At 40.3% G+C, this 72089-nt stretch overlaps 2 protein-coding genes and 1 pseudogene across 3 annotated transcripts; 2 read left to right on the forward strand and 1 right to left on the reverse strand.

Moving 5' to 3' along the window:
* The first annotated feature begins 6177 nt into the window (after nucleotides 1–6177).
* On the forward strand, nucleotides 6178–36395 carry LOC122655278 (protein TIME FOR COFFEE-like). The gene is made up of 15 exons (XM_043849484.1): nucleotides 6178–6283; nucleotides 6370–6623; nucleotides 6697–6745; nucleotides 6829–6953; nucleotides 7158–7196; nucleotides 7320–7578; nucleotides 18498–19014; nucleotides 19126–19189; nucleotides 19275–19349; nucleotides 21106–21397; nucleotides 22622–22706; nucleotides 22977–23064; nucleotides 23285–23638; nucleotides 24529–26002; nucleotides 36250–36395. Exons 1-15 carry the CDS (start codon nucleotides 6178–6180, stop codon nucleotides 36252–36254), a joined length of 3786 nt encoding a protein of 1261 aa, XP_043705419.1. The 3' UTR covers nucleotides 36255–36395.
* Nucleotides 36396–45817: 9422 nt separating this feature from the next.
* Nucleotides 45818–69157, forward strand: LOC122654595 (26S proteasome regulatory subunit 4 homolog A). 2 transcript variants are annotated; one of them, XM_043848755.1, is made up of 8 exons: nucleotides 45818–45828; nucleotides 59233–59240; nucleotides 61666–62166; nucleotides 64107–64352; nucleotides 66210–66379; nucleotides 66476–66692; nucleotides 66869–67009; nucleotides 68812–69157. In XM_043848755.1, exons 3-8 carry the CDS (start codon nucleotides 61687–61689, stop codon nucleotides 68893–68895), a joined length of 1338 nt encoding a protein of 445 aa, XP_043704690.1. In that variant the 5' UTR covers nucleotides 45818–45828; nucleotides 59233–59240; nucleotides 61666–61686; the 3' UTR covers nucleotides 68896–69157. The 2 variants fall into 2 exon arrangements, with proteins under 2 accessions (XP_043704690.1, XP_043704689.1); XM_043848754.1 differs by lacking the exons at nucleotides 45818–45828; nucleotides 59233–59240 and having other exon boundaries at nucleotides 61663–62166.
* On the reverse strand, nucleotides 59236–60119 carry LOC122655279 (annotated as a pseudogene).
* Nucleotides 69158–72089: the final 2932 nt, after the last annotated feature.

Below are 72089 nucleotides of genomic sequence, written 5' to 3' on the forward strand. Positions count from 1 at the left end.
ACCATCTTCCCATAGAAAAGGGGTTAAAGTATGTTAGAGTCCTCATAGGTGTTGTCCATACCATTCCCATTAGGTTCTACTTGAGAAAACAAGCAAAAATAGTTTTCAGAGACATAACAGACTCGCCGGTAGCCATTCAGGCGCCTAACGGATCGCCGATATCGGTAACGGACTCGCCGGTATGTGATCTGTTAGTCTTGGTAAATTAGTGTTCTGCAAGTTTTAAAGTTCCAGAGGCTAACAGTGACCATCAGTATTCCTATCAGCTCACTGGTATCGCCCAGAAATTAAATCGAGTTGTTTTTTAGCTCAAGCTCTGATAGGGTTTTGAAGGGTTTTTCTTCTCCGGCCTAAATGCATGGTTTCCACCATTTAAAGACCACTCTAAGGGCATTCTAACAACCACTAATACACACCCTAACTCCTAATTGAACATCTAATAACTAAACAACAAAAAAGCACCAAGATCAAAGAAGGAGAAATACCTTAAAACTCAGATCTTATGCTTTGCTCACATGATAACCGAACTCAACAACTTAGGTCTTCAGAAACCATTCAAAAAGTGTCTTAATCATGCATGCAACACCCTTCAAGTGTGTAGGCACGAAATGTACATACTTTAAACTCAAAGCTTCACTACATGTCGTGAACTCCTTCTACCTAGATCCCTTCTTCCATTATCAATTAAGCAACTACAACATTCCAACTTCAATTCGAGCTAGATCTATGTGAGGTGAGTTCAGCTCCACCATCTCCAACTCATTTCTTTAAGTTCTTAGTGTAAGCAAGCTTCTACAGCAACATCCATACCTAGATTCACTCACTCTCCCCTTCTTCCCTCACTTTTCTCTTCTTCTTCTTCTTCTATTAGGTAGAATAGAATCTTTCTCCAGATTAACTGTCAACCATCTTCTATATAGATAAGATAATAAACTCCAATTAGTTTCTTGATAATCCTATTAAACCTATTAACTAACCCAACCCATCAACTAATTAAATAATCTACTAACCCATCAACAATGGCACTAATTGTAATATCCCAAATCCTTACTAACTTCTCAGGTTTACCCATGGTGAACAATACTCGCAACAGTGCCTCCACTCAAATTCTCTCCAATAGACTCTCATGCAAACTCTTTCACTCCAAGTCCTACCCTTAGTCAAAAGCCCCATTTACATTTCAATAAATGCCATTTAAATTGAACCCAAGTGAATCTAGCTAGTTCATTCTAACTTAGATTGACCCAAAATCCTCATATCCTATATGAGGGTTTATACTATATACACATTATCTTTGTGTCTACCATATGAATTCACTCAAATCATAGGAGTGTATTACTATAGTATACAATTCATCAATAGACTTCATAATATACTAAACTGTAATATATAAAAAAAATTACTATAACTTTATTATAAAATACTAAAACTCAATAGTTTCTTGGAGTTGAGACCCCAGATTTCACACAAATGATTTGATGTCGATGGAGAATAGGCATTGAAGAAGTTTAGTTCAACTTTCAAGGGGGATGGGTCGATGTCGACTCGGGGCCTTTCAATGTCTACTCCAGGGATGGGTGTCTACAGGGCTTTTTGGGTTGGTTCTATGCTGGGCCAAGCTAGTTCAAGAATGTTTGGGTTGAGGCTAGCATTTCCAGGGGTGGTTTGGAGTGTCCAGGGGCTCTAGTTTTGGCTCTAATAATGTTTGTAGGGTTTTTTCCTTTGAGGGGTATTGAGGGTAAAAAACATGTGGATGAAGTCAGGAAGTGTACACTTGTGCTACATCTACGGATACATCGACTCTACGCCTTGGAGGACGCTCATCATCTTCACAGGAAGCTTTCAGGAGAAATGACAAAATGAGGTGTCTACACTATTGTTATTGAAAGGAAAATACTAGTGGAATACTTTCAAGTGTTGAGAGGAGTGGACGTAAACTCTTGGAGTTGAACCATTATAAATCCCTGTGTCAATATTATTTGAGCATTTACTTATATTTTTGAATTATAAATTGATTAGATAAAATTTACATTTCACAACAGGATTCACATATTCATCTAACTTATCGAAAAAGAGGCAAAATCCACTAGTAAGTACCAATTCACCCCCTCTAGGTTATCACAGCAAGTAACTCTGTTACATTTTCTGGAGGCTTTTTAGCCAAGGACCGTCAGAGGTCACGATCGGTTACACAGCTATGAAGCGCCACAAAAGCCACTGTCGGATCTAAGTCTTCCACTTCCAATGATTCACGGTTGAAACTAACAAAATCTTGCAATGTCTCCCCGGGATGTTGCTTAATGGTCATCAGAGCAGCCAAATTCTTCTTGTATTTTCTACTACTTTGGAAATTGGTGAGGAAACTTTTGCTAAGTTGAGAGAAGGTATTTACCGACTTAGAGGGAAGGTGATCGAACCACATCCTTGCCAGTCCTTTTACAGTTGCTAGGAATGCTCTGCAGACTATGGGGTCTATGGCCTCCGTTAAACTATGGAACCATCATACATCTCGAAGGTTGGGGGTTTGAACCCAAGGGGCAACAGAGTGTGCATGATCTCATATTAAAGCGTGTTCTCGTTGGCAAAGTGGAGCTCATTTACTTGCTCCTGGTTCTGCATGACTTTCTGTACTTTCTCATTTAATTCTTTGAGTTACTGAGCAAGGTTTGTTGCTTCTTCAAGCCAACGCGCATCTGCTACCTTGTTTGTGAGCTCGGCATGCCATGGGCTATAACCTCATCTCTCTTCAGTCCTTCATCCTCGACCACTCGAGTTAGGGCTCTTCGATGGTAGCCTTCACTTGGTTGGAGAGCTGCTACCTTATTTCTATGGTCAATTCATCTTACTCGGGAAGCAATAGAGCTTGAGTGGCTAAGATTGCCCTCCACATTATGTGGGGTGTGTTGTTAATGATTTAAATTCTTCAGGGCTCGATTGATTTGCCTAACAGTGTTTCGGGCCAAGTTAGACATATTCAGGATTTGTATTTGTAGATCATCAAACCAAGGGTCTATATTTGGATCCGATGGTACTTGAGAGTTGGCCGTATTCAGAGGAAGGACTGCGGGAAGCACAGGAAGGTTTCCCTATGGTACCAAAGGCAACAAGGGAAGGCTTTCTCTTGGTCGTTGTTCACCAAAATCATGAGGGAGAGTCTTGCAAGATCTAGTTCTCACCATAATGCAGAGAACGATATGACTAACATTGTGCGATTAGATGTAATGTTGTATCTACCGTTATTCCCATAGACGATGCCAAATCTATTGTTGCAAAAACTGTGACGGTCCTCACGTGGCCCAAGAATTGCCTGCAAACATGGAACAAGAGACACAAGAGAGGGTTGGAGGTGACTCCGGGTGGGGGGGGGAACTCTCTGATGCCTAAGTCAACTTCTTCAGTAACATCAATAGGAATTGGTAGAGCAAGAGTGCAAGGAGTAGATAATAGTGAATTCGAGTCGTACCTATGGAGTTTGCCACATATTTATACCTTGAGTAGGGAGGTCGTGAGAGTCCCATTTAGGAAGGCATCCTTGAATAGAAGTTAGTTCTATCCTAGTGAGAATAGAAGGCAGATCTCCGATGGGAGTCTTTTTAGTGAGAGTTTCTTGGAATAGTCATCAAGTTAGCTTCCTATTTGGAAAGTACTTTGTATGGAAGGGCCTTGATGTGGGTTTGGATTTGCTGCGGATCTTTCACGAAGCTTGGGTCTTTAGGAATCCTTTGTGTGGTGTGGATCTTTCATGCCACATGTCTAGTGCGTATTGGCAAGTAATATTTGAACATATCAGGAGGTAATAGAAAATTTCAGAATTTTTAAGGTGAAATTTAGGTGAATTTTGAAAACTGAACCGAGTATCTTCTCTCCACCTCTTACCCTTCCGAACATCAAGAAAACAAAAAGATCTACCAAGAAAATTGTATAATTTTTTTTTCTTCTTTCTTTTATCCAACCAAACACAAGCTTAGACTTTTGGGAAAGTGTTCTCTATGGAAGGGGGCGTTGGCCACGCCCAAACACAATGGGGGTGAAATGACCATCCTGCCCCCATGAAAGGCAAAAATCTCACCCCCAAAATGCTACTGTGCGCGCTCTCATTGGTTATCGTACCGTGTGGCCCCTGTGGTCCCCCATAGAGAACACTCTCCCTAGAATTTTTGTCGTTTTCAATATCAATTTCTTTTTATCTTCCAAGCAACCATAGCTCAATCTCTCAGTCAAAGACGGAAAAGAAAAATATATTAATAATTTTTTTTTTTGTAAAAATAATTGACTTGCTCTGATCACGTTTTGACTTGTCGAGTCACTAGGTTTTGAAATGAAGCATATGTATGACCTTCGGATAGGGGTGTCAATTCTAGGCCTGGCCCGGTAGGCTCGACCAAGCCTGCCTGGTTAAAGCCCATTCCGGCTTGATTATTAAACATGTCGGGCTTTAATATTGGACGTTCCCAGTGTAGGGTTCTAGCTTGTGAGACACCCGACTAGACCGACCTATTCCAGATCTAACCTAGCCCTCCCGGTTATAGCCCGACCTAGTCCGACCCTTTAATATTAAAAAACTGGTAAATAAGTAATTGCATTAGAACATTTTCCCACTCCCAGAGGTCGTATTTACTATGAAACTTATGGATGCCACATGAATGTTAATGATATGGAGATTGTCCTATCTGTCATGAAGAAAGCTAAAGTTGAAATTAAATTATATTAAGGATAATCTGGGGTTTTAGAAATTTTGTATATGCCACGTCATCGCTTAATGGCATTTTTTAATGGTTAGGGTACGGTTGATGGAATATTTAAAAAGTAAGGGAGGATATTATCATTTTTCAAAACTTGGGTATTGGGTTGATATTAAGGAAACTTAGAGGGGAAGGGGATGATATTTCCCCCATTAATAATTATTATGTTATTAATTTATTCAATTGATGCATGGACTAATATTCGAGTAAAAGGTACCTGTTTCTATTTGATTCTTATTCGGTTTAGAACTATAGTTTTACGGTGCAAATCAAAATCGGACTAGGAAGAGAACCTATAAAATCAAAACTGGATCATTTTTTTGCGGTGTAATTTGGTTTGATCGTAAATGGTCGATTTCGATTCCATTTTGACACCCTTAGGGATAAGGGATGGGGATAGCCCCAAGGTGGTTTGAACTCATGACTTCTTATTTGAGGAATTGATCTTTGACAACTAAGCTGACCCCTTGAGGTACACATATACCTTCTGACATGGCAAAGAGATTCCACGTGTTATTGTGAATTTGTGGGTCCACACTCCACAAAGTAATGGCCGGAGTATCGCAACTCGAGCGTCGTATTCTCTAGGCTTCGAGCATTAAAAGTCGTTATACATGTCCAACAAGAAGAAAAAGTGAATTGAGTGACGCGTGACGGCGTGAGCATCAGAGTCCAACAATAGTCTATGGAAGTTACAAGAATTATCTGATTCTCCCCGTACCCTTTGCACACCTATTGCCCAATAGCGGCCATACTTTGGCGACTATCTTGTCCCCCAACCTCCACCTCCACCGGTACTAGGGCCCCACACAAATGCGCCAAAGTCCATCTGTTGCCACGTGGTGGAAAACTCTACTGTTCCTATCACCCGCCACGTCAGTGTCATCCTTTCCTTACCGTCGATCTCATTGCCCTGTTCCGACGGTCCCGATTTTGACGACTAAGAGCGAAACGAATCCGATTGGGTTCTCTGCTTTTAAACTTTGCTGGGTTCTCTCTCGAAGGCGGAGGGAGAGAGAGAAAAAGGAGTAGGAAACGAACATAAGAGAAAGATAAAAAAGATACGAAAAGAGCGATTAAGGGAAACTTAGAAAAATATCTGAGCGATTTATTAGGCGAATTTAGAGAGATTTAATAGACCATATTCGCGAAGTTCATCAGATTTCACTCTGGACTTTGGAGATTTTTGAAAGAATCTGAACTGAAATTTCAGATAGGAAAGTCCCTTTAGTGAAGGAAATATTTTTGCTATTGTTAGTTTGTTTGGAATCAAAATCTTGGAAATCGATATTTGGAATTTCTGAGAACTTGCGATTAGAATTAGAAGACGAAGACTATTTTGGAGATTTTGTTTCTGCTATTCGCTCTGAAATTCGGAGGTTTTCGATGAAATACCAGAGATTCTGGAGAAGATTTTGTGAAGATTCGAATAGGAATGGAGAGGAATAGGGAGACTAGGAGGGGGGCGTCATCTGTTAATGCTGGAAGCTTTTCTTCATCTCGGCGAAGATCACGCAGCATTGGGATCCAAGACTCCTCTGGTGCGTAGATCTAAAAATTCTTCTGTTTTGTTTTTTTTTCCTTCTTCTTTTGTTGTCTATCGAATGATTGAATTTGGATGTTGAAGGAGTTTGTGATGCTGAGGATGGTGGAGGGAATGATTTTGTGAAAGTTCGATCAAATGGGAAGAAGGAGCGGCCGAGCAGGAGACGGAAGCTGAGCTCGAACGGGAGGTCTCATATTGATAAAGAAGAGAAGGAAAGCTCTGATGAAAGCTTGGACGAAGATGAAGATTTTAACGATGAAGATGAACGTCTTAGAGGCAGTGGCACTGGCTGTAGCTCTTCAAGACGAATCGACAGAGCGAATCCTCAATTGAAGGTAATGGAGATTTTTAGTTTTCGGTTTTTAATCGATTCTTCTGTTCAAGTGGGGTTCTGGTTGTGTTCTTCAGGGGCCGGATGAGGTGATTGGGGTTTCAGTTCCTCGAAGAGCTCGCTCTGGTTGGTCTTTTTGATTTCTTTGGTTCTTTCTCTATTTGTATTTCATTGACGAGGTAATCAATACTGTTCGTTTTTTACTTCAGCTTCGGTGAAGAGGTTTCAGGACTGGAGTGCTCGACAATTCTCTTCTTCACCTCTTCGAACGATTGTGGCTTTGCCTTCTCCTCCTTCATCAAATCCATCGACCAAAGCAACGAGAAAAGTGGTGGTGTGTGCAACTTTTTTTTTTCTTTTTTGGGAAAATCCGAAAAAACTTCCATTTTGAACAGGATTCTGATGTGTAATTTTGAGAAAGCAAAGTGGTTATGAACACTGTTTCTAAATTTTTCTTATTTTTTTTCTCTTTTTTGGGTGGGTATTACCAGTTCGGTTGTTGCATTGATGAGTTTCTTCTCTTGTGAAATAATTGCAGAAGCCCACGACAAAAGCAAAACCTTCAAAGACATCAAAGGTCAATATTCAGTTTTCCCATCAATTTTTATTGCTCTTCCTATTAGTATCCATTATGCATTATTTTATTGAGTTAACCTTTGTTCTTTGGTTACTTAAGTAATGGTTCTTGCTTATCTTGCAGGTTTTGATTTCTGAAAGCGAAGTTGAAGTTGCACAATTCCTGTATGGATTGACCATGCTACAATCTCATCAATCTCCTGCGAAGCCAGATGGCTTTCAGAGTCCTTTACAAGTTGATCACAAACACAACTCGGAAAATGAAGGCTCTGCTTTAGTTCCATCTAAAACTTCATCTCCAGGGTCAACTGTAGTTTCTCCTCCATCTTCACATCCAGCAATGTTGCTGCAAAATTCAAGCTCTGTATCTACTACTGCGATAGGTAAGCAGATTACTTCTTGCATGGTTTCGACTGTTCTTTCTGTATTGAGAGATGGATGTTGGAGTTGCTCCACTGATTAGTTTGATGATACTATGAGGCTAATTGATACAAGTGATATGATTTTGCAGATGTGCTTCTGATTTTTCTATGACAGCATCTGCATCATATGACCATATATAACCTAATCCATTTTCTTTTATTTAATATTTGGGGTTTGATTTGTTTTTGGTCTACCTATCTAACTGCCCAATGAGACTTATACTACAAGTCTACAACTGTGTGTGTGTGTGTGTGAGAGAGAGAGAGAGAGTCGAACCTGTGACCTCCTGGGAGCCTGCATCTACTGATGATAGTCTCTTATCTTTGTCCGTGTGCTTCTCTCTCTCTCTCTCTATGTGTGTGTGTGTGTGTGTATGTTGTGTGTTGTGTGTTTGCATATTGGGGTTGGGGGTTATTCAGTGATGGGAGCTTTTATCTTTCCCTATTCCTTCTCTTAAAGAAAAGTCTTATTGGAGGATCCTCTTATCTACAGTTCAATTACCTTGGATGGATACTGATGCAGGACAATCTTGGACCGGGCCGACCCAACTGGTGTACTACCTTGGGCCTACCCAAACCCAGTTGCGTATCCAGACAGAGATGAACCGGGTTCAGTTTGAGGGTTTGGATCTAGTAAGATTTTAGGAAGTTTATTTTATTTGGGAAATTATTGTGTAATCTTTTATTTTGGGGTAGTTATTAGACAAGTAGGGAAATTTCCAATTTGAGTTTTATTGGATCTTTATTCTAGATAGCCTAAATTTTAGTAAGTAATTAGGAGTCTTTATTTTTTTGGGTTTTATAAATAGATGTGTAACCAACGATTGAAGGAGAAAATGAAGATGAATTGGAGTTTGAGTTTGTGGTTGTGTGCACTCCCCCCCTTTCTTCTTCTTCTTCTCCACGGTTTCTTCTTTTTCCCCCCTGCAACTCTGATTTCTTCCAAGCTTCTCTTTTCTCCTTTCCATTCCCCCATTATCTGGTATCAGAGTCCAAACCTGGGTGAATTTTTCCCTCTCTCTCTCTCTCTTTCTTGGATTTTTCACCCTCTCAGTCTCTCTTTTCCCCATTCTGTTCTTCTTCCTCCTTTTTCTTTCCTAATTTCTTTTCTCTGTGGTTGTGACCGAACAACACCAGCAGTAACCCCCACCTTCCCTTTGATTCCCGTAAAACCCCAAACCATCCGTGTATCACCCACCCATCATTGTCATCATCATCACATTTTGTCCGTGACCTTTAATCCCATCCTTCGTTCCTACATTAAAAAAGAAATTCAGTCTTGCCGTTACCACAGTACCCTTTCCCTCCCCATCCATTCCCATTGCAACAACACTCCACCCCTTCTGTTTTTCCCTGCTGTGACAGAGAAAAAAAAAAATAACCGAAAGAGAACTCCATCTCTTTCTTCCGTAACCCACTACCCACTGCCCACTGCCCATTCCCATTCCTCCCGATCCCCAAAGCCAAATCCCCACCGCCATCCCTTTTTCAGTAGCCTCAATCTACCCCCTTCAAAGGTTCTGACCTAAAAAAAAAAGACTCACTCCTTCCGTAGATTCCAGCTACCTACCCCACCCCTGCAATTCCCACCGACAAACCCCAATCCTATCTCTTTCGATTCCCCTACCAAAACCCCAACCTAAGATCCGTTTTTGGTTTCGCCAGAACCAAAAAAGGAAGAGAGAGAGAGAGAGAGAGCCAGAAGCAAAAGAACAAAAAAAAAAAAAAGAAACAACGAGAGGCGAGAACAAAAGAGAAGGTGGGAGACAGAGATCAACAAAAGAAAAAAGAATTTGAAGCTCCTGCCGCCTCCTCCTTTAAAGTCGCAGCTCCACCACCACAAGCTCTCCATTGACAAAGCCCTTAGACCCCTTTGAAGTTGCCGCAGGCTCCTCTATCAGACTATCACAAGGCGCGACCCGTAGCACCTTTGAAATCACAAGTTCCCCTCCATCCTTGCAGTCCACATCTCCGCCATTGTTGCACTCTTCCTCTTCCTCTGGTTCTCCATGCCCAAGTTGAACACGGTAACCCCACTCACGAGTTCCCTTTTGTGTCTTTCTCTTATTATTTTTCTAAACTACCCCTCCAGTTTACCCACATTCTGTTATTCTCTTTTTTTCTTTTCATTTAAGACCACTTTCCCCATATTACCCCCACTTCAGTATTTTTAGTTTATTTAGGTCCTTTCTTATTTCTTCCAAAATTTTCCCTCCCTAGTCCCAACCCATCGTTACACCACCTTTCTTTTCTTCTCTTTAAATCCACTACCCCAATGAGTCCTGAACAGTGGGCCAGTATCCTTCAACAAAATGAAGAAACCATAAGAGCCCTTCAAGTAAACCATGAATTGTTGAAGGCTGAGTTAAAACTCCATGATCAGAATTCGATCCAGGCAATGCTGTTGGCCGATGAACATCAAGAAATCGTGATTATTGGTCGCTTAGTTGATCCATTTGATTATGTGCTTTCCCATGGTTACTTCAACAAAAATTTCGGCTTGTGGATTTTATACAAGTTGAACGTGGACTGATAGTTGGCTTCGATCGCACGATTTTGATTCTATCGTTCTACAAAGCTTGTGGATGAGTTTTTCTGAACTCCAGGAGAATTGATGCAGGAGAATCTTGGACCGGGCTGACCCAACTAGTGCACTACCTTGGACCAACCCAAACCCAGTTGCGTATCCAGACAGAGATGAACCGGGTCCAATTTGAGTGTTTGGATCTTGTAGGATTTTAGGAAGTTTGACACGTAGGGAAATTTCCAATTTGAGTTTTATTGGGTTTCTATTTTAGTTAACCTAAGTTTTAGTATGTAATTAGGAGTCTTTATTTTTTTGGGTTTTATAAATAGATGTGTAACCAACGATTGAAGGAGAAAATGAAGAATGAATTGAAGTTTGAGTTTGTGTACGTGTGCATTCCTCCTCTCCCCCCCCCCCTCTTCTTTTCCACGGTTTCTTAATTTCCCCCCTGCAACTCTGATTTCTTCCAAGCTTCTCTTTTCTCCTTTCCGGCCCCCCATTAGATACCCTACTTATGCTCCATGATTGGCAGTTTCATTGAAATGTTCAAAGAATTCCAAATGTTGATATGGTGCTTGCAAACTTCTTACTTTACTTTAGAAAGAGCTAACGTAGAAAATGTATTTCTATTATGTATTGCAATCTTCTTATGTAGAGTAACACCTTTGTTTTGCTAGGGATGCTTAGAGCTACATATTTTTCATCTACTATTACTTCCTTAATAAAGTTCTTTCCTAAGGCAAAGTGTCATTTGTCTAATTGAAAATACTTTGCTAGACCTCATCCATACTTTTATCAATTTGGTTGCTCATTGGGTAGGTTGGGTTCATTTGTTTCAACTATTCAAATCCTAAGAAATGCACATTCATCTATAACGCAACTCAACCCAAGGATCAAACTCAGGTCCTTGACCCAGGCAGCCAAACTTGGGTGGTTTCATGTTGTATATGGTTGGTTTTAGTTCGATTGGGATAGTTTTGGTCTGATGATAAGAAAAATAACTGGAAAGACATGCAGTTCTAGAAACCAAGTCATTTTGCATTCAAGGTGATGTTCTATCCCTTAAACTTGCAAGTTGCACCTTTAGTTTCTGCAACTTTGCTGCTTGGCAAACATAGTATAGTGGGGGATTTACTATTTGTTGTATTTGGTGTGCTAACGTCATTACTTGTTGAAGCAATCACGTGTATGGAAACGCTGCAGATGATCTCCTCTCTCTCTCTCTCTTGGTAAGCAATGACAAAATTTTATTAATAGATACATATGAAGAGAAATATGAGATAGGTCACATAGAGTGACATAAAGATTACAGGTTACAAAACAGATACAACCTATCCTCCCCCAATACTGAATAAATCTGATGATTTTTTTGCCATCTAGGCTTTAAGCTTAAATGTGCATTGACTCATCAGTAAAATCTCAAAAGCATGATAGAAGCCTTAATCCATACCCCACCATACTTTGACTGGGATAATTAAAGTCCAAACTGAATGTGATGATTGAAAATTCCAGCCAACCCCAGCTAAGGTCAGACTTGATAAGACGTGCTCAGGTTTAGCCCGACTCAAGTCATTCTCCTGGCGATCAATCAAAACTAAAGATACTGCATGATGATTAGTTTTCTTTCAAAATTTATGGAACGTTTCATTATTTTAGATACCATTACTACATGATACCACTTGACCAACACCTTTTTTATTTGGTGATAGGTAATATTGAAATTTCATTAGTGATAAGAAAATTTACTCTCTTTGATATATGCTATGATTGACATCATTTTGAATGAGAAATTTCAAATCAGACAAGAAATCACTAGGAGAAATAACCAATTCCTCCTCTCCAAAAGAGAGAGAAGTAATTTAGTCTGCAGGCTGGTTCACCTCTCTCCAAACATGCTGAAATGTCACAGAAATAAACACAGAACACAAATGTGAAATAGCACTCCTCAGGTACAAGATCCTCAAGGGCAATGGTACTTACCCTTACGGATGTCCACCGCCACCTTAGAATCTGAACGGACTGAGACTCTCTGAAAGTACTTTGGCCCTTTTCCATGCAAAGTAGCAAGCCTTTGTAAATCGCTAGAATCTCCATGGACTGAATAGATCTATCCTCCCCCTTCCCAACATAGACGAAAATGGTAGAGAAAAACAACATTAATTATGCCCGAACTGATATTGTCCAGCATAACCCTATCCTTTATCTTGCAGCCTTATTCTTTTCAAACTCTTCCACCACTTCATAAATGGTACCAGACCCTTGTAACTATTCTTAAAATTTTCTTGATTCTCCATTTATTATGTACTTTTGTGAGTTTGAATTAGTTGTTTTAAGCTTACACTTTTACTAGTGGGAGCTTAGATTGTCAGTTGGGTGGACTTAGTCTTATTTGACATGGGAGACCTCCAGAGAAACAATGTCAGATGCATCAACGCTGTAAAAAATGCCTCCGGTTCTGAATCTACAAGTCCGTAATTTTATGGATTAAGTTTCCCTTTACCCATGGTTAAGAGAGATGGTGAAGTAATGCAATGATTGGACTATGGGTTCATCATGAACTCCCACTCCCCTATTTTATGAGGTCGAAAATACCCTTCCCCAGTCCAATCTGTCAGATTCCATGGTTGAAGAGAAACTGAGTCTTAATTTGTTGGGTCAGCGTGGAGATTCAAAATGTATTTAACTATGTGTGACTGCAGTCTTGATTAATATGTAGAGGTGTGTAGTTTCCACTAATCATGAAAGATAAGCGTAAAATGAGTGAGCTGGATTATGAGCTTTTGATATTTAAAGTGTTTCATTGTTAACAGATCAGAATTAGAGTATAATGCGTGGATGATTAATGACTGATCCCTAGCTTTGTATTTATAATAAATAATCAAGGTTACATGGACAGAATTGCCCCTAACATAGCCAACTCTAATATAGAGTCGGCTATACATAATGTAAAACATAATAAAAAGCTGAAAAGTCCAGAATACCCCCACGGTATTCTGTCCCATACAATCCAACACTCTCCCTCAAGTTGGAGCATATATGTCACACATGCCCAACTTGACTAGAATAGGATGAAATACTTTGCCACTCAACTCTTTAGTGAACACATCGGCTAACTGATCATTAGACTTCACAAAGGAAACACAGATGAGGCCGGCTTCAAGCTTCTTCTCGATGAAATGTCTGTCAACCTCCACATGCTTAGTACGATTATGCTGGACAGGGTTATGAACAATGCTAATGGCAGCCTTATTATAACAATATAGCATCATTGGAAGATGGGCAACATCACCAATATCTTGCAACAATCCTCTAAGCCTTAATAGTTCACAAATTCTTTGTGCCATGGCACGGAACTTTGCTTCAGCATTGGATCTTGCCACAACATTCTGCTTCTTGCTATGCCATGTTAAAAGATTCCCACCCACAAAAGAGCAATATCCAGAGATGGATTTCCTATCGGTAGAGCCAACCCAATCAGCATCAGTGTAAGTTTCAACCTTTAGATGACCAGTGGGGGATAAAAGTATTCCTTTTCCTGGAGCAAACTTCAAATATCGTAGGATGCGAAGAACTGCCTCCATATGAGAGGAATAAGGATCATGCATAAACTGGCTTACTAAACTCACGGCAATAGCTATGTCTGGCCGTGTATGAGAGAGGTAGATTAGTTTGCCAACCAATCGCTGATAGCAACCTTTGTCAACTGGTTCACCTTCTTTTTCCTTGAGCCTTGTAGTAGCTTCCATGGGAGTGTCTGCAGGATGACACCCTAACAACCGAGTCTAAGACAATAGATCTAGGATATATTTTCTTTGAGAAAGGAAGATGCCCTTTGAAGATCGAGCAACTTCTATCCCCAGAAAATATTTTAGAGTTCCCAGATCCTTTATTTCGAATTCACGGCTAATAAAGTGCTTCAGTTTGTTGATCTCATCACCATCATTTCCGGTTACTACTATATCGTCCACTTAGATTGTGAGAATGGTTACCAGATCACCAACTCGTTTGATGAACAAGATGTGAACAGCATTGCTTTGTTTGTATCCCACAGAAATCATCGCCTCGTGAAACCTGCTGAACCAAGCTCTAGGTGACTGCTTCAACCCATCAAGAGCACGCTTCAATTTACAGACTTTACCCCTGGTCTTATCATCAGAAAAGCCCGGTGGAATGTCCATATATACCTTTTCCTCTAGCTCTCCATGGAGGAAGGCATTCTTCACATCCAGATGTTGAAGATCCCATCCAAGATTCACAACACAGGATAATAACACTCTCACAGTATTGAGTTTCGCCATTGGTGCGAAGGTCTCTTGATAGTCAACTCCAAATGTCTGAGTAAAGCCCTTTGTAACCAGACGTGCCTTATATCTATCCACTGTCCCATCAACCTTCTGCTTGACCATAAACACCCATTTACATTCCACTGATTTTTTTCCTAGAGGAAGAGATACAAGATCCCAACTATTATTTTTTTTCAATGCTCTCATTTCTTTCAACATTGCTGCCCTCCACTTTCCATCTGTAAAAGCTTCTTGCCAATTTTTAGGAATGGAAACAAAAGAAAGAGAGGACACAAATGCACGAAAGGATGGAGAAAGAGAACTATAAGAAGTAGGGGCAACAGCCAAAGGAGTAGGGGCAGCAGCTAAAGGAGTAGGGGCAGCAAACAAAGGAGCTACTAAAGGAGGAGGAATCTCAAGAGAAGGAAACACATCTTCATTAGAACTCTCCCCCTGAAGAGGTGGTGAAGAATAATAGGACAGACTTTTATAAAAAATGACATCCATATTGATCAGAGTACGACGGAAGGGGGATGGTAACACTTATAACCTTTTTGGGTTGGAGAATAACCCAAAAATATACACTGTAATCCACGGGGTTCAAGTTTGCCAGGGGACTTTGTATCCCTAGCATAACACACACAGCCAAACACTTTGGGTGAAATTACAAAGGAGGAATTCCCAAGTAAAACCTCAGCAGGACTACGGGAGTCACTAACCCGAGTAGGCAACCAATTAATGAGATAGGCTGCAGTGAGAACAACATCCCCCCAGTATTGGGAATGAATATGTCGAGCAAACATCAATGCTCTGGCCACTTCTAATAAGTGGTGGTTCTTCCTTTCAGCTACACCATTTTGGGTTGGGGTATCGACACAACTTGTCTGGTCAATAATACAATGGCCAGCAAGATATTTTTTAGAAGTGACCTTCCTTATACTCTATTCCATTGTCACTTCTCAAAATTTTGAGAGTGGCCTGGAATTGAGTTTGAACCATCTTATGGATATGCTGAAAACATGAAAAAACCTGATTTTTTGTGTGCATAAGATATACTCATGTGTTTCTAGAGTAATAGTCAATAAATTAAACAAACCAACAATGCCCGAAAATAGAATTTTTACGACTAGGACCCCAAACATCAGAATGAACCATATGAAAAACAGAAGAACTTCTTTTTTTTGAAATAGAATAAGTTGAACGAGTCTGTTTGGCTAGAACACAAGCCTCACAAAAAAAATCATCACATTCTTTGACTAAAACAGGAAACAAATGAGATAAAGTTCCTAATGGAGGGTGACCTAATCTAGAGTGCCATTGGTAAAGTTCCGAAGAGACCAAAGAGTTCTGGTGTAGTGGAGAAGGTAATGTTGGTGAAGAAGGACGGCCATCATCAAGCAAGTACAATCCACCGTGCACCTTACCACATCCAATCGTCTTCCTTGTCACCAGATCCTGAAAAACACAGTGGGAAGGAAAAAAAAGTTAGTTTGCAATTAAGATCACGAGTAAGACTACTAATAGAAAGAAGATTAGTAGTAAAATTAGAAATGTGTAAAACAAAAGATAATGTAAGGGAGGAAGTGCAGTTGATGAATCATCCAGAGATGGAAGAAAGGGAACCATCAGCCACCCTGACTTTATCCTTCCCTGAAGTGGGAGAATAACGATGAAAAAAGCTAGAGGAACCAGTCATGTGGTCTGTGGCTTCAGAGTTTATGATCCAAGGATGGGAGGCTACTGAAGCACAGTGACCACCAAATGAGATACCTGACCGGGCAAAATTTGAACCTGAAGGAGCAGAGGAATTGGCAGTAGCTGATGTAGTAGAAGCGGCAGCAGCAGAAGACTTTAGCATACGTAGGAATGCCTGTAGATCCTCCTGGGATAGACCATTGTCAATAGCAGGGGCCGTGGGAACAATCTTAGTGTGATGAGCCTTGGGATTTTATTTTTTCTTGGCAGTCCGTTTTGCTTCAAAGTCAGCCGGTTTCCCATGAAGCTTCCAACATTTCTCTTTGGTGTGGTAGGGCTTGTTACAGTGCTCACAGGTAGTAGTGCCCTTAGGAGAATCACCAAAAGAAATATTCCCAATAGTAACAGGAGCAGCCGTGGAAGCAGTCTAGAGGGCAGATCTGTCTGTAGGAGTAGGGTGCAGCATAGCAGCCCTACGGTTTTCTTTAGAGGAGACCAAGGCACATGATTGTTCAAGTGTGGGAGAAGGAGAGTGGCCCAACACTTGGACACGAATCTTGTCAAACTCCACATTTAGTTTGGCCAGGAAGTCATAAACCCGTATCTTGTCAACATGCTTCTTATAGGTAGCAATATCAACAGTTGAAGTGGGGTGGAAATCAGAAAAATGATCTAATTGCTGCCAAAGACTGCACAAGGTAGTATAATATTTGGAGACAGATAATTCCCCTTGAGTAGTGTGAAGGACCTTTTTCCGGAGTTCATAAACTTGGGCATCATTACCAAGCTGTCCACATGTTTCCTTGCAGGCAGACCATAACTGAGAAGCTGTATCAAGGAGAAGAAACCCATTGGCAAGGTCTGGTTGCATTGAACCAATCAAATAGGACATGAGTACACCGTTATTGGAGAGCCACCTGTCTTGAAGAGGGCTAGGGGTAGTCGGCATAATAGTGGTGCCATTAATATGGCCAGTAAGGCCACGGCCAGCAATGGCAAAGGATGTAGATCGTGACCATATCAGGTAATTGGACCATCCAATTTAATAGGATTAGGTAGAAAAGTATGGTACTCAGTCTTACCATGTCCATCAATACCCGAAGTGCCAGTAGAAATATCAGAGTCACCCATAAGTGTGGCAAAGACAAACCCAAATTGTAGAGAGGCTGATGTGATGAGAAACCCAATAAACACTCCAAGAGAATGTCCAGAAAGAGGGGGGAAGACTCTTGCAAAGATGATAATATATGTCCCCAAAAAACAGCAGCCACAAACGAGCCAATCCCCTAGATCGATTTTTGCAGGGTTTTGAGCAAACCCTGATTTTGGTGAGATCGATGTAGGGGGGAACGCTGTCAAAAAATCAATGAATGAAGCTGAAAATTGGATCGAGTGTGCTTGTGTGAGTGCTGGATCACCCTTCCAAAAATCAGCAGCAACAGAGATCAATAACTCCAAGATCGATATTTTCAGGGTTTTGGGAAAACCTGAGATTGAGAGAAAAAAAATTGATCTCAGAGGAGGTCTTCAGTATGGCTGGGGATAGATGCTTGTCCAATAAATCTGCTGCGGTTCTTGATCTTCAATAATGTGGAGAGATTCCTTGTAATGTAGATTGAATCAGTCCAAAAAAACTTGAAGTCTTCAAATTTCGCAGGCAGAGTGCAAGCTCCTATCGATCAGAATTTTTGCAACATGGAAGGAGGTGATAGAGGGCAGCAACTGGATCTATGGATCACCTCATCAGTGGTGCCCTATGTAAGAATGAAGAACAAAAGGAAAACAAGGAGAGGAAAGGGAGATTGAGAAAGAGAGAAGAAGAAGAAGAGATCGAGAATGGAGGAGTGGGAACCCTAATTCGAAACCTGCTTTGATACCATGTTAAGAGATCAGAATTAGAATATAATGCTCGGATGATCAATGACTGATCCCAAGCTTTGAATTTATAATAAATAATCAAGGTTACATGGACAGAATTGCTCCTAACATATAGAGTCGGCTGTACATAATGTAAAACATAATAAAAAGCTGAAAATTCCAGAATACCTCCTTGGTTGACCCGTACAATCCAACATTCATATTATAACTGAAATTTCCTTTTCATGTAGTGCTCAGCATGCTTCCATATTAAAACTTTTCTGAATTTCATTTCATTCTTTAAATGAAGTAACTGATGTTGTTATAGACATGTATTGTTCAAAGGACCAAAAATTTTTTAAACAGAAGGTGCACTGATCTTTTTGTTTTTCCCCTGAGTTTGCTAACTCTGCAAACTCTAGAAGTCGGTCATCAATCATTTAGCAACTTCCAACCTTGGCTTGTTTCATGACTTAAAATTAAAAAAAAAACCATGATTATTCTTTCGGCTTTTGCAGTTCCAAAGAGGAAGAAGCCAAGAACTGTACAATTGGAAGATGGTGACAACTCCACAATGACGGTGTGCTCTTCAAAGCCCTCTGTATGCAGCAGCATTGGACATAATTCAAGCAGTTCAGTTCCTGCTTCTTCACCCAAAACTGAAACATACAAGGATTCCCCAGCTGCAAAAGCAGAGGTTTTATCCCCAAAGTCAGATAAGAATACCATATCAAATGAAGGGACTGCTTCAAAACCAGAAAATTCTTTGCCAATTTCGTCACCTTCACTAATTTCTCCTCCGAAAGACCTTTCCTTGGCGGAGGAGAAACCAATTACTAAATGTTCTTTAGAGACAAAGACTTCAATGTCACTGGAAAAAAACCTTCAAACCACTCATACTCCAAAAGTGGAGGCTGGAACTTTAGAAGTCGAGTTGCAATCATCTGCTGATGTTGTGGAGAAAGAATCAAGCCCAACTGGTCAAGATACAGCAGCTTCATTGATATCAGATGTTACACCAGAGACTCCTAATATGTAGGATATCAAGAAGAAATTATTTGATGTTTACAGCTTATGGTTTCTTATTTGGTGTGTCAGTTGTTTAATGACATATGTTATCTGTTTTGTTTCTCTTTCTTTTTCCAGTATGTCACCAGATTCTGCAGCTGCCGAGGGTACTAAGGTAGTGAAATTTGAAATTGATCTGATGGTGAGCACCTGTGTCATTTCACTATATGATACTTAATTTTGGATTTCTTCATACTTGATCCTTCATATAGCTAATTTCCTTGCAGGCTCCCCCCCAAAATGATGATGATGATGATGATGATGAAGTAGGTACAAATGCGCAGGCATCAAACAAGAATACAGTGAGTAAACTTTTCCTTGCATTATGATGCTCTTGAACATTTCATGTTTGAGTTGAATTTGTTGAAGCTTACTTCGCTGTGTAGACTTGGATAATTCATGCATTCTGTGTTCTGCAACTTTTAATGTAAGGCTAGAACCAGAATGGGTCTAATCCTAGGCAGGATCAAATAAAAAAAAACTCTAGTCTGAAACATGACATTAGCAGAATTGTCGAGCTCCATACTGTTCCACAACCAATTAAGTGTGATTGCATTTTCCTTCATCCACTCACCATAATCTTTGTCTTCAGAGGCAGGGGATCGGATGTAATATATTTGAGCTTATCCTTTGCCATAATATAGACCTTCATAGCTTGAGCCCATAGTAAATAGTTAGAACTGCCTTTGAGTTTGATAGAGGTAATGGTAACATTCACATTATTCGTAGTTGTCTTAATCTCAGCCATAATGAAGAGCGGCAAAGGAAAGCAGCAGGAAGAATAAACAAAAAAAAAAAAACCACAAGCAAATAGAACTAATAGCAAAGTACTAGGCACAGAAGCAGCAGCAACAGACAGAACCAGCACCCAAAAAAAATTGATCACCTTGTCAAGGTTTTGAAACCCGCCCCCCCCCCCCCCCCAAAAAAAAAATAATTATGGAGCCAATCTGGGAAGAAGAGATGCAATAATGGAAGCAAGTAGAACCCAATTATGGAGCCAACACAGGGCTTGAGAGAAGATACAGCAACAGAGTATACTTCCCAGGAGAAGGAAATCAGCAGAGCACCATTAAAAAAAATCGAGCAGCAGTAGATAGGAATACCTTGTGAAGAAGCACAAATAGGTAAGGGCTAATAACCAATGGCAGCAACCAGGCAGAAGAAATCCAAAGCATCAAAATAACCAGCCATTCCAAATAAAAAATCGCAAGAGAGTGGTCCCTAAAAAAAATAGATCTGAGGGAAAACCTGAAAAAAATCGATCTTAGCAGTAGTGAGGGAATTTGACTGAATCTTCCATAATCAGCAACTTGAAAAGAACTTGTAGACATTAGTAGAGTCCTCCATTGATGAGAGGAGGCGGCTTAATTCATAGTAGAGGCAGCAATAGGTGGCTGCACACCACAAGATATTAAAAAAAAAGGAAAAAACAGCAGAAGGGAGGAAGATAAAACCCTGATTTGATTACAACAGCTCTGATACCATGTTACAAGACCAGAAAGCTGCAACCAAACCTAGGCAAGAAGAAGAGAGAGAGAAGAGAGAAAGAAGAAGACAACCAATATCGTGGAAGGCTGCCTGCGGGAAAGAGAGAGTTCTTAATTACTGCAGGCACACCCTTTTATATGTATTTAAGTGAAAAAAATACAGGGGGACAGTAATACCCTTGTACTTACCGCAGACTTACAAATTAATGAATAAAGACTAGAAAGACTAGAAAGACTAAAGTACCCCTAGATTCTCAACAAAAGGTATGGAAGAATATGTCTTCCTAGATAAAATAAAACTCTCAAGGAAAAGAACAAACTTTGCGTTTTATGAACAACTCCGGTGTATACATATGTACGTACATATTTATGTATGCATGTACGTATACACATACATTCATTCATGTGGGTCTTTTATGCTCTATATAATACTTGTGAGGTACCAAGACTCGGATTTTGTTTCCATATTTCAATGATATTTGCATGCATGTCAACACAATCTGCTTTAATCAATCCCAATGATGACATTTTTTTCTTCTTTGTCCTCTGATATTTTGTCATACGTCAGCAGAACCCAGTCATTGGTGAAGCCACTAGTAAGACTGAAGTGATCACCAATACTGAAGGACAAGTGGAGGCAGATGAAGCAAGACGAAGGCACAATAACAGCATTCAGGATTTGGGGCAGAATATGCAGATGAAGGAGACTGTGAAGGTGGAAACCTTGAACAAGCATTTGCATAATGTGAAGAAAAGCCAATCATCTAATGTTGATGATAAAAAGAACTTGGATAAGAGTGATAACAAGCAGGTCTCTCAGAAACTATCAAGAATTTCAGCAAGACCAACTGATAGAACTGGTGGGTATTATCAGTAATATACACTGACTAGGCATTGTGAGCTACTCCTTGGCCCTTGCACACTACATCTGTAATAAAGTAATGGCATAAGCCTTATACTTACAGGTTACCAGACTAGACTACCCAGTTAATTGGCCCTTGCTGGCATAGTTGTCAAGGCAATGCCTAGGCATCCAGGCTCTTTCTTGGGTCCAAGACAACAGCACGCTTTGTTGACACTTCACTAGTTTACATTGATTTATGTTTATTGTTTTGTTTTTTGATGAATATACTTATATTATATCCTATGCTTTGTTTATTCTATGTTGGTTTTCTCATATTAGGTCATTGCATTAATACGGTTTCTATCGTTGCATATAAGCATAATTATATAAAAGCATCATTGCTATATTACATAGGCAATGCCTAGGCGGGCGCCTTGTCATTCAGGTGCCCCTCCAACGCCTTGAGTCACCTAGTCGTCGTGACAACTAAGCTTAAAGGAGGATCTCCTATAACCAAAAGCATCCCAGTAGACATTAACCAACAGAATAGTGTACTTCATTGCCTTAATTATGTATATTGACCAATTGGGTGCATTGGAGTGGATAGCGAGGATCATGTCTGGCACTCCCTGTTTAAAAAAAATCGAAATCGGATTGGTTGTCTTGCCTGACTCTCCGATCCCAATTCTGAAAAAACGTGTTCTGACCGAGTATGACCAGTCTGGACTGATTCCAGCTGATTCAATTTGGAATCAGGTAGGAATCAATGGAGACCTATCTGATGCCCGTTTCTGAGTTCGAAAATCATTGGCACCACCCCCCCCCCCCCCAAAAAAAAAAATCAAAAATCAAAAGAAGTAATGTATAATGAAATTTATGTTTCCACTATTGATAATGAGTTTCTCCTTTATATTAGTATATATGATGCTCCTTAGAGATTGTTTGGTATGCTCAACATCTAGATATATCACTATGTTTCATTGATTGGGAATGGGAACCTTTTGGTACCTCATAAGTAAGGATGCAACTAAAATATTGGAGTGGAAGACTCTCTTTGGTTGATATGAGCTTTATGACACCCATCAATAGATGGTTGGTAATTTTGGATTAACATGTAACCTTTGGATGGTAGAAGTATCACTGTATCACCCCCCCCCTTTCTATTGGCCAAACCTTTTTTTATCTTTTCTTATTTCTGTGTTCATTGGATTCATGTTTTTTGCTTTTATATTTTTCTCAGGCCCACCTGTTGGAATCATGGCATCCACATCGAACCCTATTCCAATTACAGTTCCCGGCTGGCCTGGCGGTCTTCCTCCATTTGGGTATGCAAAATTTTCCTGCACTTACTACATCCTGCCTCCAGGAATGACAGAAATTCCCCTTGGTTCAACAGGCAGTAATTCTATATACTGTTAAATAAATTTCACTGGCCTTTGGTGTCAAGTCTGAACACAATATTACTTTACCTGGGTTATCCTTAAAATTAATTTGAAATTCATTTTGGTTTCTATTATTGTCAGTAACTTTCTGTCCTTTGTTTCTTTCTTCTAGTGTACTGGATATGTTCATTGATTAGAATCTCCCATGATCAGGTACCTTTGTTCAAGTCCGTCTAATCTTTCAGGATTGCAAGCTGTCCAAGACGCCATGCCCAAGGAAGGGAACTGTGCAATACCAAATGTAATTCCTAGTTTCCTTCTTCCATGTATGCACTGTATGAGGTTTCTGCTTTAGAAACCTCACTGGTTTTATGAAAGTGCAACAGCCTTTCACAGTGCTTCATATTGGTTCGAGATTTGCATAGAACTTGGCATGAATTCTTTTATTCCCGATATTGCTTTTTTTTTAATCTTTGTAATCTAATAGTCTTCCAATCTGATTGTATCTTGTTTTCTGGCAGCCACCTTTTATGATGCTACCGCAGGTGCGGCCCAGTCGCTGTGCCACCCATTGTTTCATTGCTCGGCTCATACACTATCAGCAACATTTGGCTAGACTCAACACTTTCTGGCATGCCGCTGGGTCTGCAGCTCTGTATGGAGGCAAACCATATAACTTGAATATGTTGCCACCTTCAGATTCAATACTTTTCAGTGCTGGTTCCGTAGTTAGAAATCCAAACGTGGTCACATATGGTAATCTTGGACCTGGTTCAGTAATCACATTAAATGGACACAATTCAACAGACAAACTATCCAACTCTGTTGCAGAGAACCAAAGAAAGCCATCTCAGCTTCGCCAATCAGTGCATCAGGTTGGCTTGCAGGTTTTTATTATGTTCCACATTTTAAGAAGATTTAAACATAGATGATGATTAGAAAATATGGAGTTGAATGTTGATCATTTATGTATTCTTTCGTTTTAGTTTCTTTTATCCCTGCTCTTTTTCTTAGGGCCTTATTTAGGATAAATGTTATAGGGTGGATTTGAGCTCAACCATTAGTGGTCCTTTCCTAATACATTCTATTTGTTTGATTTAGATCATAAAGTATTTTATTAAATAAAACTATACATGATATGAGGGAAAATCATCTATTCCATTATTTCATGGACATAAATTTAGTAATCCCAAGTCCAGATGGCTCCATTAGTGGACCACCTCTTGAATGGATCTTAGATCACATGAAGGATTCCTGAGCTAAAACCCAGTTGGTTCAGAAAGATTAAGTCCTCAGTTGGGCAAATATCTGATACAGAATTGTACAATCTTGTGAGTTATGCACCTCTGCTTTGTTCAACAAGTCCAGCAGTGCAGTTATGATATATCGTGTGCTTGTGCTTATGCATTTGATATCGGGTATGATGGGTATCAGCTTGTAGTGGGCCAGCCTTGGCGCACTGGTTAAGTTGCGGTATTGCAATCTGTTTGTTGTGGGTTCAAAACTTGGAAACTCTCCTGCAAAGCAGGGGGCAAGGCTGTTTACATTTGCCCCTCCCAGACCCTGCAGTAGCAGGAGCCTCATGCACTGGGTAGCTCTTTTGTTTTTCTTTTTTTACGGGTATCAGCTTGTAATTATTCATTTGGTAGAGACTGTTAGTTCTTATTTATGTATTTTATTTTTCAAGGCAGATTGTCAGATTCTCATATTATTATTATTTGTTATTTCACACCATGTGCCTGCTTTCATTTTTCCTTTCACCCAGAATAGATCAAGCGGAACCATATCTTGCAATGGAGTGGAAAATGCTAGTTTGGTATCTGCTTCTGCTGGTTCTGCAGCTGCTCCTTCAGCATCTGTAAATTCCAATTTTAGTAGCATTGCAGCAACCCAAGATCTGCAGTACCTGGCTATGCTTCACAGCAGTTATCCTTTACCTATTTCACCTGCATACAGAGCCCATATAACACAGCAACAGCAGCCGGGAGCTCCTTTCTTTGGTGGCTCTATTTATCCTGCTCATCTCTTGCAGCTTCAGTCATGCATGCCTCCGCATCCCCATAAACAGAACCACTCCTCTTCATCTGTATCTTCATCGAATCCCCCTCCAGAATCTTGCCGCACTGAGGCTGAACCTGTCCAGGACCGAGAGGGTGGTTCCAAGGTCCAGGTCGTGCCTACTCAGAAGAAGCTTCCTGGCCAAAATGTTTCAAGAACACCAAATTTCCATCAGAATTTTGCGATAATACCTCCATCTTTCAGTGGAAAACAGCCACAGAAGCAACCTGGTGATCATAATGTTCATATGAGCTTGAAAGGTGTGGAGGCCGCTGCTGGATCTTTCCCTTCTGGACATCCTATGTTGCAGACTATGCCAAACCTTGGGCAGCACCAATATCAGATTGGTGGTGGGCACATTGCCATTCAAGCTGCAAACCAGTCAAAAGGTCCTGCAAAATCTGCTGCTTCTGTCACAGTCGGTGATAAGTTTCCAGAGCCTAATCATGCCCAGTCATTTCCGGTATCTGCTAAGCAGCAGCTTCAAAAACAGATTGTGGCTCGAACCCAACCGTTGGATTCTTCTGTTTTGGCAGCTGGGGGATCATCTGGGGTGGATCATACCGGTCGTATCTGGGCAGGCTACTCAAATGCTGGAACCAATTTTCAAGCAGGTTCAATGGGTTTTCCTCAGTGGAAAATGCTCCCTTCTGAGAGGGCTGCCCCTGGAGGCTTACCGGGCAATTTTGTTCAGTCAGGCATTGTAGTAGCAACTGCAGCGGCAGCACAAAACACTGGAAGCTCAGTTGAGAAGGCATCAAGGGTGGCCTCTCCACCTATGAATTCTGCCCACATAGCTCCCTCGTCTGGACCATCTGTCATGCCTCTATCAGTTCAAGCTCAGAGCCAAGCCAAGACACAACTTTACTTCTCCAATGAGTCTGCACACCAGAGTTCTGGCAGTAGCAGTACTCTGTCATCTCAAAGACATTCTGCAGAGATGAGTTCAGCAAGACATGTGATGTTTCCAGATGCTCTCAATTTGAGAAGACCTGCCAATCAGCAGGCACAGCCATCTCTGACAATGGGTGGTTCTGGTGCCTACCTAGGTGATGGGAAGAACCATGCAGTGTTTGGTCATCCCCTGGCTGGAAGTTCAGTTGCAGTAATGGCTGCAGCATCTTATGCCCAGTCAGTGGCGAACTTGCCCATGAAATCTGCTGAACAGAAACCGGCAGCAGGTATATCTTTCCTCTTTTTCTATCAGCATACGTGTGAATACTATTTGTTTTTGTTGCTTTCTCTGGGTGCTTCAAACACCATTGATCCCATTTTGTTGGCTGATACTGAGCAACTGCTCTTAGTTGTGCATGTTATAAGGGAAGGTGGATTTATCCATAAAAAAAACCAGTCAAATTACATCTAGATTATCTAACCATTCTTCCATAGATACAATTCCTGTGGAAGGTCCAATTATTTGCTTAGGGTCATAATATGGGTACTTCTTTGGTCAATTTATATATGTAGTCTTCTGGTTATCCACTTTGGATTTCTACTCAACTAAGCCTTTCCCAACTAATGGGGTCAGCTACATGAATTATGTTCTCCCATCCAACCCTTCTTAAGGTCATGTTACTTGTCAGGCCTAGGCTATTCATATATTTTTGGGTTTTTTCCAAATGCCCCCCTCAAATTGCCCATTTGTACAAATGCACCCCTGAAACTTTACTATTTCCAAACTCACTCCTACTTTCCAAACATTGTAACACTTCAGTCCATTCCGTTAGTCTGGGATGTTAGACGTTAGTTTCAAGGAATCTAATGAACAAAATGCCCTTATGATAAAAACCCACCAAAATTAAAGAGTAAAGTGACCAAATTGCCTTTATCTTCCCCAAATCGTTTAGGATTTGAAACTGAAAATCGATTTGGGGAAGATTTAGGTTTGGTCACTTTACTCTTTAATTATGCAGTCCTCTCTGTAGTTTTCCCCATTCAAGCCCATTTTTATTGCTCACAAGCTGCAAAAGTGAAAAGGCTACTTTGACTTGATCAACACATGGAAAGGGTTAAATGTAACAGTATAGGCTCCAGCAAACTCAAGTTACAACCAAACCAGCACTCAGATACACTACATGATTATAGCTTATAAATTCACTGAAACACATACGACACCACCAATTGTATAAAAGCCCACACCAATCCCAACTCAGCCAATTCCGTCCATTACCACTAAAGCTCAAACAAGAAAACAAATTTCAGAACTAAAATAAACTGCTTTCACTATAAATTCTGTTTCACCTACCCTAACTCCCGATGCGCTGGCCTTCTTCAAACCTTTCTTCTTTATAATGAAGCTGGCACCAATGAAGGAGCTCAAAGACAGTGCTAATACCAAACCCTTGATGTTATCAGGGGACATCCCCTTGGTAAGAGGATATCCAACTCCGAGTAGCTTTCTGCGCCATGACTGAAACCCTAATAACCCTAATCGTTTACTCCTTAAAATTCCAGAGAGGACTGCATAATTAAAGAGTAAAGTGACCAAACCTAAATCTTCCCCAAATCAATTCAGTTTCAAACCCTAAAAGATTTGGGGAAGATGGAGGCAATTGGGTCACTTTACTCTTTAATTTTGGTGGGTTTCTATCATAAGGGCACTTTGGTCATTAGATTCCCTGAAATTAACGTCTAACGTCCCAGACTAATAAACTGGACTAAAGTGTTACAATGTTTGGAAAGTAGGGGTGAGTTTGGAAATAGTAAAGTTTCAGGGGTGCATTTGTACAAATGGGCAATTTGAGGGGGGTATTTTGAAAAAACCCTTTATTTTTTCACCTTTGGATCTAATCTTAGGCTGCATTTGGCATGCATTCTCCGGAATGCATCCTTTTGTGAATACATTCTGAGATGTCAAAAATAATGTTTGTTATGCATTTTCATTCTTGGATCTTGGAATTCATCGGCGAACGCAGCCCATTCGGATACACGTTCTTTAGCCTTGTAATAAAATAAGAAGAAAGAAGAAGAGAGGAGGAAGAGGAGAGAATTGCTGCAACTTGTTGGGAGTCACTGCCATAACAGTGACAGCCCCAATTCATTCAATAAATAATAAGATAGACAATAGACAATAGGGTAAACAGCAAAGGACCAAAACACCCCTGAGGAAGGAATCGTGAATTAGCTCTAGCGCTAATTCACGACTTCCCTCCCCCTTACGACAACTTCTAACACTTCCCCTCAAGCTGGAGAATATATGATAATCATGCCCAGCTTGTTACAAATATAATCTACTCTCACACTCCCCAAAGACTTTGTAAATAAATCAGCAAGTTGCTCCCCAATTCGAACATGACGAGGAGAGATAATCCCTTGTTGTAGCTTTTCACGAACAAAATGGCAGTCAATCTCAATGTGTTTTGTTCTCTCATGAAACACAGGATTGGTAGAGATATGAATGGCAGCCTGATTATCACACCATAGTAACATAGGAGAATCATCACCAAACCCAAGTTCTTCCATCAATTGTTTAATCCACATCAGTTCACAAGTGCCATGTGCCATAGCACGATACTCCGACTCTACACTGGACCGAGCTACAACGGTCTGTTTCTTGCTCTTCCATGAAACAAGATTTCCTCCAACAAACACACAGTAACCTGAAGTGGATCTTCGATCAACTGGAGACCTTGCCCAGTCAGCATCAGTAAAGCCTTCAACTCTCTCATGACCGTGATCAGAATATAGAAGACCACGGCTAATGTAGTCCTATATAGGCAAGGCCTAATAGGAGCTAGGTAAGATCAGAGTTCTAAAATTGTTTGCTAATTCGGCAGATTTGGGGCTGTTTAGGGTAAAACTAGGGTTAGGTTTAGGAATTTGGGTAAGGATTGTATATGGTTTTGGTATGCAGGTTTAGGAGGTTATTATGGTATAAAGAAAATAGGATTTGGATAGGTTTAGAAATTCTGCAAATCTAGGGTTAGGGTTTGGGTTTTGGTTTTAGGCTCAAGGCTGTAAACTAGGGTTTAGAGTGGGGTTTTGAGGCTGGGTTTCTGGTCGAGTGTAGCTGGCAGTGGGGGAATGGTTCGATCAAAATTTAGAGGTGTTTTGATGGTTAAATAGGTATGGACAGAATTTAGAATGTTTTTAGGAGTTTTGGGTTTTGTGGGAGATGAGGGGAATTAGGGTTTTGATGGTCAGATTGGGTTCAAAGTTGGATTGAGTGTATGAGGGAGAGGGAGAGATGTCTGCTGAAAGTTTGGGACAGATCTGATGGCTGGGAGGTGGTTGCTTGAATTTCAAGCTATGGATCGAATGGGGGGAAGTTGCATGTTTAATGGGGGCTAGGGTTTGATGGATGGAGGGGGTTTGGATGTGATCGAATGAAGGGAATGTTGGGCAAATTGTGAAGGCTAGGGTTGGAGGATTAGAAGAAGAAACTAATTGCAGAATTAAATAAACTACTTACTTGAATAACACTGATCTCCAACAGTAGCAGATTGAAGAAGAGCTAAGAGAGGACTTCCCGATTTACAAGATGTAAGGAGTCACCAGGGATTCCAGTCCTTCAATCCTTAATATGACTCACAAGGGGGGGTCTTGATATGACTCACAAGACTGGATCTCATAGGGGAGAATAGCAGCAACAAAGGCAGCAAGCATAAAGCTGAGTTTTTATTAATCAAATTCGTATCCAATGCTAGCCTCCCTTACAAACTTATATAGAAGACTCAAAAATAGAATTAGACACTAAAAAGGAAAGGCCTAATCCAATCCTTAACCTATTAGCTAACTTAAACTGACTAGGAAACTGAAATAGACTCAAAATAGAGTCCTAATTCAGCCCAACTAAACAACTAAAAGAAAAACTAATAAAATCACTTAAATTAAACCATTGGTTGAACCGGTTCAATTTAAAACACCAAATAAAAAGCCAAGTATGGAAATAAAACTAAGTATGGGAGCTAATCCCGTATGCAACCTATTCACCCATATTTTAGGCCCGGAAAAGTAGCCTATTACATTAGAAACCCATGGGATCAAAGGCCCAACATGTATGTAACCCAACCCTAGACTTATTCCCAATGAAACAAGCACTATTTGGTGATGAATCTGTATCAACGGCCCAGAGCTTTCTTGATATAGCGCAAAACCCTTATAACTGCATCCCAATGAGACGTCCGAGGAGAGGACATAGACTGACTCAGTACACTGACAGGAAAGGAGATGTCAGGCCTAGTCATAGTCAAATAGTTGAGTTTCCCTACCAGCCTTCGATACTTCTCTGGATCATCAAGGATATCACCACCATCTGCTACCAGTTTCAAATTAGGATCTATAGAAGTATCCAAAGGTTTAGATCCCAGTAACCCTGTCTCTGAAAGCAAGTCAAGGACATACTTTTGCTGTGAGAGTGAAATTCCTTTCTGTGATTGAGTTACCTCAATACCCAAGAAATATTTCAGACGTCCCAGGTCCTTAGTCTGAAATTGCTATCCCAAATGTGTCTTCAAGCTCTCAATACCTAAAGAATCATCTCGTGTGATAACAATGTCATCTACATACAGTACCAAAAATATCCTCCCTGCATCAGAATACCGAAAGAACACCGAATGATCACTCTCAGACCGAGTCAGTCCAAACTTCAACACAACTTCAGTAAACCGGCCAAACCATGCCCATGGCGACTGTTTCAACCCATACAACGATTGCTTTAGCCGACACACCATACCAGACTCCCCCTGAGCAACAAAACTAGGGGGTTGCTCCATATACACCTCCGCATGGAGATCACCATGCAAGAAAGCATTCTTGACGTCCAACTCAAGCAAAGGCCAATGGTGTGTAGCAGCCAAAGAGAGAAAAATGCGAACCGAAGTAAGTTTCGCAACAGGAGAAAAAGTATCCAGATAGTCTATACCATAGGCCTGGGCATAGCCCTTAGCAATAAGACGGGTCTTCAACTGAGCCACAGACCCATCAGGATTAACTTTCGCTACAAGCTACAAATATCCACTGGCAGCCAATTGTGGACTTACCAGAGGGTACATAAACAAGGTCCCATGTCTGATTTTCCTTTAGCGCAGATAATTCCTCAGTTATAGCAGCCCTCCACCCAAGGTTAGACAAGGCTTCGACAACAGACTTAGGAATAGGATGACTCTCAATAGTGGATAAACAAGCAACACAATTAGAGGACAAACCAGAATATGACACAAAGTTAGAGATAGGATGCTGGGTACAACTCTGAACACCCTTACGAAAAGCAATAGGAACATCTAAATCAGAAATAATAGGAGCGGGAGGCGAAGAGGAAGTACCTATTGGAGGATCCGGATCTGGAGGCGAAGAAGACGTGGTAGAGATAGCGAATCGTTTGCTATATGTGTCAAAGGTTGAAATGCGAGGTATCGGCTCGTCAGATGAGTGACGATGAAACACAGCAGGTGGCTGAGCCCATAGTTGTCACGGCGTCATGGCGATCCAAGTCGGTGGAGGGGTGTCACATCGATATATCGACATGTCGCCCGCCATGGCGAGCATATCGACCATGTTTTATTTTTTATTTTCTCTATTTTTAATGTGTTAATAGATGTATACTCGAGCCATGTTTTATTTTTTCTCTATTGTTTCTCAAGTTTTAAGGAGAAAATTCAGAAATCGAAGAAGAAATCAAAAGAAATCGAAGAGGGAAAGAAGACAGGAAGAAGAAATCGAAGAGGGAAAGAAGAAATCGAAAGAAATCGAAGAGGGAAAGAAGAAATTGAAGACAAGAAGAAGAAATCGAAGAGGGAAAGAGAGACAGGAAGAAGGAATCAAAGAGGGTCGCCATGGCGTAGGTCGCCATGCAACCCTCTCCAGCGCCAGGACGCCATGACAACTATGGCTGAGCCAGAGGTGGCGCTGCTGGCAAAGGATCCTACAAAGGAGAAGATTGCTCGACAACATAGAGGGGCAGATCATCGTCCAAATCTGAAGAAGGCAGCAAAGACTCAACAATTAGAGTGGACTCAAAGAGTTTGACATCAGCAGTAACAAAGTATTTCTTTAAATCAAAAGAGTAACAACGATAACCCTTTCGAGTTTTAGAATACCCCACAAAAAGACATGTAAGAGCCCTAGGATCCAATTTAGAGCGACCAGGACGATGATCCCTAATAAAACAAACACTCCCAAAAACCCGTAGGGGTAAAGCAAACAAAGGTTGCAAAGGAAACAATAAAGAATATGGAATACTCCCACAAAAAACTGAAGAGGGTAGACAATTAATAAGATAACATGCTGTCAAAATTGCATCAACCCAAAAAATTTTAGCCACTTTCATCTCAAACAAAAGAGAGCGAGTGACCTCCATTAAATGCCTGTTTTTCCTTTCGGCCACACCATTTTGTTGTGGTGTGTCCGCACAAGAGGACTGATGAATAATGCCATGCTGAGCCATAAATGTAGAAAAAGGAGCAGAAAAGTATTCTTTAGCATTATCACTACGAAGAACTTTTAATGAAGTGTGAAACTGATTCTGAATTTCAAGAACAAAAGCACAAAAAATGGAAAATAACTCAGAACGATTCTTTATTAAATAAATCCAGGTAACTCTGGAATAATTATCAACAAATGTAACAAAGTAACGAAAGCCTAACTGAGAAACAACCGGATAAGGGCCCCAAACATCAGAATGAACAAGGGCAAAAAAGTGGGCAGCCTGTGTATTGACTCTAGGGGGATAACTTACACGGTGAAATTTCCCAAACTAACATGACTCACAATCAAGACTAGACAAAGACTTAAAACGATTATCCAAAATTTTCAAACTCTCTAAGGAAGGATGACCCAAACGACAATGAATCTGATTAGGAAGTGCCATACTCGAACATGCCACAGCTGATGTGTCTTCAAGCAGATACAGCCCCCCAGATTCACGGCCTCTACCAATCGTCTTCTTCGACTTGAGATCTTGAAATACACAATAGCCAGGGAAAAAAGTGACAGAACAAATTAAATGGTAAACTTGTGAACAGATAACAAATTAAATGGAAACTTAGGCAAATAAGAAACAAAGGATAATGACAAAGATGAGGTAGCATGCACAGTGCCTGTACCCCGAACCTGAGCTAAAGACCCATCAACTAACACTACATTGGAAGAAGACTCACAAAATGAGGAAAAAATACCTGGAACCCCAGTCATGTGATCCGAAGCATTTGAATCAATGATCCAGGGACGAGAAGTGGATGAGAAGCATGCAGTAGCATTACCTGTCTGAACAAGAGTAGCAGCGGAGAACTGAGATGATTGGGAATTCTGAAACTGAGTAAAGCGCTCATAATCTTCATCAGACATCGTCATAGTCTTACCCTCGGGCTTGGAAGAAGAAGAACCACCCGAATCGCTATTGGCTGAGTTGGCAAATTGAGGTGGCTTACCATGTAGTTTTCAACAAAAGCGCTGAATGTGTCCAGGCTTACCACAAAGCTGACAGGTCCTCACCTGTCCTGAAGTCTCCGACACACCAGTCGTGGGAGCTTTACTAGTGCCAGTCCCACGACCCCGACCACCACCACCACTATTACCTGACCCTCGTGTAGGACCACGGTTTGGTGGAAAAGAAGCAAGAGCAGAATTTTCAGTATTGGTGGGCTCTTGGATGCTCTCACGGAAGCTCGTAAAGCTCGAGAAAAAGTTTCAGAAAGAGTGGTGACCTTATCCCCACCAAGAATTTGAGACCTCACCGACTCAAACTCCTTACGAAGTCCACCCAAAATACCATAACTGCCAGTTGTTCTCGTTGGTTTTGCATTGCTTGCACATCCGATGAGATAGGAAGGACAGAATTCAGCTCCTCATACAAACGTTTGAAGTCAGCAAAATATTGGGTAACATTGAGATTCTTTTAGAAAGCTTGTGACAAGTCATATATACGAGACAGGTTATCTTGTCCAAAGTACAGGACATTCAAATATTTCCATAATTTCTTAGCTGTATCAATATGAGTCACCAAATCTACAATCTGATTTTCCATTAAATTTAGCATCTGGCTCAAAATCTGTGCATCAACAGTGTCCCATGATGTATCTCCATTAGGTTTTGGTTTAGTTAAATGATCCTGTTGATCACAGCCAATCAAAGCTAATCGAACAACCTTCTTCCATTGCTGGAAATTGGATATTCCTTCTAATTTTCGATCAGTAATACGATGAGAAGAAGAAATTTCAGCCATGGTAGTCTTGGTTTCAACCATTCTCACAAACAAGGTAATCGTCGAACCAAGAGACAGCCAACAAATAGATCACCAAATTAAAATAAAAAATCGTGACTCAGTTCCAAAAGCATAAACCAACTCACCATAGAAAAATCACGATTAAATATTGCTGACTTCCATCAAATCACTGCTCAACATTCTTCATTAAAACCACAAAAAATCAGACCTAGTTCTTCATATAATCACGAACTAGTCTCTAGACAAACATAAAAAACAGCATAGGGTGCTGCACCCCTTCCAACGAGAACCTGAAAAGACCTACAAACCAATCAAATTGTCGAAGAAGATTTCAGCCACTGTAGAGCCTCGATCAAAAGAGAACGACTGATCCTTGTAAGTTTAAACCAGTCCCTATCGATCCAGCTCTGATACCATGTAATAAAATAAGAAGAAAGAAGAAGAGAGGAGGAAGAGGAGAGAATTGCTGCAACTTGTTGGGAGTCACAGCCGTAACAGTGACAGCCCTAATTCATTCAATAAAGAATAAGATAGACAATAGACAATAGGGTAAACAGCAAAGGACCAAAACACCCCTGAGGAAGGAATCGTGAATTAGCTCTAGCGCTAATTCACGACTTCCCTCCCCCTTACTACGAAAATTTCTAACAAGCCTATTCCGCGTTCTCCGAGTACGGAAATGCCTCATTCTGGGGAAGAGTCCCAAATTCAAATCTGAAGAGACCGTAGATGGGAGCTGGAAAGGAAAGTATGGTTCAGTTCCTGCAAAGCCACAATCTTGATTCTTTGAAGTCAGATCTACGATGAATGTTCCCTTGTTGTCTCAGTTTCTCTCTCTCTCTCTGGATTTGAAGAGGATGCTCTCCCCAACTTCTTCTCAGCTCCGCTCGCAGTAGGCATATGCTGCGTTCTCTGGCGGGCTACAGCTTGTGGCACTCTTCTTCTTTTTTATTGTAGTGCTCTTTGCTTGCTTGAGCATTTCTGCTGATTCCAGTGAGTTTATCTTCCTTGCGTGCAATGCAATGCAATCCTGTGTATGCATTGCTCATCTCTTACCCAAAGCTTCGTAGGGTTCTTGTTGGAATATGTAATCCAGACTACCGGGGGGGTACTCTGGTCGTTTTGGGGGTAGTTTAATTCTTATGTCATTAGTTTAAGTTGTTGCTCTTATAGAGTCAGCTAGTTAGGGGTAATTATGTCTATTTCAGTCCCTTTGTAACTTTCCCTTCTATTATAAATAGAGGGGCTTACCTATCAATGAATCTAAGTCATTATTTTCTCTCATTCTCTCTTTCTAACCCACGGTTCTGCTAACAGTTCTCTTGTTAATCAATGATTCATAGGGTTTTCTTGTTAATCAATGCTTTATAGGGTTTTCTTGTTCGTCCATTCATTAATAAATATTCATATATTGGAAATGTGGGATGGGGTTTGTTAAACTGTGATTCTATCTGTGGAAGATTGTGGAGTGAGTTCAACCTAATACTTGTGAATTCGTTCAGTGACCTACAACAGTGGGATTTTAATTTGTGGTTGAACATTTGTGAAATGTTTAAGGAAGTTAATGTGGAAATAGCTAGGATTACCAGTGATTTATACAAGTTATTTGGGTCTTTTTTTTTTGGATGATTATGAATAAATTGAAGAAATTAGATAAATATAAAAGCTTTTATGTTTGTCTGTAGAAATGATACAAATATAGTAGCTTGTTTGGAGTGTATCTGATTGTACCTATCAAACCGATTTTTGCATTTGGCTGTCTGATGAAATGCCTGAGCATTCTAAAATCAAGTATGCATTTTGACTTGATATGTATCCAAACAGTGTTCTCATTCTCAGTTAAGACTCTGCGTTCTGAGAATGGGAATGCATCCAAACATAGCCGTAAAAAATATATTAGCTCCAAACAGTAATTCTTAAATGTATTGTTTCCTTCCATGAGACAACTTTTGGGCCTCCATAGGATTTGGGAGAAGCAGAAATTTTTTGAGTCACACTAGATTAATGTAGTCTTAAGTTTGGTTCCCTTGATTGGAATATATTCAGCACAATAGCTGTCTGCTAATTAGGTGCCATGGGCTAGGATATAGGTTGTGAACATGCTTAATTGGGAGATCATAGGCCAGCATGATTGTCCTGTTAGGCATAAGAGCTTGTCTATCACATGATGTGTTCTGTTCTGTTTTTGTTGTTTGTACTCTGGTTCTTTTTTGTCATGTGTATGTAAAGTTGAAATTAACTACTACCTTGTGTGCGCTATTGTTGCAGCATGAGAATTTGGGACAGAAGGTAGTTGGTAGAGGAGAAAAGAACGAAAGAAAAAGAGAATAGGAATGGACATTTCATGCAGAAAGAGTACTGTATCCATGTTTCTTTTCCCCTCCTTGACAAGGGATGCTGGTGGAACTCATTGGTGGTTTCGTCATGACCCTTCACTTTTTTGACCTCTTGAAATTATACATCCACGAGAGATCTCTGGTTCCCTTTCACCAGCACAACCATTTTTGTACCATATTGTAATGGGAAAAGGGCTTTTTTTTTTTTTTTTTTTTTTTAACATCTTTTTTTATTTAGATGTATATTTTTCTCATTTTCATCCCGTAGAAATCATCTGTACATTCTTATTCAAGAATTTGTGGGCCTGCAGGATATAGAATAGTTTTTCCCCCTCAATCGTTTTTTCATATTTCTTTTTGTATTTCCTAATCAGTCAATCACGCACAATTTACAGTTAAATGATTAGGATCACTGCATGGATGATGCAATTCATATGATGGGCTAATTGTGCTCTTGAAGCAGCTTTTAGACCCTAACACCCACCACCACCCCCCCCCCAAAAAAAAAAAAAAAAAAAAAAAAAAACCTTTTTGGGGTGTAATAACTTATCCTGGTGAGGTTAAAAGCCTTTGGATCGAATTTAGGTCATAGATTCTGATATAGACCCTGGGAGAACCATACTAAGTTCGGGTAAAGCAATAATACAGAAACGGACACGTATGGCAATTAATCGGTTGGCAATGATACGGTAAGTGTTTAATACGGTTGCTTTGTAAAAGTCCGGGAGCAAAAATAAGTTTTGTACAAGTAAAAATCAAGGAGCAAACTGATTTTTTTGCAATTAATTTCTAATCTCTCATGACTTAATGAACACTTAAAACCAATATGGCTTTCCAATTTGAAATCATTTCTCATTCTTTTGGATCTCTACAGTAGTGGGAATCTAGTGCATTGGATATGTTAGTTTGTTTTTTTTTCCTCTAGATTGGAGATCAATCGGTATTTGATAGGGTAAGCAGGGGATTTTGGACATTTGAAACCTCTGCTAGAGCTAAATAGGCTGCATTCATTTCTACAAGTCAAGAACTAATCCACCTTCTTATTGACTATACTACATAAACAAACAATTGACCGCAAACTGATGCGACTTGGAAGAACCAAGGTAGGTATTGGTCCCAGCAAATAAATATCTACCATTATCATAGAGTCAGAATCCAAAAAGTTATAGCTAGCACTTGAACGACCTAATAGTCTATGCTCTCTTTCACGGTGTCCAAGTTTGGTTTCAAAATTCTAATCGGACAGCAGTAGAACCTAAGACCAAGAGGATTGGATTGTTTGTTATGTGCGATGGTGAAAGTCTAAACCTTGTTGGACTCTCGATATTCTCTTTTGGAACAAGCTCTTACGGCTCCTTAGGATGCTACACTCTCAGGGAATACAAGATCAAGAAGGAAATGAAGGAGTTTGATTCAATTAGGAAGCTAGATTCAATGTTTGTGCGTAACCCTCCAATAAGAAATGATAAAACCATGAATCGAAAACAACTAAGACAAATAAGAAAAAGATCCTAGTTCGTGAAGAATTGCAATTCTACATAAATCTTATCAGAGAGAGAGAGAGAGAGAGAGAGATGAAAGATACCTGGATTTGATGGATATGAACTAAAACTAGAGTCTTCAAGGTTGACCAGAGAACCAGAGAGCTTTCCCTGACTGTGAGAGTAGATGGTTTGCTAAAACTAGAGTCTTCATGTTATACCCGCACCTGGGATCATAATTAATTATTCTTTCTTCCTCGTGACTTGTAGATACTGTTGCCCTGTATGTTGGTGAACAGTTCTCGATGGTAGTCAAACCTAGCTACAAGATCATTGACCATGGCACGGATTTGCCTGTGGAAGAAAGATTCCTCAACCGGTAGTGGGAGAAATTTGTTGATGGCGACTTTGTCGACTATCCTCCTAGTACCAGCCCGGGAAGCGAAGAATTTTGGAGAGAGTACCCTGGAGCGTCGCCTCACTTAGATACTTTGTTTAGTGATGAACTTGGTATTGCTGTGGGAAAACTCTTCGGGGTCATGGGGGACACACCATGACGGTTGAGAAGTAAGCTGCTAGCCTCTTGTTTTATTTGTTTACCCTTCCCTTTGATGTCCTCGAAGTACGGGACAAAACTGGGGATGTGTAGAGTAAAGAATAACCCATCTTTGCTTAGGTGGTTTATCATATGGTTTTGGGTGCTGAGAAAAACCACCAGTAAAATTGCCCAGTCTATTTTAGCTGTTTGTGGAGTGTTCAGTTGTGGATCCCACTTATCTTGGGAAACGTGTTAGGAACTTGTGTTCTCATATCTTGTGGACCTCATCCATAATCTTCTTTTCCTCATGGGACCAATGGGTGGACCCATTTAACCTAGTTTAACCAAAAAAATGGGTTTTGACCTAATTACTACCCAACCAAACGGACTTTAAGTCCCACTTACTATAAATAGAACCTTATGGGCATTCATTAGTCATAACTCCTCCCATCTACCCTAAATCGTGGAAGAGAGTAAGAAAGAAGGAAAAAAGGAAGAAGGTAGGTGAAGGGGATTGGCTAGAGGCTTAAGACCCCACCCCTTGGAGTCCTAAACGTTGAGCTCCTTTGTCTTGAACAAGTAGGTCATTAAACTCTCTTCTCTTCTTCTATTTTTAGGTTTGGGGACTTGGGAGATGGGAAGACCTTGACCTAGGGTTCTACTTGGAACCTCCACCCTATGATATTGTGGGGTCTTTACCCTCTATTCATGACCCCTAAGATTCACCACCTCACCCTACTTGTAAGACTTAGGGTTTTACCTTATTATGCCTTAGATTAGGCTCTTCTTGGATTCTCCTCGTGAATCCTTTGGTTGTATGGTCCTAATAAGGTCTTAGGACCCTAAGGAACCTAAGGGGAAGCTCCTTTGGTGTTCCAATGCTCTCAAACTCCTTGGGAATAAAATCCTAGGTGAAAAAACCCCTTGAATCTCTCGGACCTGAAGGTGTAAGGTTTTACATGCGGTTTTAAGACTCTGTGTGAAACCACCTTTAAAAATCACCCCTAATATGAACTACTGATTAGTAAGGTTTTACATACGGTTTTGTGTTTTGGGTAAAACCATCCATAAAACCGTCAGGCTTTAAAGCTACTGACTTGAGAGGTTTTACATGCAGTTTCAGGATTTAGGTTAAGACCACCCATAAAATCATTCTGTCTTTGAAACCCTATACTTGGGTTATTTAAGGGATACCTTTTGGGGATCCTATCCATCACTTATTTAACCTTATTCTCACTCTTTTCCTAGGCTTAAAATTCTCATCTTGAGGCGTATTACTCAACCGAGGCGACGTACTTATAACAACGGGGCATAACCTATATTGTGAGTGGATTGGTTATTGTTTGGGTTTGGTATTACTAATTGTACATGTACCATGCTACTAGTATTCTTTATTAAGCATGATTGCATATCTTGCATACTTTATAATATTTGATTGATATAATGATGTTGTGATTGCTTTCCATCATTATTCGGGTTATGGTGCCAGAACCCCAGGAATGTATATGATCTATTATTGAATGTCATATTAAACTGTACGCATCCTGTTGTGTTAGTACCTGGGTGTTAGATGGTATGAGACCTTGATGCACCCGGAATACCTCTCGAGACGATAGGACTTGTATGTAGTATATTTGTGGTTAGGTTTTGCTTTTCTATGCTACAATCCTTACCAACAGGGGTTTAGGTATTGGGTGATCAAGGCTCCTTGCTGCCTGTGAGGGAGAGATGCCAGGTCAAGGATGATCACTGATCATCGGGGTCTGCCACTAGGTGGTTTTGGTGGCTTCGACTGGCGTGGACCTCCTGGTGACAATTGAGGTTTCATTGTGACGATAACATAAGTGACCCACAGTGTCTCCTGATTTGTCATAGTAGCATTTATCATTGACTTAGACTCTGTGATAGGTGAAAAATTTACTAACATGTACATGCATTATGGACTATATGTGAACTGTGCGTTTGTGTATCCCCATCCCCTCACTGGCTTAGTAGAGCTAACCCCCTCCTACGCACTCTTTTTAGATTATGATGCAGATGGTGGATATCTTGTGAGACTCGAAGTCCAGCCCTCGGGATACGATGATATTGATGCTGAGGAGCTAGAAGCTGTGTTAGAGGAACACGGTGATGGATGTCCTTGTGATGATTGTGCCTACAGGCCATGATGAGACTTAGGATTTGGTCCCTTTTGATTATTCTAGGGCTTAAAGTCCGTGTATGAATATTTACTATTATACCCTTTTATGGTTATTTGATGGTCACAGGAAATGTCTTAACTACCATACATTATCATTTAGCCTTGGAACATCATGTAACTATTTGATTTTATGCTTCCGTAAACTATTCATCAATTTGTAATGTAATATTCATTTTTTCCCCATTCTGATATTATATTATTTTAATATTGGTTATGATTGTACGTTGGGACACTGTGTCTATGATTCGGACAACTTAGTGGGATGACATGTGTCGTCCTAGTCACCCTTCATATTGTAATATATTCCTTATCTGGAAGGGGGCGTGACAGCATGGTATCAGAGCGTGATGCTTTGCACCAACCACAGTCTAGTGAACTCCTAATTTACTCTATACAATTAGGGTCTAACTTAAAAGCTTCCAATGAGAATAATTAGAATGTATGTGAAACCTAAGAAGAAGGCTAGTTTAGTATGAAAGTCGAAGACAATAGTGAATAATAGGAACAACAGTAGAAAAAAAAATTATATATATATTCCTTAAGTTTCAGTTGTTGAGTACATAGACCTCCTCTGGAGGTGAATACAATGTTCATGAAACCCAAAAAGGAAATTATAAACTTCAGCTGAAATACTGTCCATAAGTTCTTATATCTAGAAGAAACTAAAAAGTACTACATAATACGGCTAAATAACTAGAAGTTCAAAAGAGGAAACATGATAAGAAAGGTCATGGAGTCTATAACTCCATCTTGTCACTGCTGCCAAACTCATCATTGGTCCCTTCATCGTGAAGGTAGGTGTTCAGGTCATGCATCTGCTTCTCGAGGCTTTCAATGCGTTTGTCAATTGCATCGAGTCGATCATTCACACCAGCGAAGCCCTGGGTCATGTTGGTGTTCATCTGACCTAAGGCTGTAAGAACCCTATCTGTATTAGACCCTCTAGGAAACAGCACCAGATGAGGAGGCCATTTTCTCGGCCGACTGGGGAGGAGGCCCCGGTACATTGGGTTCTGGCATGTAACCCTCCACTGGGGGAATTAGTTCCCCATTACTGTATGTGTTGGTCCGAACTCGTATCCTCATGATCGCATTGCGATCAAAAGGAGGATCCTCAGTCATATCCTGGTCCTCACCACTGAAATCAACCCTGAAGTGTTGGAAGATTGTAGTAAGCAACCTCCCATAGGATCAGTCCAAACTCTTCTTAGGATGCTGCCCTGTATGAATCATGGTGCGCATGATGATGTAGGGTAGGCAAAGTGGTACGCTTTTGTACAAGTGATATGCCACGTACCCCACAAAGATTGAGGGCGTGGTGCGATGTCCTGCTATAGGTACGATGTGGTGCTGCACTATCCAACTCAACACCCTCTAGGACTTACCAAATGAAGTCTCGGGCACTTTTGAATCAAATGCTCCATGGGTAAGCACTTTGTACAGCTCACTGTATGCCTCAAAGATGAAGTCATAGGTGTTCCTTCCCGGGGAACAATAGGTTTTTGCTCCCCCAATAGATATGTTGAGAATGCCCACTAGTTGTGCCGCTGTAAAGGCTATGTGAACCCCCTTGACGTATGAAACAACCCAAAAATTCTTTGTGCCCGGGTTCTCGATGGTTAGATTCGCATAGAAATGGCGGATGAGCTTTGAGTAATACAGCTCTGAGATGTTGAGGACGTTGGTCCACCCCAAAGCCTCAAATCTCTGCTAAACTCTATAACCCTTGAGGTCATCCAACACCACATCTTGCCCTTCCACTATCTTCTTGAAGCGGAAGTAATCTTGGTAAAGTTCTAGGTCTGCTGCTATTTGAAACCATAGTGGATCAAAGTCAACTGGTGCAGCTTATTTGGTGTGAGCACGTTGTGTTCTTCGAGCCATTGGATGGTTTCAACCTATAAGCAATAGCAAAAGAAATATATACATGTAACATGTTAAATTAGTACTTAGAATGCTAAAAATCCTAGTAAGCATGAATAATGCAAGGTCAATAGGTTCAAGACCTAGCCTCTGGTCCCCATTCGAAGAAAGTTAAATTACAACAAGAGTTATAAGCTTAAAATTCGGATTCACATCAAGAGATGACCTAGGAAATTGGGGAAAAGGGGAAGGCATGGCCCACTACTGGAATGGCATCATGAGTATATAGTTCTATGGCTATTCTATGCCTAGAACATAACACATTACTCAAAACAGTAAGGGTTAGTAGGGAATGAACTAATTTGAGAACTTAAACATGCTATAAATTTAAAAGATTTTAGATTTTGTTGGTTGGGAGTTTGAATCATGGGAAGCAAAGTAATGACTTGTGACAACTCAAAATATTATGAACTAAGTCCTACATAGCAAAACCAATTCAGACATGGTAGAGGAAAAGTGAAATTTCACCCTAGGGTTTGGGTTTTTCCAAAATCTAACCCAAATTCTTGAGTTTGAATGCAATAATCATGTGCAAGGCTTTGTAAAGGTTGTACATGGTGTAAAAATGGTGGAGAATAGATTACAAACCATTTCCAAGGTAAGAAGAAAGCAAAACAGCAAGATTCTAAAACCTAGGTTAGACTTTTGTGTTTGTCAAAGAGGAAAAGCGAAGATAATGGGGAAAACCTTACCTGAGCTTGATTTGGTGTTGAAGGGGAGTAATTTGAAGCTCCGAAACCCACCAAGGAAGGCTAAGGGAACAGGTGTGGTCGCGACAATTTTACATATGGTTTTGGCCCAGGTAAAAACCGCCAATAAAACCGCCCTTGGCAGTAGCTGTCCTTAAAATCTGACTCAGGTGGTTTTACCTGCGGGTTTACCATTTGAGTGAAACTGGGCATAAAACCGCCCAAGCCAAAAAGGGTTTTCTTGCCCTGTTTTGTTAAACCAACCTGTTTTAGACATTTATACCCCTCATTTATTGTTTCCCTCACCCCTTGTGACCTATCTTACACATGTAATTTGAACTATATGGTTAACTTGCTTATGGTTAAATTTATTTGTACCCGTAATTATTGGTGTTGACCTTAATCAGGTGTCAACCATGGATAATACCTGGTCAACTATGAACCGTTCCCCTCCTAAGGATGAGGCCGGAGAAGCCTCGAACACGGCCTTACCGGTACCACCTCCAGTCAATAACAATGCGGATGTTGTCGCGTTATTGGGTAATATGTTGCAAGCTATGCAACGTGAGCATAGAGAGGCACAACAAGAGCAACGTCAATTTATGCAAGATATGACTACTCAACTCTGAGACATAGGGAAAGGCAGCAAGTGCCCCCTCCTGTATAAGTGGCTCCTCCTCCACCAGCTCCTGTGGGTACTGCCATGCCTGGTACTCCTCCGGCTCCTGTTGCTGCCAAAACTCCTCAATTTTTGCAAGATATTGCTGCTCAACTCTGAGACATTGTTAGGGAAAGGCAGCAAGTGCCCCCTCCAGTACAAGTGGCTCCTCCACCACCAGCTCCTGTGGGTACTGCCATGCCTGGTACTCCTCCGGCTCCTGCTGTTATCGAAATTCCAATGGCACAAGCGGTGCCAATACCACCTCTACCTTCTACTGTTGAGGTTCCTCCAGTTCAAGTGGCGGCACCAGCTTGGATTGATGCCTCCAAGCTGTCAAAGAAGTTTCAGAAGCACCGTCCTCTGACTTTCTACAAGTTGTCACATGATTCTTTATACCTGGCAACGTGGAAAGGGATCTTGAAAGGATCTTCAAAGCGTTACAATGCAACGATACAAACAAGATCCGATGTGCAACATATCAGCTTCGAGGTGATGCCGATGCTTGGTGGCTCTCCTCCAAAGAGAATTTATGGGCAACTTATCCAGATGCGACCTAGGCTTAATTCAAGGAAGACTTCCTAAAAAACGTCTTTCCTCAGAACTTCCGTGATAAGAAGGAGGCCGAGTTCATGAACTTCTATCAAGGATCCAAGTCGGTCCTTGAGTATCAACAAGCTTTTGAAGAATTTTTTTTACTTTGCCCCAGCACATATGAAGCCTGAGGATGTTAAGGCCAGGAAATTCAAGAAAGGGCTTAGGCCTAGTGTCAGTACTTCTGGGTGCTACATAACTATCCCACTTATGTAGAGACGATCCAAGCTACCAAGATAATTGATGACCAGCAAAGGGAAAATTATAGGGCCATTCAGGCCGACAAGAGGCCCATGACCTCTTATGAATCTTGGGGGTCTACCAAATTTCAGAAGAAGGGATCTCACACTGCTGCATCCCCAATTCAATCTCGCAGGCCTGATGCATCCAAGCCTGCATCGAACTCTCACTATGGTACCTAAACCCTCATATGCTTTAACTGTAAGGAGGTTGGGCACATGATCAAGGACTGCACGCAACCCCGAGAGGGAGGTTCTTGGACTTCTATGTCTTCTAAGGCACCTCAAGCTAAAGCAGTTGTTCGTGCCCTCCTTCCTGCCCCAGCTAGCAAAACTCAAGGGCGGGTGTACTCTGTTACCAATGAAGAAGCCCAGGCTAACCCTAGTGTTATCACAGGTAATGCACTCAACTCTTGAGATGTGCATCCATATAATTTTTATTTCTATGATGGGTTGTTTGTTGTTTGTCAGGTATGATCTTTGTTTGTTCTCAGCCTGCCTATGCATTGTTTGATTTGGGGGCATCACATTCCTTTGTGTCCCCTTATTTTGCCAAGAAGATACCTATCAAATCGAAACAAATGGCCCAGAACCTGATAGTCAGTACACCAACGGGTAGCAAGGTTGGACTTGACTTGATTTATGATCCTTGCCCTATATGTGTGTGTGATCATGGGCTAGAAGCAAGTTTGGTAATACTGGACATGAAGGACTTTTACTTGATCTTGGGTATGAACTGGTTATCCACTCATGGGGCCAGTCTAATCTGTGCAGAGAGAAAGGTCTTGTTCAAACCTACGGAAGGTGAAGATCGAGTTTGTATTTAACGGCATTAGGCTGGTGAAACCCAATAAAGCTATCATCTTTGCCCTCCAAGTTCAGAAGCTATTAGCGAAAGGGTGTCAATGTTACCTGACATCTGTGGTAGATACTGAAACAAAGGTTAGACCACTGGAAGATTTGGGTGTGGAAGATTTTCTAGATGTCTTTTCGGAAGACCTAACGTGGTGCCACCAGATGGTGAGACAGAGTTCATGATAGATCTGGTACCTGACACAGCCTCAGTATCCAAGGCTCCATACAGGATGACCCCAACTGAGTTGAAGGAGCTGCAAGAACAACTAATGACCTGTTGAAGAAAGGCTTCATTAGACCCAGTGTACCTCCTTGGGGAGCTCCTGTGTTGTTTGTGAAGAAGAAGGACGATAGTATACGTATGTGCATTGACTACCGTGAGCTCAACAAACTGGTGATCAAGAATCGGTATCCTTTACCCAGGATCGATGACTTATTTGACCAACTACAGGGTGCTAAGGTGTTCTCGGAGATTGATCTCCGATCGGGGTACCACCAATTGAAGATCAGGGACAGCGATATCAGCAAGACAGCTTTTAGATCTTGCTATGGTGGCTATGAGTTCTTGGTCATGTCCTTCGGGCGGATCAATGCCCTGGCCACCTTCATGGAGTTGATGAATCGGATTTTCCATAATGTTCTGGATAAGTATGTCATCGTCTTCATTGATGACATCTTAATCTACTCCAAGAGTGAGGAGGAGCATGTAGACCATCTCCGTTTGGTATTGCAGCGCTTGAGAGAGAAGCAATTACATGTATGCCAAATTCAATAAGTGTGAGTTTTGGCTATAACAAGTGGCATTTTTGGGACACATTATTTTTGGCAAGGTAAAGTTGATAGTTGACTGGGAGACACCCAAGAGTGTGGTAGACATTCATAGTTTCTTGGGCCTAGCTGGCTATTACAGGAGGTTCATTGAGAACTTCTCAAGGATTTCCGCTCTTATGACACGACTGACTCAAAAGGGAATAAAGTTCGAGTGGTCTGATAGCTGTGAGAAGAGCTTCCAAGAGCTAAAGTAGAGGCTAGTTTTTGCTCCAGTACTCACTATTCCCAATGGTACTAGAGGGATGGTAGTCTATAGTGACACATCTAAAATGGGCTTGGGTTGTGTCCTGATGCAAGATGGGAAGGTCGTGGCCTATGCTTCTCGACAGTTAAAAGATTATTAGAAAAATTACCCGACCCATGATTTGGAGCTTACAGTTGTGGTTTTCACTTTGAAAATCTGGAGACATTACTTATATGGTGAGAAAAGCGAGATCTACAGTGATCACAAGAGTCTCAAGTACTTCTTTACACAGAAGGAGCTCAATATGAGGCAGCGGCGGTGGTTGGAGTTGATGCAAGATTATGACTGCACCATCCATTACCACCTCGGCAAAGCAAATGTAGTAGCAGATGCACTGAGCCAAAAATCTCAGACCTTGTCACTGCCAGTCAGCGAAAGACTTATTGAGGAAGCTAGAAGAATAGACTTGGAATTACTGGTTGACGGTGTTACCTTATCCTTGTCAGCTTTATCAGTACAGTCAACATAGGTGGGGCGAATCTTGTCAGCCCAGGCTTCTGATGAAGAGTTTCAAAAGATCATTACAGCTATCGAAGAAGACACGCAGCAAGAACTAGACTTTACTTTGACAGAGGGTGGTGTCCTCATGTTTAGAGATTGGCTATGCGTTCCTAGTAATGCTCAGTTGAGGAAGGAAGTGTTATCTGAAGCTCACGACTCACCTTATTCGATTCATCCAAGTAGTACGATTTGAAAGAGTATTACTAGTGGAGTGGAATAAAGAGAGATGTGATTGAGTTTGTGGCAAGATGTCTCACTTGTCAGCAGGTGAAGGCGGATAGGCAACAACCTCATGGCCTCTTACAGTCGTTGCCCATCCCACAGTGGAAGTGGGAGTATGTTACTATGGAATTTGTCACTGGGTTACCCTACACACCTAGAGGTGTCGATGCCATATGGGTTATTGTTGACAGAGGAACGAAGACATCTCACTTCATCCCTATGAAGATCACTTACTCGATGGACAAGCTGGCTTGTTTGTACATTGATAATGTGGTCCATCTGGATGGAGTTCTAGTTAGCATCATCTCTGACTGGGATCCCAGATTCACATCTAAGTTCTGGGGTGGATTTCAAAAGGCAATGGGTACATTGTTGAGTTTTAGTACAACTTTACACCCTCAGACAGACGGATAGTCAGAGAGGACTATTCAGACTTTGGAAGATATGCTCCGAGCTTATGCCATTGACATGCAAGGCAGCTGGGATGAGAACATCTCACTCATCGAGTTTGCTTATAATAACAGTTACCAAGTTACTATTTGTATGGCACCATTCGAAGCTCAATATGAGAATAAGTGTCGAACACCTCTATACTAGGACGAGGTGGGTGAACGGCATATTTTTGGTCCCGAGTTGATCTAGGTGACATGCAAGAAGGTGGACTTGATTCGTGAACGGATCAGAGCAGCCCAGTCTAGGCAGAACTGTTGTGCAGATTTGAGGCGAAAGGACCTGGAGTTCACTATCGGCGATAAGGTGTTCCTGAAGGTATCACCCACCAAAGGGGTGATGTGTTTCAACAAGAAGGGTAAGCTTAGTCCGACGTCTATTGGATCGTTTGAGATCCTTGCAAAGATCGGGCCAGTGGCATATCGGTTGGCACTCCCTCCATCCTTGGATAGTGTGCATGATTTCTTCTATGTGTCCATGTTACAGAAGTACGTTCATGATCCAAGCCATATTCTATCATAGGAACCGCTAGAGTTTGCGGTTGACATGTCTTACAAAGAGCAACTTGAGAAGACTCTGGACAGCAAGGTTGTTCACCTTTGCAATCGGTCCATCCACTATGTGAAGGTGAAATGGTGCAATCATCCTGAGGAGGAAGCATCTTAGGAGGCGGAAGTAGAGATGCGGGCGAAGTACCCTTTCCTTGCTTTCCTATAAGGTACATCAAATTTCAGGATGAAATTTCTTATAAGGTGGGGGGGGGGATGTTATACCCGCACCCGGGATCATAATTAATTATTCTTTCTTCCTCATGACGTGTAGATACTGTTGCCATGTATGTTGGTGAGCAGTTCTCGATGGTGGTCAAACCCAGCTACAAGATCATTGACCATGGCACGGGTTTGCCTGTGGAGGAAAGATTCCTTAATCGACAGTGGGGGAAATTTGTTGATGGTGACTTCGTTGACTATCCTCCTAGTACCAGCTCGGGAAGCAAAGAATTTCGGAGAGAGTACCCTGGAGCATCACCTCACTTGGACACTTCGTTCAGTGATGAACTTGGTATTACTGTGGGGAAACTCTTCGGGGTCATGGGGGACACACCATGACGGTTGAGAAGTAAGTTGCTAGCCTCTTGTTATATTTGTTTATCCTTCCCTTTGATGTCCTCGAAGTATGAGACAAAGCTGGGGATGTTTGGAGTAAAGAATAACCCATCTTTGCTTGGGTGGTTTATCATATAATTTTGGGTGCTGAGAAAAATCACCCTTAAAACTGCCTAGGTTATTTTAGCTGTTTGTGGAGTGTTTTGTTATGGGTCCCACTTACCTTGGTAAACATGCTAGGGACTTATGTTCCCATATCTTGTGGACCCCATCCATAATCTTCTCCTTGTGGGATCAATAGGTGGACCCATTTAACCTAGTTTAACCCAAAAATGGGTTTTGACCTAATTACTACCCAACCAAACAGACCTTAAGTCCCACTTACTATAAATAGAACCTTATGGGCATTCATTAGTCATAACTCCTCCCATCTACCCTAAATCATGGAAGAGAGCAAGAAAGAAGGAGAAAAGGAAGAAGGTGGGTGAAGGGGATTGGCTGGAGGCTTAAGACCCCACCCTTTGGAGTCCTAAACGTGGAGCTCCTCTGTCTTGGTCAGGTAGGCCATTAAACTCTCTTCTCTTCTTTAATTTTTGGGTTTAGGGACTTGGGGGATGGGAAGACCTTGACTTAGGATTTTACTTGGAACCCAAGGATCGATTGAAACCTCCACCTTATGATATTATGGGGTCTTTACCCTCTATTCATGATCCCTAAGACTCACCACATCACCCTACTTGTAAGACTTAGGGTTTTACCCTATTATGCCTTAGATTTGGCTCTTCTTGGATTTTCCTCATAGATCCTTTGGTTGTATGGACCTAATAAGGTCTTAGGACTCTAAGGAACCTAGGGGAAAGCTCCTTTGGTATTTCAATGCTCGTAAACTCCTTGGGAATGAAATCATAGGTGAAAAAATCCCTTGAATCTCTGACCTGAAGGTGTAAGGTTTTACATGCAGTTTTAAAGACTCTGTGTGAAACCACCTTTAAAAACCGCCCCCCAATATGAGCTACTGATTAGTAAGGTTTTATATGCAGTTTTGTGTTTTGGGTAAAATCACCCATAAAACTGTCAGGCTTTAAAGCTACTGACTTGAGAGGTTTTACATACGGTTTCAGGAAAGACCACCCATAAAACCACCCTGTCTTTGAAACCCTATAGTTGGGTGATTTAAGGGATACCTTTTGGGGATCCTATCCATCACTTATTTAACCTTATTCTCACTCTTTTCCTAGGCCTAAAACTCTCATCTTGAGGCGTAGTACTCAACCGCGGCGACGAACTTATAACAACGGCACATAACCTATATTGTGAGTGGGTTGGTTATTGTTTAGGTTTACTATTACTAATTGTACATGTACCATGCTACTAGTATTTTTTATTAAGCATGATTGCATATCTTGTATACTTTATAATATTTGATTGATATGATGATGTTGTGATTGCTTTCCATCCTTTATTCGGGTTACGGTGCCAAAACCCCAAGAATGTATATGATCTTTTATTAAATGTCATATTAAACTGTATGCGTCGTGTCATGCTGGTACCCATGTGCTAGATGGTATGGGACATTGATGTCCTCGGAATACCTCTCGAGATGATAGGACTTGCATGCAGTATATCTGTGGTTAGGTTTTGCTTCTCTATGCTATGACTCTTACCAGCAAGGGTTTTGGTGTTGGGTGATCAGGGCTCCTTGCTGCCTGTGGGGGAGAAAGGCCAGGTCAAGGATGACCACTGATCATCGAGGTCTTCCACTAGATGGTTTTGGTGGCTTCGATCGGCATAGGCCCCCTGGTGACAATTGAGGTTTTATTGTGGCAATAACATAAGTGAACCACAGTGTCTCCCGAGTTGCCATAGTAGCATATACCATTGACTTAGACTGTGTGATAGGTGAAAAATTTACTTACATGTATATACATCATGGATTATATGTGAATTATCTGTTTATGCATCTCCATTCCCTCACTGGGTTAGTGGAGCTAACCCCCTCGTGCGCACTCTTTTTAGATTTTGATGCATATGGTGGATATCTCGCAAGACTTGAAGTCCAGTCCTCGAGATACAATGAAATTGGTACTGAGGAGCCGGAGGCTATGTTAGAGGAACACGGTGACGGATGTCCTTGTGATGATTGTGCCTACGGGCCATGATGATACTTGGGACTTGGTCTCTTTTGATTATTCTAGGGCTTAAAGTCCGTGTATGAACATTTACTATTATACCCTTTTGTAGTTATTTGATGGTCACAGGAAATGTGTTAACTGCAGTACATTATCATTTAGCTTTTGAACATCTTGTAATTATTTGATTTTACGCTTTCGCAAACTACTAATCTATTTGGAATATAATATTTCTTTTTCCTGCATTCGGATAGTATATTGCTTTAATATTGGTTATGACTGTGTGTTGGGACACTGTGTCTGTGATCCGGGCAACTTAGTAAGATGACATGTGTCGTCCTAGTCACCCTTCATATTATAATATATTCCTTATCTGGAATGGGGGCGTGACACTTCAGGTTTTAGGTTTGGGGTTATTCTCATCGGCTTTTGGGCTTTTAGGTTTAGTTTTTTATTTTGTTTAATTAAAACTCATAAATTATATTAATGAGCGATTAATATGATAATTAATACGTGTATAATACGGTTTTTCCTCAAAGTCACGTATAAAATTAGACTACTTGATAAAATACGGTAACAATTGGCTTATTGATTCAACGGTCAGATACATACCTGGGGTAGGAAGCCCTTTTTTAGTGACTCCACTCTAGCACCAGGTTCGCCCCTTTCGTGCAAGGGTTGGAACCGAGGATCAACTGCTCTGATATCATACCACTGATACAGACCTTGGGAGAACTCAACCCCATATACTGGTTACAAAGTGAGGGAACTCAATACTATATCAATCCACACCAAATCACTTTGGTAACTGATGAGGGAATAGTCCCCCATATAACTAATATTGGACCGTAACAGATCCCATAGAAATGGTTGTGCCATGTGCAATGGAGACCAACAAGAATAGTGGGTAAGCGATATGATGCTAGATTGGAGTATTGTAAAAAGGAAATGAGTTAATATGGTCTGATTAGAAGGAATTAGAGAGATACAATAAGCATGATTCAATGATGGAATAGGATCTCATATGGTCTGGAATTGGATTTATGTAGCTCATCCATATTCTTGAATTAGGTTCGGAGAAAGTTTACCCCCAAATCTTGGGTCATTATTACTCCCCGAACTCTCTTATTTGTTGGAGGTCTAAAATTCCCTCCATTATTTTCTTTCACCCATTTAACGCCAATAATAGCCATTGGTGAAGGATCGTGGCATAAGGAAAACCGTCTCCATAAGGTAATGAGCTAAAAGAGTTAACGGGTTTCTCTATGTTGTGTAGAGGTTCTTAGTTAATGAATCTTATGGAATGTTGGCCCACCAGAAATGAAATAATAATGATAGAGTTATCCATGTAACAAAACATATTGTTGAACATCTGGATAGGTCTTACATGTCTGCGTTAGAAATCTTTCTTACACGCCTCACTTTATAGATCAGACAGGTCTCTTATCACATGTTAAGTTTTAATTTATTAGAGTTTTCTAAGTGGAAAAACATAGCTTTGAAAATCCTGCTGTGGTAGAAAACACAATAGTTGTTGTACCATAGGTGTGCATGGAATGCATGTGAAAACATGGCAGACTTTGAAATTTGACATGTTGCTAATCTAGACCATGACCTCTGTTAGGGTTTAGGGTTTAAGCACAAGGTTGCTTAAAGTAATACACCTTGCATATCAAGTTTAGAATAAACAGGTTGCTGTCTCCAGCTAGTATTTATAGAAAAGACTAGAGTTTTAGGTTAGATGGGCTCTATCCAATAGGGTCCACTACAACCTGATTCCTTATTCTAGTAGACTTATATTAGAACATTTATTAGGATATGGAATGTACCCAACAATCTCCTCCTATGTTTTACATTTTTTCAACACCAAGAATAGATAAACATTGTTCAAACAAAATATTGAATCAAATAAACAGAATGTTTAAAACTTTAACGGATCATAAAGTAAACTTCAAGAAATAAAAACCTTTGAGCTTTAGATCAAATCTAAACCCAAACATCTAGAAGTTCCACATGCAAGTGAACTAATTAAAAAAAAAAATAAAAAGATCCTTGCAATCCTTATTGACTTTACTCATCAAGTAAGTCATGATCATCGAGATCCAAATTAAAACGTTCTCCTCCATCTTCGTCATCCTCTGTAATTTATCAAATATGAATTTTATAAGAAAAATGAATTCAATCATTTGCATAAAGATATAAGAGTATTTAGTTCAACAAGAAAAACTTAGTATAATTCATATAATGGCTAAAAATGAATCAAAATTCAAACAATAAGCATTATTGTCAAGTTTCTATACAAGAATAAGACCCTATATAGTCTCTTTCATAAGGACTATATCATGTTTTCTTTTAAAATATTATAATCGTCATAACAATCACAGATGTTATATCATCAAGTTTGGAATGACACAACATACTATGAAGGATTGGAAGACAAGCATAATATCAATGAAACATATCAAAATAAATTTGCATATTTCTTTGTGGAATAACAAAGTAAGGAAACGACATATAGAATTTTGCTACACCATCAGTTTTGGAATGGTTTCACAAACCTCCATACTTAAAAATCTTACCAAATTATCTGAAATATGTAAATTATCACAAATGCTTATTATAGCTAGATGAGATTCAAATATTTCAAAATAACATAGGATTAGATTATGACCTATCAAAAGGGTCTTTAATCCCATTTCTCCCGCGAGTTTGAATGTTCGATCTTTGTGCAGTCCCTTCTTAAGAGCATATGCCATATTATCCTTCGATCGCACATCGATTAAAGTGATGATTCCATGTTTTATTAAAGAGTGAGTTATTAACTATCGTTTTCGTAGCTTGATTATCACAGAATATAGATAGAGAATTTAACTTCAAACTTCTCAATGGAATATCCATAATCAGATCTTTGATCCACTCTATTTCATCTCCTGCAGAAGCTAGAGCAACAAGTTTCGATTCTATAGATGACAGAGTAATACAAGTTTGTCTCTTGGATTTCCATGCCACAGCTGCTCCACCCAGTGTAAAGACATATTACTGGTAGATTTACTGTCTCCCAAATCTGAGCATCACGATGCATCAGAATATCCTTCCAAAATTGGAAGATGTCTAGTATAGTGTAAGGCATACCTTAGAGTACCCTTAAGGTATCTCATGAGCCTCATCAGAGCATCCCAATGCTCTATGCTAGGGTTACTAGTGAATTGACTCAACATTCCTACCGTAAAGGCTATGTCTGGTCTAGTATAACTCATTGCATACATGAGACTACCAATCAGTTTAGAATAATCCAACTGATTCATGGTGTCACCTGCATTAGGTTTCAACCGTTTGTTTTAGTCATAAGGTGTCTTAATCGGTCTGCAATCACTGTATCCCCATGTGGAAAGTAGTTTCTCAATGCAATGAGTTTGGCTAAGAGTGATCCCTTGCCTATCAAAACTTACTTTCATACTAAGAATGGTGTCTACTACACCAAGATCTTTCATGTCGAATTTTTTGGACAAGGTTTCTTTAATGTCACTCACTACAGAATGATCAGAACTAAGAATCAACATGTTATCTACATATAAGCAAATAATCGTAACTTTATTTGACACAAATCGAAAGTAAATGCATTTATCTGAGTTGCTGGTATAAAAATCAAAGCTCTTTATTGTCTTCTCAAACTTGTCATGTCATAATTTAGGTGCTTGTTTAAGACCATATAGAGATTTGTTCAACTTACAAACTCTCTTTTCAAAATCTTTCATAACAAACCTTTCAGGTTGGTTTATGTAGATTTCTTCCATTAAGTCTTCATTAAGGAATGCCATTTTCACATCCATTTGATGCACAATATAATGCTCAATAGATGCCAAAGCAAAAAGAATCTTTATCGTAGCCAAGTGACAGACTGGTGAGTAGATATCAAAATAATCTATCACACTTACATGAGTATAGCCTTTAGCTACTAAGCATGCTTTATACCTGGCTAAGCCTACAATAACCCCACAAAAATTCCTCCCATTGGCGTGACTTTGCCAGAAGAGTAACCTGCTCCTCACATCCTGCAAATGAATCATATCTAATCCAAAAATTCTTGAGAAGAATCCACATACCTTTGCAGCCGTTTTCCTCTCCACCAAGCTTGCAATGTAACCGATGATGGATTTTGGTACCATATCCGCCACACTTTATTGTAAGTGTATGTGTATGTTTGAGGAAATAAGAGGACAGTGTAGTCGATGGTTTTCAGCTACTGTGATCGTCAACCTCAAATTTATATATATGTATATAATACATGTGATACTTTGCCATGTAGATGGTATGAGGCTAGGATCATTGACTAGGTGTTGCAACCCCTAGCCAACAGGGGGTTACGTGTTGGATAACCTTTTAGTGGTAGATTTGATGCATTATTCCAGAATACCACTTCTGCGGTACAATGTGATTATTGCCCGGAGGCGGACCGATTCGGATGACCGATGGGAATTTTGAGACTGGCAAGTTATCCAGGTTTGCTAGGAGACCCATGGCACATTCGGGGACTGGTAAGCTCCCTTACACATCTAGGAAATGTATCGTTGGGTGACCGATGGTGAATTCTGGGACCAGGGATATATCCTAATGTGTTGCAGTAGCACTGTTAGCCTGAGACTTAGTTTTCCTGTCTAGGTTAATTAATAAATGGATTCATGCACCGTATTATAGACTATTTGTGTTTTGCTTGCATGTTTTCCCTCCCCTCATTAAGCTTAGTGAAGCTCACACCACGTGCATCCCTCTTTTAGCTGTTGATGCAGGTATTGTCGAGTCCATGAGTACAGATACCTTTCCTACCATGATTGGGTACAGTGGTGACTGGTGGACACCAGAGCCCGATGAGCATGATGTTGGTTGTGGTTTTGACAGTTGTGCTTATGGAGCTGTTTTATTTATGGCGTAGTGTCATCAATTCATATTTTGATATATTTTCACCTTTAATGTAATATATACATTTGCGGGTTATAATTATGTAATTATGTTATGATGGATGACAAATGAAATAAACTTGTTAACTTATAAAGATCATTAGACTTCCGTTGCTTTGATTTTATTATGGATTGATTGTGGTTGTATGGTTAAGGTACTACGTCTGAAGTCCTGGCAGGCTGAGTAGGATGATGGTAGGCATTCTAGTCACATTCCCCCAGTTTTACAGAGCGGGTTGTGACAAAGAGAGAGAGAGAGAGAGAGAGAGAGAGAGAGAGAGAGCTTACCTTGGTTGGAGGTTCCAGGCGAAGATCGAAGATTAAAGGAGAGTTCCAAGCAAAGATCGAAGATCAAATGAGAGTTGTAGGTCGCTATAGGGAGTTTCAGCTGAATACCCCAGTCGAGTGAAGTGCTTACCTTGGATGGAGGTTCCAGGTGAAGATCACAGGAGAGTTGCAAGTCGATCCATGGAGTTTCAGTTGAATACCCCAATCGAGTGAACTGTCGAGTGATTAGTGGATGAGTGGTCACTTTTCTCAATTTTTTTGTGCCCTATAGTTGCTCCATGGAACAACAAAACAAGTCTGCTCTGTTTTGCAAATGGTGTTCACAGAAGCAAAATAAACCCCAATTTGTTTTTCCAGACCCAAAAAATGAACCAAAATGCCAAACATAATTTACCTGTTTGTATGTTCTCGGAGAATGCAAAAATGTAGAAAACACTTTCCTTGGAACGTTACTAAATGTAGCCTTAGTGATTCGGACGATGCTCTCAAAAGCTTTATCGCTGGGGATTGCTAAATTGCAGGTTGAATTTGATAATATGGATGCTATCCTCTTCCTCTAAGGCATAAAGTAGGATACTCTTTCTGCATTAACGGTCTTATATGATATTAAAGATCTTAGTGTCTATTTCTTTGTTAATTGTATAGCAGATACCCTGGCTAGGAAGGCTTTGTCTTTCATGTGTGATAGATTGGCCTATCTCCAATCCATGGCTTCAGATGATGTGTTTGTCAGAAACCCATGACCTTTCACTTGTATATCATTAGTAAAACTCCTACCCTCCTAAAAAAATGTATTACTAATAGGTGGGCCATCTATAGATTATGGAGAGGCTTGGGGATTTTAATCCTCTCCAATTCATAAAAGTGTGTAGTGCGGTAGTGCTAGGTGGAGATGTCGACACCTGGCAGCTCGGACATCCAACGGTTCAAGCTCAACAGAAGTCAATGAGCTCGGACCGTTGGATGTCCGAGCTGCCAGGTGTCGACATCTCCACCTAGCACTGCCACATTGTTGCACTGCACACTAGGGAATTGGAGAGGATTATTTTACGAGGCTTGGCCATAAAACTTGTTCCTTGTTACATTACTCAATTTGTTCCAAGAGATATTTGATCTGGGTCTAAGGTCCTCCATCAGATGAATCCTCCCAATATGCTAATTTTAATTGCTGGTACACTATTACCCAGTTTGTTCTAAGCTGAAATTTGATCTAGGTGCGGGTCATTTGTTAGATAATCCTCCTAATTTTTCTAATGTTCATCGCTGGTTCGAACCAAGTCATAGTTGAAATCTATTGAACCCGGTCAATGCCGACAATGTTAGGGTTTAAAATCAGACCAGTCCGACCCATCGCCCAAAACTTCCAATCGTACCTTTTTTCTTTCACAAGACAAAGACATTTGATATACTTTGATTTGCGTTCAAATAGGTTGATTTGCATTCAAATAGGTAACTAAGATAGATAGCCACTCAAATCTCTCTCTCTCTCTTATTAGGGATTTTTTTCCTCTAAGGTTCCCTCACCATACGGTTGTGAGGTTCTCTTTCGGGATGCTCGACACGTGTCAGAGAGAAATTCAATGGTTGTCAGGTGAAATACAGTTTACGATGGTGGTTCCCAAACAACCAGTGACTCTCTTTTCTCTCCTCTCTCCACGTTTGCAGTTTCTCAATGAAACATCAACTCTCGTGTCTCCTCTCTCTCTCCTCTCTCACGTTTGTTCTTGATGTATTTTATTTCTCGTATTCTTTGTTCTCGATGTGTTTTATTTCTCGTATTTTTGTTGCCTTAAAAAAATATGATACAAACTTGATCAATTTGCAGGGAAGAATTGTTGCTTCAACGAGTCATGTGTGGACTTCTATCTTGAATATGAACCTCATCCGTCGTGATCAAAGAACTTGAATCATCTTTTTCAGAGTATGCACTCTAGTTTTTTGTTTTTGTTGCAGTATCTTCTCTGTCATTCATGTCTTCGAGGAGCCATTAAATCAGTTATAGTCCACTTCATGTGCAGTAGTCAAGTTTTATAATCAGAAGATTGCCTTACCATCATTGATTGGCTGATCATTATGCGTCAGTCAAACTATTGTGACATGGCTTGACTATCTTAAACAGAAAAGAGATTTGCAGAGCTACAGTAGCATGTCAATAAAAGAAAAAAGAAAGAAAAGAAAAACATAAATATTGCACAGTCACACACATGATGTACGATCTACAACTTATATCTGAATTTACATTTTTAACTTGCAAGGAAGCATCATGAAGTGGCAGCATGACAACATACAAGAAATTGCGTCAACACGCAATTTGAATATCTGAACAGGAAAATCCATTAGAGGTCTTCGACTAGGCCAGCTAATATTGTCCCAATTAACTGAAGGTGCAAACATCTTGTTGTCCCTTTGCATAAAGAAACCTTGCTTTATAGCAATGTAAGATCAAAGTTGTGAATTAGAAAAAGGTTAAAATAACATATAGATTCAACCATCCAAAAATTATAAAAGATATTATTCGAATCCGTCCGATTATCGGATACGAATATGATAATGTCACTATCCGACCCAATTTGATCCGTTTAAGATGACTGGTATAGGTTTCTCCCAATTGATCTTCACATCGTTGGAATATGATAATGTCACTATCCGACCGAATTCGATCCATTTAAGATGACTTGTATAGATTTCTCCCAATTGATCTTCACATCATTGGAATATGCTCTACTATCACTACTGTCACTATTTGGTAAAACTCATTTTGAGAATCTCCAATCAATGTATGGTGGGGATAGCCTGTTAAGAAGGCCCCTCAGCCCGCCCATTTCCAGTTATTCCTCCCCCCCCCAATCCTTCTGAACAATGAGAAGATTGTTGAAGCAAACCCGAGAGCAATTTGAGGGAACAAATATATTTTTAAAACTTCAAAATCAGATTGCATCTTATTGTTGCATAATTACTAAATCGATCATTCTTCACTTTTATTATACATAAAGATCCCTCAAACAAGAAAAGAAATAATCACAACTAACAAATTACTACCCTGCTCTTACATTTCCAAATTTTAAGCTGCAAATTCAAGAAAAGGGTAGTCAGTGTAACCGATATTAGGATCAGGTATGTACATTGTCTATCTATTCTGCTTGTTAAGAAGAGCATTAAGCTCAAATCTCTTGGGCAAATCTGGATTAGCCAAGAACATACGTCCATAAGCCACAAGATCTGCGTAATTAGTAGCAACTGCTTTGTTCTTCTCGTCCCTGTCATAGCCCCCAGCTGCGATAAAAGTGCCATTAAAAGCCTTTCACATGGGTAGAAGACTGTGGGGAGTTTCACACTTCTCCAAACCCATCTTCATCCTTGGCTTAACCATATGGCAGTAGAGAATCCTGTATTTGTTAAGGGATTCAGCCATGTAAAGGCCAAGAGCTTCTGGGTTTGAGTCTCCAGATTCCAAATATTCAGAAAAAGGTGAGAGCCGAATACCAACTTTATCCGCTTCAATCTCTTTGACAACAGCCTCAAAAACTTCTAGAGGAAAGTGGCAACGATTTTGTAAGGTCCCACCATATTCATCTGTTCGATCATTAACTTGGTCTTTCTCCAAGCTCTCTTCGTTTTTTCTTTGGAAATAGTACAAAGAGAGGAGATGTGAGAGAGGAGAGAGGAGAGAGACGAGAGAGAGAGGAGACGTGAGAGTTGCTATTTCATTGAGAAACTGCAAACGTGGGGAGAGGAGAGAGAAGAGATTGGTTTTGAGGATAGAGTGGAGAGAGGAGAGAGAAGAGAGTGGTTTTGAGGAAAGAATGGAGAGAGGAGAGAGAGAGAGAGTCACTGGTTGTTTGGGAACCACCATCGTAAATTGTATTTTACCTCACAACTATTGAATTTCTCTCTAACATATGTCGAGCATCCTTAAGGAGAACCTCACGACCGTATGGTGAGGGAACCTTAGAGGAAAAAAATCCCTTTTGGTATTAGTGCATTACATCGACACCAATCGGTCAAATAGGGACAAGTTTATCCCTGATTTTCTATAAAATATGGATTTGTTTTATTACTATTTTACCCTTTGCATTTCACCAATATGGTATGGCACACTCGAGTGAGAAGGGTGTCTCTCCTGGCGCGCCAGTCTCTCTTCCACGAGCTCCTCCTCACAACCCTCTGGACTTTACGATCTCCGTAGGTGACTCTCCCTAGCACGACCCCCTCTGCAACTGGACTTGACGACAATCGAAGGTGACTCGCTCTCTCTCTCTCTCTGAACCCTGGAGGTGACTCTCTGCCTTGCCGTTAGGGTTCTTAAACGAAAGAAGAGGTGATATTCCCTGTGTGAACAGACCCTGAGATTTTAGGGAGTTACAATCGGAAAAGAAGAAACGAAGCCCTTAGGTTAGGGTTTCTTCCATGGAAAAGAAAAACCCCGAGAATGAAGAGCCCTAGAAGAAACAGCCCCTCCCCTGCGTTCTTTATTTATTTCTCTCTGAAAACCCCTGCCTGAAATTTCCAACAAAACTCTCTTGAAACGGGAAAATCCAAAACCCCAAGAAAAGATGAGTTAAGGTTTTGCATCTCAGCTCAGCTTTATCTTCTGGGACTGATTGATCATCGTTGAACAGAGAGAGAGAGAGATTGTTGGAAAAAAAGAAGAGAATGGAGGGGAAATCCAGAGGAAAGAGAAGGGGATTTTCAGTTTTTGTTTGCATGTGAAGGGTGGAACAAATTGTCGGCCAGTGGGGTTATAGAGTTTGGGATTATTTGGGGGGGGGGTGCTGACCCCGTTGGGAGAGAGCTCCCCTTAATCCTTGCTTATCTTATAATTTAAATTCTGTGGTGCTTTGCTAGGAAATGACCGTAGCCAACCAGACCATCACCACCACCACCACCTCTTCAGATTTCCATTCAACTCCCCAAATCTCCATCCCCAGATCTCAGCTCAGCTTTATCTTCGGATTTTTTTGATTATGTTCGATTACTTTGTTTCTGAGTTTGTATATGATGAATTTTTAGGAGACTTTTCATTTTCCCATAGAGAGAAAAGGGGTTAGTTTTGCGAGGGTTTCTGCCCTTCGTGTTTTTATCTTCATTTTGCTTTGTTAAGTGTTTGATTGATTTTTGGCTTCTAACAAGGAAAGATTAATTTTCATGCCATATTGGGTTTAAAAGTTTGAATTTTTGTTGCAGCTTTATTCTTTGATCCAGCTGGAACTGTTGAAGCTTTTGGGTCCTCGCTCCTCAAAACAGACACCTTTAGGCTTGAACTACTACTCTAGAGATCTTCTTCTAGGTTTATCTTAGTCTATATGTTAATATAAGGGTTCGATTTTTATTTATTCTTCCAGACATGGTAGAATCCCCATTTTATATTAGTCTAGCACTCTAGCTTAACTAAGAAATACCTAGCAGCATCCCAACATTCAACTGTGATATTTTAAGTTCCTAATTGTTCTCTTGGTTTCTCAGATAATGGGTCAGGGAAGTCCTGGTGGTTTGAACAAGCAAGGTATGCCCGGCGATAGGAAGCATGATGGTGATAAGAAGGAGAAGAAATTTGAGCCTGCGGCTCCACCCATCCGTGTAGGCCGCAAGCAGCGTAAGCAAAAGGGCCCTGAAGCTGCTGCTCGTCTTCCTGTTGTCACCCCTCTCACAAAATGTAAGCTTAGGCTCTTAAAGCTAGAGCGGATCAAAGACTATCTCCTCATGGAGGAGGAGTTTGTTGCCAACCAGGAGAGGTTGAAGCCACAGGAGGATAAAAATGAAGAGGACCGTTCTAAGGTTGATGACCTACGTGGTTCTCCAATGAGTGTTGGCAACCTTGAAGAGCTCATTGATGAGAATCATGCCATTGTCTCTTCTTCAGTGGGACCAGAATACTATGTTGGGATACTCTCCTTTGTTGATAAGGACCAGCTTGAGCCAGGCTGTGCTATTCTCATGCACAACAAGGTTGGTTTCTACCTGTCTTTTGTTTTATAATTTTGTTAGAAATATGTGGTCTAGTTCCCTGTTCCCTTTTCATAACTTGTTTCTACTATCTGGATTTTGTGAATGAAATCCTTGATAGTTCACCAGGCGGAAGAAGTAAAATGTCACTTCTGCTTAGGGTTTTTGTGACTATGTTCCATAATCCCCTTTAAGGTTATAGGGAGATTTGGCATCACTTTCTAGACAGGTTCGGAGTGGTTTGGGATCCATGCGTGGACATGCATCTTGGTATTTTTGCTACTTTGGTAAGAGGAGTTGATCATGTGGGACAGTGGCAATGTCTCTTGAAGCTGTTTTACAGAAAATATGGAAGAAGAAACTCTTAGAGTTTTTGGAATTTACACTTATCAGTGTTAGAGTAGCATGGTGTCTTCACTGTTCAGGTGGTCATTAACTTAATTAGTGTTAAAGAAGCACATTTGGTTCTGTGAATGAAAGATTCAGCTGCATATGGACTAATCATATGGAAAGAGCACAATATGACGTTTTTTCATTTAATTCTGATAACGTTCGATGTTTTAAGTGATGCTGATTTTAGTATGTTAAATGTCGATGGTTGTTGCCATGGGAATTTGGCTTCCTCAGGCATAGAGGTTGGGATTAGTCAGACTATGTTACTTTACCAAAAAAAAAAAGACTTTTTCCTTCTTCGGTAGTTTTGAGGGTGAATTCATTGGGTATTAGATGATTCTGCTTTTGTAGTTAAAATAAAAAATTTCTGATTCTATGGATAACTGTGATGTGTTGCTAGTAGCTTATTAACATGCTCATATGTTTAGAGAGCTGAGGATGTTGGCTTCCTAATTGGTCACCTCGTTTCTTTAGAAGCCAAGATCAGCCTATTTTTTTGGTGATCTCTGAGCTGCAGGTGGAGGTTCTCAGAAAATCAGAATTGTTTTGCATCATGGGCAGGTGGCTCTATGTAATTTAAAGCTTTGACAACTTCCAATTCCCCCCCCCCCCTGTTTCTGTGTTTGTTACTACGTTTTTAACTTTTGTCCTACATGGCTCCAAACTGATCACCTCATTTCTTTAGAATCCAGTATCAACCCACTTTCTAGGTGATTTCTTAGCTACAAGTAGAGGTCCTCAGAATTGTCCTGCATAGTGTGAAGGTGACTCCTATGTAATTTAAAGCTAGTACAGCTTTTGTATTTGTTTGTTTTTTAACTTTTGCCCATCATGGTTTTGATGTATAGTAGTTTTCTCCTTTTAGTTTCGTTTTTGTGCTTCGTTTTTTTGGGGTTGGGTGGTGGTGGTGGTGGTGTTACACCTTTTAATCCATCTTAATATTGTAGACGTTATTGCTGCTCATCGAAAAAAAGTAGATATTTCGTGTCAATTCCACTAGAAAGGTAGAGCTTGTAGTTTCCTAGGAGTTGTTAACCCTATTGGTTGTCTGAATTTACTAATACTTAGAGAGAGAGCTATTATGCATGATGTCCAACTTCTAAGTGCTGGCCCATATTTACGGACTTGCTAATTTTACTCCTGCAGAATTTTGGGGTTACATATTTTATATAGCCCCCAATCATTTATGTTGTAATCAATTTGTATGAAATACTTGCTGCATATTTCTTTCGTTGGCAATTGGCATCGTACTCCTCTGGCTTCCACTCAGCCTCATGCTGTTGATACATTATGAACATCCTACGTTCTTCTTGAAGCTGCTGACTGATTTTTTCTCTTTACTTCCACTTTTTATGTTTTATACTTGTAGATACATACATATGTAACTGTAGACAACCTTACATAATCATGATTAAAATATTTTAGTTTGTACAAATTTTCTTCATTTATTAGGTTTTCACTCTTCCATTATTATCTTTGACTGGAGTAATTATTATGCCTTGTGGAAAGGAGGCTGTATGTGGTACTTAAATTGTCTGTTCATGCTGCAGGTTTTGTCTGTTGTGGGACTTCTTCAGGATGAAGTTGATCCAATGGTCTCGGTGATGAAAGTTGAGAAAGCTCCATTGGAGTCATATGCTGATATTGGTGGATTAGATGCCCAAATACAAGAAATTAAAGAAGCAGTTGAACTTCCTCTTACTCATCCTGAATTGTATGAAGACATTGGTATTAAGCCTCCCAAAGGAGTCATACTCTATGGTGAACCTGGAACGGGCAAGACATTACTTGCTAAGGTGTGTAAGAATACTCGTCATGGATTTCTTTGTTTTGAACTCTTCTGTTAATTTGTGGGATCCGTTTTGTCTTTCTTTGAGCTGTAAAACATGATTACATATATCACATCTTAATAAAATACTATGTACCTGCTACATATTAAGAAATAGAAAAATCAGAATGGTCTATCAAACTGATAAGCTTTCTTTGTATTTTACTCTTTTTGATTTTCTGTTTGATACCTCTGGGCAGTGTGGAATCATTTGTAACCTCCCTTCCTCTCTCTAAACATCCTTCTCATTGTAGTAGTCCTTTCAACTTAGGGGCAAGTTGTGTATAGTTACAATAGTCTTCTATAGACCGAAAAGATGAAGTTGTTGGGTATTTGGAGCCTGCAATCTGGTGATCCTTCCCATTATATTTTCTGTTTGTTTGCTGCCGGTTTTCCCTATATCCCAACAAACTTCACATTTTTTTAGCAATTTCTTTACATTTCTGGTCATGGTTCAGTGTGTCATAGTTAAGTTTCATGGTTTATGATTTCACAGAGATTTCTGGTGGTCTTTATTTTCCTGCAAGATTTTCATGGTTTAATGGTTCCTGGTTTAAGGTTTCATATCACAGCGTTTTTTTTCGGGTTTTCGGGCAACATCTTTGTTGAAGGTTTTGGAGAAATGGCCATTTTTACTCCCTACTTTGAGGTGATATAGTAAACAAGGACGGGTGAATTTGAAGCCAGGTTACAATGGTAAAGTTCACCTTAACAGGTGACAGAAGAAAAGGGCAGTAAAGCAGTTTACACTCAAAGGTACAGCAAATTGTGCTTGCTGGAATTCACATATGAAGCAGAAAACTAAGTATGCATAGTGAGTTAAAAGTGCAGCAGAAATGGGGTTGGGGAAGATGCAAATTGAGCCAATGATGTGGCTCAATTTTAAAGTAACTAAAGGTGATAGTCAGGGCATGAAGTCATGCCCTGAATCACTAAACAAAGATGAACTCAAGCAAATTGAGGTTGCAAGAGTTATGATGTTCAGAACCTCAACTTATGCAACCTCTGAAGTAATCTAAATGCAATAGATTCACAACAATGGAAGAATGGTTGAAGGGATCAATTCTACATGCAATAGATTGATTAAAAGGTAAAAGGAGTAACAAAGAAAAGGCTACAGTAGAGACTACAATCGTCATTACCTAAAAATGGAAAATAGAACACAAGTAAAAACCATACAAGCCTTCTTCTCCATGGACAAACCAAAGCCAACACCTATGACCTCCAAAGGAACTTTTCTTCAATACAACAAAGTTCCTTCCAAGAGGGAATTTCGTGGCCTTATGAAAGTAAACCTTAACCAAGGTGCCCTAAAAGGTAAAAGACAAGTTTCCCGCCAATAAATTTGCAAAATACGGCTTTGCCCCTTGACTTTGCACCCTTACAAGTATAAGACTGTTTTACCCCCAACAAACCAACATAAAAAAAATACAATGACTTACTCCTTAGACTTTATACCTTGCTGCCACATGTAGAACTAGAAGCCTCCAAGAAACAAGCAAGGACACCATACTTAACTATAAACTTCAAGTTTTGTCACCCGTTTTTTTTTCCAGAATTCTTGTGAAGCTGATGTGCATCAGTTGCATTAGTCTCCCACAACCATTTTCAATTTTTTTTTAAGGTTTATCACCTTTCCCATTTCTCTCGTCCCCCACTCCCCATCCCAAAAAAATTTTTGCTTGCTGGTTGTGCAGAAGAGTATATGCTTGCTGTGATGTTTTGCGTGTCAATCCATTTCTGTTAAATAATAAGTTGGAATGACTTACATGTGTCAATGTTATCTGACTACCTGCGAATGGATCTGATTTTTGTTTCCGCTTAGGCCGTTGCAAACTCAACATCAGCAACATTCTTGCGTGTTGTTGGAAGTGAATTAATTCAGAAGTACTTGGGAGATGGTCCGAAATTAGTCAGGGAACTCTTCAGAGTTGCTGATGATCTTTCACCATCTATTGTCTTCATTGATGAAATTGATGCAGTTGGGACCAAAAGGTCTGTCTAATGACACTAGTGACTGTTCACTGCTCATCTTTCTATTTGGTATGCACTGCCTCTGGACTGCTCCTGGTTTACATGTATATTTTGCAGGTATGATGCCCATTCGGGTGGTGAACGTGAGATTCAGAGAACCATGTTGGAATTGCTGAACCAGTTAGATGGTTTTGATTCTAGAGGAGATGTCAAAGTGATCCTTGCAACAAACAAAATCGAAAGTCTTGATCCTGCACTGCTTCGCCCTGGGCGTATAGATAGGAAGATCGAATTTCCACTTCCTGATATTAAAACAAGGAGGCGTATCTTCCAGGTCTGTGCCAGAGTTATGTTGGAGAAATGCATGACTAATTTCTTTAGACTTGTAAATAATTTGTTACTACAAATGCATGACTAACGTCTTTGTAGTTATTAATATTTGATTACTATTACAATCTGGAGAATTTTTTCTCTCGTTATTTTTTCCCTCACTTGTTTTTGTGAATGCAGATACACACTTCAAGGATGACTTTGGCTGATGATGTCAACTTAGAAGAGTTTGTGATGACTAAAGATGAGTTTTCTGGAGCTGATATCAAGGCAATCTGTACCGAAGCTGGCTTGCTTGCTTTGAGAGAGCGACGTATGAAGGTAACTCAAAGACTTATTTTCTCTGATTGCATGTTTCTCTTGATCCGTAGAAAAGGAGTTCTCAAAAGTTCAATTGATGTGACTGGAGTTCTTCAAAACCCATTGTTTGATGGAGGTTTAACCCTAAGAAAATGGGCTCAACAAATGTTTTACAGCCTACAATTAGCATTCGTGGTCCCTATTGGCCCTAAAAGTTGGCATTCAAATGGGCAAATGTATGGACTTATTTTGGCTTATTAGATGGTAGTTCATACCCATGATGGTCAAACCCTAATAAACTCATAAAGCTGCATGTGTTACTGTGCCGTCTTGTGAGGCATGATCCATTGCTCTGTTATTGTGGTGTCCAAAGGAGGCCTTGGTGGTCAGATGTGTGGGCAGGGAGGGAAGTATGCATTGCACAGGCCAGCTTGTTTGGTTGAAGCAAAATATTTGGGTATTGGTAGGGGTGTAAATGAATAGCCGAAATCCGTTTCCGTATCCGTTTAGCACTATCCGAATCCGTCCGAAAGCTAAACGGATGCGGATATGGATAGACTATAGCTATCCGAAAAGCTATATTTACATGTAAACGGATAAAATATCCGATCCGTATCCGTGTCCGTATCCGTCTAGCATTATCCGAATCCGTCCGATAGCTAATCGGATGCGGATGCGGATATAGCACTATCCGAGCCGAATCCGATCCGTTTACAGCCCTAGGTATTGGCAACTTGTATAAATGTTGGGGTGGGTTTTTGAACATTTGGGTTCTACAAATAGTAGGCATTTTTTTTGTAAATTTTTATTATTATAGGGATGGTTTTTTTTCCCCCATTGTTTGGTTTTCCTTTGTGGAGGTGTTTGCGAGGTTGATATTTCATTATTTCTTTGCGCCAAAGTATGGAAGGCTTAACATCCTTCGTGTAAGGGAGTGATAAGGTTGCACGAAGCGTATCTCTAAAGCCTGTTGCCGTGTTTGGCTTGGTGTTGCTATACTATGTTTGGTGATTCCCTGGTATATTACTTGGGTTATTCTTTTCTGGTATATTATTTGGGTACATACCATGGCCCCTGGTGTATTTCATTAGTTATTTGCCCACCATGGGTTTATAAGAGGCTAAATGTGGTTTTTTCTGTGGGTGCATTGAAGGACCATGGAGTGAGCATTATTCTGTTACTTTGCCTTTGTGTACTAGGGTTATGTACCTTATTGTTGTATTTGTTATGTTGACCTTGGCTTAGGCCAGCTAGGTTGTCATCTCAGGCAATTAACTTGCAGAAGGTTTGACTGACAACAAAGCTTCTATCCATATATGTAAAGAGCTAAATTTATGATGAAGTGAACAATTTGTGGTTGTGTGACCCCAATATGGTGAGCATATGAAATATGAACCAAATTGTCAGGAGAAGCAAGCAGTTGCTAGTATGGTCTGGGACAAGGACACCACAACCTGTTCTGCATCACAGTCTAATTGCGTACATGCAGTCCTAATTAGTATTGCTTGTGATATCATATGACAGATCCTCCAATTTGGACTTTGCAGGATCCATATTTATCTGTCAGGACCTACAGGACTGATACTCCAGTTGACATGCATTTAACCTTTACTCTTATGTTTTTCTTTTTGTGCCATTCTGAATTTCCAGATAATGAGTTGGAAATACTGAGTTTGAATTGAGGACTGCATACTTTGCCATTTTTTTTGGTTATGTATTTAAGAGTATTATAGGGGAGCTGGACGCATGAGCATGACAGGTTTGTTAAGATCATTTATCAAGTGTGACAATTCTAATTTTTCTGTTATATTTTGATGCTTCAGGTGACACATCCAGATTTCAAGAAGGCTAAAGACAAGGTGATGTTCAAGAAAAAGGAAGGGGTGCCAGAAGGACTCTATATGTAAGCCCACCAGTCGATGGACTTTGGTGTTGTCTACATGTACTGCTGTGCCTTTGAGGGTTACATTTCATGATGGGCTATTTCAATTAGTTCCCGAATGTTTGTCTCTTAATACAAGAAGATGGTCATCTTTCTCTTAACACCCATGATGCTCATTTAGTTTCGTGGACTACCTTTTAGAGAACCACATCATGCACTATTTTGCTTGCAAACCAATCTGATTTATGGTTACTCCCATGATATGCTTATATAGTTTCGTGGACTGCTTTTTAGAGTGCCACATTATGGGCAATTTTGCTTGCAAACCAATCTGATTGATGATTGTAATTTTCCTGATTGTGCACTCCTAAGCTAGTCGCTTCATTGTGTTTACCATCTAGAAAACTTGGTTGGCTCTTACAGTTAATTGGCTTTGCATGCCTATTTAGTTCTTGGTGTCCTTTTTGGTTAACTGAATTCTTGGTGTCGTTGATAGTCAAATAACCATGATTATTTTGTAAATATCACTGAAGAAAAAGCATGCTAGAAACCCATCGTCACAGCAAAAAGAAACAACTGCATATGTTTGGGATATTGGTATGCGAGGTGTTCAAAGCTCTTCTTAGGAGAAACAGATGTTCCTTCAAAAGAGCTAACTGAAGAATTCTCCATCTGGTATTTCCATGAACTGTCAAAGTTGAATATACTAGAAGGCTGAACAACTGAATAAAAAATTGAAAGAGATGCCCAGAAAATCTAAGGAGAAGCTTATCTTTGATGACATCGGTCTGTTTTTGTAAATTTAGTTTTCATTTATTAGTAGTTACACTTTTCATGCCAAATAGCTCATTTGACTGCAGGAAGGAGTAATTTACCTAATAGAGTGGTCATAATGTGAAACCTTTAAGAGGGTAGTGCATTAGTAATGAAAGGGCGCCCCTACTAGTAATAGTAGTAGTAGTAGTAGTAGTAGTTAGTTTTTGGCTGGCTTTTTTTGCTGTAGACATTGAAAGTTGTACAACACTAGTGCCTACAAATGAGCTCTGGAGAGGCATGAAGAAAGGGGTTATAAGGAGCTGTATGCAGAAGGCATTTGGTGACAAGTGTTTACTGCTTTTACTTGAGCCTTCCGGTTGTCTTTGTTCTGCTTCAACTACATGCTTTTAATGGCCGGCCTATGAAGCATATATACATCTAAGATATGTTTGGTTTTTTCTTCTAAATTTCAATATTGTCATTCTAGCCAAGATGATGTTAGGTACTTGATACCGAACTGCTTCAGTTTGGTAAATTTTTTATTCTGGTCAGACACCCATCCTTTCAAGTGCTTCTTTCTTGTATTGCTCCATGTTGTCCAAGGGTATTATCTTCTGTGCTGATTTTGCCTATGATCATTTGAACCCTGCTTACAAGGGGAACAATGCTTTCCTCAGTTTAGACCTCTGCACGTTTTGATGTGAATTACCATTTGATACTCTAAATACTCCATTTGGGAATTATTTCTGGCCCTGGCTCTGTTGGGTCTGGTTTGGTATATGACCTCATTAGGTTATGGGTAGGGTTTTTCTATACATTGTCACATAGATTACTTTCAGGACATAGATTTCTAAGATAAAGATTTTTATAGGGTTGTTTATAGTTGCTACATCAATTATCTATCGGTTACAAACTTACAAACAACTAACTGGGTAACATCCCTTCTTTGTACATTTGATTCTTCAAAATGGAAGGCCAAAGGCATATATAGTTCAAACCAAATTTGCTCCTTCGATGATAGAAATGGAAATTATGCATTGTGAAAAAGGAGGGGTTATGATGTTTTTTGTAACCTAACCCTTGTGGATGTTTCCATTTTTTGTCATCCTTCCTACCTTTTTGATTTTAGCCCAGCGCGAGTAGGCCCTACTCGAACAGCTAATGGACTCGCATGAGTTCAGCCTGGTCAATATTGGCAGGTATTCTCATGTAATACATATAATAGGATTGAGCTCGAGGCTTGACTAGTGGTTCAAATTTGAGCATTCAGTCTTGAGTTGCCCCTGCACAAGGGCGGTTGCCAATGCAAGTACGCACAACAGTCATTCTCTCATTTTCTCATTCTCTATTTAGCTCACATGGTTTCAGAGCTAACCCTCTTCTTATCCAATCTCCCAAACCCTCCATCTCTTCCCTTCCCTTCTTTTTCCCTTTCTTCTAACTTCGGTCCCTTCCCTCCTTCTCTTGGTTTTCATCCTTCACCTTAGGGCAGCACTAATGAGGTGATCTTATGATCTAGTTGCTACCCTCACCCCTGCCTCTTTTTTCTCTTATTTTTATAGAAACTTCTGTACCAGAAAGAATGGAATCTCCAATTATAGCCCCTCTAAGATGTAAAATATATCTCTTCTCACCATCCCCATAGTGTATGAGACAAATGTATGCATTTTGATTAGGGTTGTATTCTATGGTTACGATTCTACCCTCTTATGTTTTTTTTATTCCGTCGAAAATCGATTTTACGGTAAGACGCTTATGACCTCCCCCTCTATGCCCTGTGGTTGATACTTTTATCTGTTCTATAGATGCTGCCTCCCTCCCTGCGGTGCTGAAGAGTTCCAAATCCTTGAAGATTTAGCCTACTTTCTCTTATAGGCCCTTCTTCCCTCTATTGGATCTTCACCTGCATCACATTTGCAAATTGCAACATCTATCCCTCCTTCAAAATCTTATGATTTGCCTCTTATTCCAACTGGTCACTTCTTTTCAGGTTTTTTCAAAACCCTGAGATTTATCGACTTTTGGGTTGGGCTTCCTTTTTTGCTGTTAGTTGCTTTGGAGGAGATCCCTTTGCATTTGAGATTCTCTCTCTTCAATCCTAATTAGCAGCCATTACTTATTTCCATTATTTCTTGAAGATCCTACCCTAATCGATCTTCTTCTTCTTCAATTTGCTTTTCAGTTTTTTCTTTCCAAAACCTTAACTCTAATCGACATCTCGATTAGAGCAGCTACACTTCTTGTTGGTGCTGATTCCTTCAGAGTAGCTTACTACCATCAAGAGCAATCTTCGACCTTACTTTCAGCCTCAGATTCTGTGATCTTTCAAAGTGTCTACCAGGTGTTTGATAAATTGCCTCTTAAGATCGATTATCTCCTTTATTGATCTTAAGGTTTCTGGTATCTCTTGGTTGAGTGGATTGGGTCTTCCTTCCTTGTTGGGCTACTTCTTACTACCCGTAA

Source organism: Telopea speciosissima, chromosome 3 (genome assembly GCF_018873765.1).
Source record: "Telopea speciosissima isolate NSW1024214 ecotype Mountain lineage chromosome 3, Tspe_v1, whole genome shotgun sequence".
NCBI classification, from domain to species: domain Eukaryota; kingdom Viridiplantae; phylum Streptophyta; class Magnoliopsida; order Proteales; family Proteaceae; genus Telopea; species Telopea speciosissima.

Coding starts and splice junctions, on each gene's coding strand:
- LOC122655278 (XM_043849484.1), top strand. CDS start 6,178: ATGGAGAGGAATAGGGAGACTAGGAGGGGGGCGTCATCTGTTAATGCT. Junction 6,284..6,369: donor TGGGATCCAAGACTCCTCTG/GTGCGTAGATCT, acceptor TGGATGTTGAAG/GAGTTTGTGATGCTGAGGAT. Junction 23,065..23,284: donor GGAACTGTGCAATACCAAAT/GTAATTCCTAGT, acceptor GTTTTCTGGCAG/CCACCTTTTATGATGCTACC.
- LOC122654595 (XM_043848755.1), top strand. CDS start 61,687: ATGGGTCAGGGAAGTCCTGGTGGTTTGAACAAGCAAGGTATGCCCGGC. Junction 64,353..66,209: donor GCAAGACATTACTTGCTAAG/GTGTGTAAGAAT, acceptor GTTTCCGCTTAG/GCCGTTGCAAACTCAACATC. Junction 67,010..68,811: donor TGAGAGAGCGACGTATGAAG/GTAACTCAAAGA, acceptor TTGATGCTTCAG/GTGACACATCCAGATTTCAA.